The sequence below is a fragment of the Gorilla gorilla genome, chromosome 13, assembly GCF_029281585.2.
Source record: "Gorilla gorilla gorilla isolate KB3781 chromosome 13, NHGRI_mGorGor1-v2.1_pri, whole genome shotgun sequence".
NCBI classification, from domain to species: Eukaryota; Metazoa; Chordata; class Mammalia; order Primates; family Hominidae; genus Gorilla; species Gorilla gorilla.
In genome coordinates, this window is record NC_073237.2 from 81,558,567 (window position 1) to 81,630,655 (window position 72,089).

At 41.1% G+C, this 72,089-nt stretch overlaps 1 pseudogene; it reads right to left on the reverse strand.

Annotated features, from left to right (window-relative positions):
• Positions 1-20,593: 20,593 nt before the first annotated feature.
• On the reverse strand, positions 20,594-27,267 carry LOC129524486 (uncharacterized; annotated as a pseudogene).
• Positions 27,268-72,089: the final 44,822 nt, after the last annotated feature.

The following is a 72,089-nucleotide window of genomic DNA, read 5'->3' on the forward strand; positions in this document are numbered from 1 at the left end:
GAGGGCCACAGACATTGTAATATCTAAGATTTTTTTCTTACCCACCAAAAACCAATTTTTTTAATACCAGGGGCAATATCATTCCTTAATTGAGCCATCATAGTCTAAGGGAAGCAACTTTGTTCAACTCGTTACTTACTGTTAATTAAGAATCAAACTCTTCTTATAAAAAAATCAATAAGTTGCAAATTATTTTTGATCAGTAAACTTGCAATTTATTTATAACCAGTAGGACAGATAATCCCGTAATGCATGGTTGTATTGCCTATAAGAATACATCCATCTGTTATGTATCACATTCTTATATTTCCCTTCATATTAGCTTTACCATTCAGCTGGTTCCCTCATTAATGATTTAAATCCACCGTTGTTATATGCTCACTGTCTTGTTATATGCTCACTGCCTAGTTCTATGGAAGTCATTTTTTTTGTTTCTTTGTTTTGTTTTTTGTTTGATTGTTTGTTTGTTTGTTTTTTGAGACAGAGTCTCGCTCTGTCTCCCAGGCTGGAGGCAATCTTTGCTCACTGCAAACTCTGCCTCCCGGGTTCACGCCATTCTCCTGCCTCAGCCTCTCAAGTAGCTGGGACTATAGGCGCCAGCCACCATGCCCGGCTAATTTTTTTTGTATTTTTTAGGAGAGACGGGGTTTCACCATGTTAGCCAGGATGGTCTTGATCTCCTGACCTCGTGATCCGCCTGCCTCTGCCTCCCAAAGTGCTGGGATCACAGGCGTGAGCCACCGCGCCTGGCAGAAGTCATGTTTTTTAATTAAGAAAACTTATACTTTGACATTTGCCATTCTGAGGAACTAGAAACTATTGACAGGGAAGCTAGCGTTAAGTCCTTTCTGCTCTCAAATCCCCTGCCCCCTCATCAGGACTCAGCCAGGACGCCAGGACGTGGAAGGGCACATGGTCCCTTCTGGCAGAATCTCATGAGCATCTAGCTCTCATCTTTTCTGACATTCTTCTCCACCACACATCCTTGGGAATCTTTATCTTTTCTTGGGGAGTTGGAGATCTAAAAAATAATTGACTTTTATTGGAAAAAAAAATTCTTCCAAGAGTCCATCTGGGCTCAGACTTTATAGCTCAAAAGTCCATGTTCTTAAAAAATCAAAACAAGCTTTTGAACTTGAAAAGCCAAGAAATTGGCTACTTCATTTCCTCCTTCTGCTTATAATAAACTGTATCCAAGGTAAGATGCTCCAAGGTCTAGTTTGAAGAGGAAAAGGCCAGAAAGTAAAAAGGGAGTGCCAAGGAGAAAACAACTCAATAAATATATAAAGATAAAATCATGCTGCACATAGTTTAACTCTAAAGGTTATTGCCTCATGACTTGTAGGTCATTCAGAAATTTTTAAAGTCCGGGCAGGAGACTTGACAGAGGGGTGGATCTTGGGAGACCCAGAACTGTCACCCTCTGATGCAATAAATCAGAGAAATCAGTTCATGTTAGGCCATTCTTGCTTTGCTGTAAAGAAATGGCTGAGACTGGGTAATTAATAAAGAAAAGAGGTCTAGCTGGGCGCGGTGCCTCAGGCCTGTAATCCCAGCACTTTGGGAGGCCAAGGCAGGCAGATCACGAGGTCAAGAAATCAAGAACATCCTGGCCAATATGGTGAAACCCGGTCTCTACTGAAAATGCAAATATTAGCTGGGCGTGGTGGCACACACCTGTAGTCCCAGCTACTCGGGAGGCTGAGGCAGGAGAATCACTTGAACCCAGGAGGCGGAGGTTGCAGTGAGCCGAGATTGCACCACTGCACTCCAGCCTGGCGACAGAGTGACACCCCATCTAAAAAAAAGAAAAAAGAGAGAGGTCTAATTGGCTCACAGTTCTTCAGGCTGTACAAGTAAGTATGGCACTGGTATCTGCTCAGCTTCTGGCGAGACCTCAGAGAGCTTTTACTCATGGCAGAAGATGAAGCAGGAGTAGGCACATTGCATGGTAAAAGCAGGGAAGCGAGGAGGTGCCACACACTTTTAAACAACCACATCTCGTGAGTACCCACTCACGATCGCGAGGACAGCAGCAAGTTGCTAGGGATCTGCCCCCATGACTCAAACACCTCCCCTCAGGCCCCATCTCCAACACTGGGAATTACACTTCAACAGGAGATTTGGTGGTGGCATATATCCAAACTGTATCATCCCACCTCTGGCCACCCAAATCTCTTGTCCTTCTCACATTGCAAAATACAATCACGCCTTCCCAATTGTCCCCCAAAGTCTTAGGTTATTTCAGCTTTACTCAAAGTCCCAAGTCCCAAGTCCAAGTCCAAGTTCAAAGTCTCATCTGGAGGTGAGTTCCTTCCACCTATGAGCCTGTGAGATCAAAACAATTTATATATTTCCAAGATACAGGCATTGAGTACAAGGGTACAGGCACTGAGTAAACATTTGGGAACATTTCTGTTCCCAAAGGGGAGAAAATGGCCAAAAGAAAGGGGTTACAGACCCCACACAAGTCTGAAACCCAGCAGGACAGACTAAATCTTAAAGCTCCAAAATAATTTCATTTAACTCCATGTCCCACATCAAGGGCTCACTGGTGCAAGGGGTGAACCCTCAAGACCTTGGGCAGCTCCAAGCTGTGGCTTTGCATGGTACAGCTCCAGCGGCTGCTCTCACAGGTTGGAGTTGAGTGTATGCAGCTTTCCAGGCACAGGATGCAAGCTGCCTATGGCTCTACCATTCTAGAGTCTGGGGAACAGCAGCCCTTTCCTGCAGCTCCACTAGGCAGTACCCCAGTGTGGAATCTGTGTGGGGGCTGTAACCCCACATTCTCCCTCTGCACTGCCTTAGTAGAGGTTATCTGTGAAAGATCTGCCCCTGTGGAAGGCTTCTGCCTGGGTGCTCAGGCTTTCTCATACAACCTCTGAAATCTAGGCAGAGACTGCCAAGCCTCCTTCATTCTTGCAGTCTGCACACCTACTGGCTTAACACCACATGAAAGCTCCAAGAGTCGAGGGTCAAGCAATATCTCGGACCCTTTGAGCTGAGCCCAGAGCTAGAGTGGCCAGAATATAAGGAGCAGCTTCCTGGGGTGGCGCAGGACAGTGGCATTCTGGGGTTGGCCCCCAAAACATTCAGTCCTTCTGGGCCTCTGGGCCTTTGATAAGAGGGGCTGCCATGAAGGTCTTTGAAAAGCCTTCAAGGACTTTTTTTTAGATTTTTATTTTATTTTATTTTATTATTTCAATAGTTTTTGGGGTACAGGTGGTTTTGGTTACATAGATAAGTTCTTTAGTGGTGATTTCTGAGATTTTGGTGGACCCATCACCCGAGCAGTGTACACTGTACCCAATATGTAGTCTTATTCCTCCCCACAACACTCTTCCCTCTGAGCTCCCAAAGTCCTATTATATCATTCTTATGCCTTTGCATCCTCATAGCTTAGCTCTCACTTGTAAGTGAGAACACGCAATATTTGGTTTTCCATTCCTGAGTTACTTCACTTAGAATAATGGCCTCCAGCTCCATCCAAGTTGATGTAAAAAGGCCATTATTTCATTCCGTTTTATGGCTGAATAGTATTCCATGGTGTATATATGTAACATTTTTTATCCATTTGTATGTTGATGGGCATTTATGTTGGTTCAGTGTTTTTGCTGATTTGAATTGTGCTGCTATAAACATGTGTGTGCATGTGTCTCTTCCATATAATGACTTATTTTCCTTTGGGTAGATACCCAGTAGTGGGATTGCTGGATCAAATGGCAGTTCTGCTTTTAGTTCTTTAAGGAATCTTCATACTGTTTGTCATAGTGATTGTACTAGTTTGCATTCCCACCAGCAGTATAAAAGTGTTCCCTTTCACTATATCCATGCCAAAATCTATTATTTTTTATTTTTATTTATTTATTTATTTATTTATTTGAGACGGAGTCTTGCTCTGTTGCTCAGGCTGGAGTGCAGTGGCGTGATCTAGGCTCACCACAAGCTCCGCCTCCCGGGTTCACGCCATTCTCTCGCATCAGCCTTCTGAGTAGCTGAGACTACAGGCGCCTGCCACCATGCCCGATTAATTTCGTGTTTGTGTTTTTTTTTTTTTTTTTTTTGGTAGAGATGGGGTTTCACCATGTTAGCCAGGATGGTCTTAATCTCCTGACCTCGTGATCCGCCCGCCTCGGCCGGCCTCCCAAAGTGCTGGGTATTACAGGCGTGAGCCACTGCGCCCGGCTGTTTTTTGTTTTTTTTTTGGTTTTTGGGGGTTTTTTTTGATTTTTTAATTATAGCCATTATTGCAAGAGTAAGGTGGTATTGCATGGTGGTTTTAATTTGCATTTCCCTGATAATTAGTCATGTTGGGCATTTTTTTTCATATGTTTTTTGGTCATTTGTATATCTTCTTTTGAGAATTGTCTATTCACGTCCTTAGCCCACTCTTTGATGGGATTGTTTTTTTCTTGCTGATTTGTTTGAGTTCCTTATAGATTCTGGATATTAGTCCTCTGTTGGATGCATAGTTTGCTAAGATTTTCTCCCACTCTGTGGGTTGCCTGTTTCTTTTGCTGATTATTTCTTTTGATATTCAGACACTCTTTAGTTTAATTAGGTCCCACTTATTTCTTTTTGTTCTTGTTGCATTTGCTTTTGGGGTCTTAGTCATGAATTCCTTGCCTAAGCCGATATCCAGAAGAGTTTTTCCAATGTTATCTTCTAGAGTTTTTATGGTTTCAGGTCTTAGATTTAAGTCTTCGATCTATCTTGAGTTGATTTTTGTATAAGGTGAGAGATGAGGATCCATTTTCATTCTTCTACATGAGGATAGCCAGTTTTCCCTGTACCATTTATTGAATAGGGCATCTTTTCCCCCACTTTATGTTTTTGTATACTTTCTTGAAGATCAGTTGGACGTATTTGGATTTATTTCTGGGCTATTTTATTCCACATATCTGTGTGCCTATTTTTATACCAGTGCCATACTGTTTGGGTAACTATAGCCTTATGTTCTAATCTGAAGTCAGGTAATGTGATGCCTCCAGATTTGTTCTTTTTGTTTTGTATTGCTTTGGCCATCTGGGCTCCTTTTTGGTTCCATATGAATTTTAGGATTGTTTTTCTAGTTCTGTGAAGAATGATGTTATTTTGATGGGAATTGTATTGAATATATAGATTGTTTTAAGCAGTATGATCATTTTCATAATATTGATTCTACCCACCCATGAGCATGAGATGGGTTTCCATTTGTTTATGCGATGTGTGACTTAAGTTTTCCTTGTAGAGGTCTTTCATCTCCTTGGTTAAGTATATTCCTAAATATTTAAAATTTTTTGCAGCTGTTGTAAAAGAGATTCATGTCTTGATTTGATTCTCAGCTTGGTTGTTGTTGGTGTATAGCAGTGCTACTGATTTATGTACACTGATTTTGTATCCTGAGACTTTACTGAATTCACTTATCAGAACTAGGAGCTTTCTGGATGAGTCCTTAGGGTTTTCTAGGTATAGAATCATATCATCAGTGAACAGTGAGTTTGACTTCCTCTTTACGGATTTGGGTGTCCTTTATTTCTTTCTGTCATCTGATTGCTCTGGCTAGGACTTCCAGTACCAGGTAGAATAGAAGTGGTGAAAGTGGGCATCTTTGTCTTCCAATTTGCAGTTCCAGTTAGCACAGGGAATGCTTTCAGATTTTCCCCATTCAGTATGTTATTGGCTGTGGGTTTGTCATAAATGGCTTTTATTACTTTGAAGTATGTCTCTTTTATGCCAATTTTGTTGAGGGTTTTTAATCATAAAGAGATGCTGGATTTTATCAGATGCTTTTTCTGTGTCTATTGAGATGATTACATGATATGTGTTTTTAATTTTGTTTATGTGATATATCATATATATTGATATGCATATGTTAAACCATCCCTGCATCTCTGGTATGAAAACCACTTGATCATGGTATATTATCTTTTTGATATGCTGTTGAATTCAGTTAGCTAGTATTTCGTTGAGGATTTTTGCATCTGTGTTCATCAGGGATATTGATCTGTAGTTTTATTTCTTTGTTCCCTCTTGTTGGTATTAGGGTGATACTGGCTTCATAGAATGATTCAGGGAGGAGTCCCTCTTTCTCTATCTGTCAGAATACTTTCAGTAGGATTGCTACCAATTCTTCTTTGAATGTCTGATAGATTCAGCTCTGAATCCCTTCAGTCCTGGACTTTTTTGTTGTTGTTGCCAATTTCTTTATTACTGATTCAATCTTGCTGCTTGTTATTGGTCGGTTCAGAGTTTCTATTTCTTCCTGATTTAATCTAGGAGGGCTGTATATTCCCAGGAATTTATCCATCTACTCTGGATTTTCTAGTCTGTGTGCATAAAGGTGTTCATAGTAGCCTTGTATGATCTTCTGTATTTCCATGGTATTGGTTGTAATATCTCCAGTTTTGTTTCTAATTTAGCTTATTTGGATCGTCTCTCTTCTTTTCTTGGTTAACCTCACTAATGTTCTATCAATTTTGTTTATCTTTTCAAAGAAGTAGATTTTTGTTTAATTTATCTTTTGTAATTTTTTGTTTCAATTTTGTTTAATTCTGCTCTGATCTTTGTTATTTCTTTTCTTCTGCTGAGTTTAGGTTTAGTTTGTTCTTGTTTCTCTAGTTCCTTGAGGTTTCACATTAGGCTGTTTCTATTTGACAGACTCTTTGATGTAGGCATTTAATGCTATGAACTTTCCTCTTAGCACCACTTTTGCTGTATCCCAGAGGTTTTGATAAATTGTGTCAATATTATCATTCAGTTCAAAGAATTTTTAAATTTCCATCTTGATTTCATTGTTTATTCAAATATTACTCAAGAACAGGTTATTTAATTTCCATGTATTTGTAAAGTTTGAGGGTTCTTTTTGGAGTTGATTTTCAGTTTTATTCTACTGTGGTCTGAAAAGATACTTGATATGATTTTGATTTTCTTAAATTTATTGAGATTTGCTTTGTGTCCTATCATATGGTCTATGTTATAGGATGTTCTATGTGCTGATGAGAAGAATGTATATTCTGCAGTTGTTTGGAAGAATGTTCAGTAAATATCTGTTAAGTCCATTAGTTCTAGGGTATAGTTTAAGTCCATGGTTTCTTTGTGGACTTTCTGTCTTGATGACCTGTCTAGTGCTGTCAGTGGAGTATTGAAGTCTTCAATTATTATTGTGTTGCTGCCTATCTCATTTCTTAGATCTATTAGTAATTGTTTTATAAATTTGGGAGTTCCAGTGTTAGGTGCGTATATATTTAGGATCGTAATATCTTTCTGTTGGACTAATCCTTTTATCGTTATATTATGTCCTTCTTTGTCTATTTTTACTGTTGTTGCTTTAAAGTCTGTTTTGTCTGATGTAAGAATAGCTATTCCTGCTCACTTTTGGTTTCCATTTGTGTGGAATATCTTTTGTCAGTCCTTTACCTTAAGTTTATGTGAGTCCTTGTGTGTTAGGTGAGTCTCTTGAAGACAGCAGATACTTGGTTTGTGGGGATTTTTTAATCCATTCTGCCATTCTGTATCTTTTAAGTGGAGCATTTGGGCCATTTGCAGTTAATGTTAGTATTGAGATGTAAGATACCATTATATTCATCATGTTAGTTGTTGCCTAAATACCTTGTTTTTTTTCATTGTGTCATTGTTTTATAAGACCTGTAAGATTTATGCTTTAAGGAAGTTCTATTTTGGTGTATATATTGAGGTATTGTTTCAAAATCTAGAACTCCTTTTAGCATTTCTTGTAGTGCAGGTTTGCTAGTAGCAAATTCTTTCAGCATTTGTTTGCCTGAAACATATTTTATCTCTCTTTCATTTATGAAGCTTAGTTTTGCTAGATACAAAATTTTTGGCTGACAATTATTTTGTTTAAGGAGGCTAAAGATAGGCCCCAATCCCTTCTGACTTATAAGGTTTCTGCTGAGAAATCAGCTGTTAATCTGATAGGTTTTCCTTTACAAATTATATGAACCCCAGATATCTGAGACTGTCTGAGTTAATTTAGAAAGACTGAGCAGCTGTAGTAGTAGCAGTGGAATTTGAGTTTGCCCTAAGTTGGCCAGGGGAAATATTCCGGTGTTTCTCAAGTGATGGATGAGGCCATAAAGCTCCCAAGAGTTTATGACCTTTGTATTAAGCTACCATGGTGGGTAGAGAAATACCATCAGATGGAAGAGGGTTAGGCAGGTTTGAGCTCAGACTTTCCTTGGGAGGGGCCTGCCATGGCCACTGTGGGGGTTGGGTGGTGGTTCTCAGGCCAGTAGGGCTATGTTTCAGAGGGGAGTATAACTGCCTCTACTGTGCAGTAGAGTTCACAAGGGGAGTTGGGAATAACTGGCAGTGGTAGGCCTCACCCAGTTCCCATGCAGTTGATGAGGCCAGTTTCACTCCCACAGTGCCCTGCTAACAGCACTGGGTTTAGATCCAGGTAGCCTGTGCACACAGGTCAGTCCTGCCCAAGGTCATAATCTTTCCCACTGAGGAAGCATGCACAGCTTTCAAGCCACACACCTCTCCACCTGCCTGCAAAGCCAGGTGCCTAGCTCCTGCACTCATATCTGTGCACAGTTTACACTTGCCCCCTGAATTCTGTTCAAGGGAGGTCGTGCCCACTTGAAATTATAGCATAAAACTCAGTTGGGTGCTTCTTTCTCCTTGCAACCCCTCCCTGAGTTCACTGTCTGGCTTCCCCAAGGGACCCTGTGAGATATAGTCAGGGATGGCTTCCCTGGGCTCATTCTGGAGACTGGGAATGCCTACAAGGCTCTTCCACTGTCACCTCTACTTTTTTATTTCACGCCACTCCCTAAATCCATTCCAGCTCTAGGTAAGGTTAAAGCCTTCTCCTGTGATCTGGATTTTCAGATTCCCAGTGGAGATGTGTGTTTGGAGGCAGGCTCTTCCCCTCCTATACTCCAAAAACTCACAGCTTTTCACCTGTCTTGCAGAGTATGCTGTGGCCTCTTTCAAACGATCTGTGAATTCTTTCAGTTTTCCTGGTAACTTCCTGGGGTGGTTCTTTGAAAAAGTTCACGGTGTGAATCTCCCTACACGACTCTGTTCTTCCAACTGGGAGAGGCAGACTAACCCTGCCCCCGTCCACCATCTTGGAAAAAAAATCCTTCAAGGACTTTTTCCCATTGTCTTGGCTACTACCACTTGGCTCCATTATAGTTATGCAAATATCTCAAGTAAGTGGTTGCACCTCAGCCTGCTTGGATTCTTCTTGTGAAAATGGGCATTATTTTCTACCACATGGCTAGGCTTCAAATTTTCCAAACTTTTATGCTTTGTTTTTCTTTTAAATATAACTTCCAATGTTAAATCATTTCTTTTCTCCAACATCTGAGCACAGGCTGTTGGAATCATCCAGGCTACTCTTGAATGCTTTACTGCTTAGAAGTTTCTTCTGCCAGATACCCTAAGTCATCACTGTTAAGTTCAAACTTCCAAACATCCCTATGACATGAATAAAGATAATGGTATTTCATAATGATGCAATAAATAATTCATTAAGAAGACATAACAATCCTAAATGTGTATGCATCTAAGACACAGGTTCAAAATATATGATACAAAAACTATCAGAGCTAAGGGAGAGATTAATCTCTAGTTTAAGTTGGAGAATGTAACATTTCTTTTTCAGAAATTGGTAGAACAAATATATAGAAAATCAATGAATATATAGAAGATTTGAACAACATTATCAATAAACTTAGCCTTATTAGCATTATAGAATACTGCACTCAACAACCACAGAATACACATATTTTCAAGTGTACATGAAACATTCACCAAAATAAAACATATGCTGGACCATGAAAAGGTCTGAATACATTTCAAAGAACTGAATGTATACAAAGTAGATTATCCAATAATAACAAAGCAACTAAAAGTATGATCTCCAACACAACAAATGAATAAAAAAAAGATATCATGAAAATGTCTAAGTATTTGGAAACTAAGCAACAGTGTTCTAAATAACTCATGGGGCGAAAAGTAAATCACAAAGGAAATTAGAAAATATTTCTAATTGAATGATAAGGGAAACATATCAAAATTTTGTGAAATGCAGCTAAAGCAATATTGAGAGGGAAATCCCTAAATGGGACAAAAGAAATTTTTAAAAGGAAAGATCTAAACTTTCACCTTAAGAAGATAATAAAAGAAGAGGAAGTTAAACAAAAGGAATAAAACAATGAAAATCAAAGTGAAGTAGAAATCAATGAAATAGAAAGTGGACAAATAATAGAGAAAATCAATGAAATTGAGAATAGGTCTCTTGGAAGTATTCATAAAATAATAAACCTCTATCTACAGTTATTTAAAAAGAGATAAAATGGCAATTGCCAGTTTCACCCTTGAAGGAGATGACATTATTCTAATCTCACAGACATTTTAAAAAATAAGAAAAATTATGAACAATTTTATGCCAATAAGTTTGACAAATTAGCTCAAATGAACAAATTCCTTGGAAGATACAATTTGCTAAAATGAAATAAGAAAATGTAAAATTTGGATAGCCCTACATCTGTTAAAGAAATTAAACTTACAATTTAAAAGAACATTTTTCAATCAGAAAGCCTCAGATTCAGATAACTTCATTGGCAAATCCCATCAAGCATTTAAGGAAGAAATAACACCAACTAATATTGTACAAGGTTTTCAGAAGATAAAAAAAGACACTTTTCAACATTTAATGTGGCCAACATAACTTTCATATCAAAACCTTTTTAGCATAATTAGCCATTACCATCTAGCAATACATTTCAAAAAGTACTATATCATGACCGGACAGGGTTTATTACAGGAATGCAAGAGTGGTCCAACTTTTGAAAGTCAATTAATATCATCCTCTATATAAAGAAAATAAAAAAGGAAGAAGTATATGACCATTTAAAGAGATGCAAAAATTGTAAACACATTTATGATTATTAAAAAATGAAATGAAAAACACACAAAAACCTCTGCACATAAAAAGGGAAGAAGACTTTTCTTCATCTGATAAGACCATCTACCAAAACCTTTCCGCGAATATCATAATTTATGATAAAAGACTGGAAACTTTCTCCTGAATGCAAGAACAAGGAAAGGACATCCGTCTTCACCATTTCTATTCGATTTTGTACTAAAAGTCTTAGCCTATAAAATAAAGCAATTAAAAGACAATACAGGCCATAAAGATTGGAAATGAAGTAAAGATGTGTTTATTTTCAGAGTATATGACTGTTACACTTACAAAGTCATTTAAAAACTACAAACTGCTCTTAAATATAATTAATCAGTGAATTTATTGAGATTGTAAGATACAAGGCTAATGCAATTTCCACAAGCAATTGGAAAGACAATATTTTAAAATAACATTTGGAATAGTATCCAAAAGGCACTGGACATGGTGGCTCATGCCTGTAATCTCAGCACTTTGGGAGGCCGAGGCGGGCAGGTAACCTGAGGTCAGGAGTTCAACACCAGCCTGGCCAACGTGGTGAAACCCCATCTCTACTAAAAATACAAAAATTCTTTGGGCACAGTGGGGCAAGCCTGCATCCCAGCTACTCCAGAGACTGAGGCAGGAGAATTGTTTGAACCCAGAAGGCAGAGGTTGCAGTGACCTGAGATTGCACCACTGCACTCCGGCCTGGGCAACAGAGTGAGACTCCCTCGCAAAAACAAACAAACAAACAAACAAACAAAAAACAGCAATAGTATCCCAAAGAAAAATAATTAGAAATAAATTTAGCAAAATAGGTATAACACTTGTGAGATGAAAACCACAAGACATTCTGGACATAAATTAAAGAAGACCTAAATAAAGTGAGAGATATGCCATGTTCATAGATTAGAAGATTCAATATTGTTAAGAAATCAGTTCTATACAAGTTGATTCATAGATTAATCACTATCCCAATCAAACTTCCAGAAGACTGTTTTTATAGAAACTGATAACCTGACTTTAAATTTTATATCAAAAAAAGCACCTAGATGGCCAAAACAATTTTAGAAAAGAACAAGTTGGAAGACGTATACTAACTGATTTCAAAACTTACTATGAAACCTACAATAGTTAAGACATTCTGACACTGAAGTAAGTTTAGATTTATAGAGCAATGGAACAGGATAGAGAATCAAGAAATAAATACATGCTTATATAGCCAATTAGTTTTCCATAAAGATACCAACACAAGCAATTTAATGGGATAGGAAAAGGAGTGTCTTTTCAACAAACAGTACTGAATAACTAAATAACCACATGGGAAAAAAAGACCTTCAATTTCCCTATGTCTTTCTGTGCACAAAAGTTTATTTCAGAGGGATTATTGGCTTAAATGTGAAAGTTTACACCAAACGATTCTAGAAAGACTCTAGAAAGATGGATAATATTTTCTCAATCTTGGGATAGGCAAGGAATTCTTAGGCAGAACACATGATGTATTAATTATTCAAAAAAGTTATAAATTAAAATTCACCAAAATGAAAATATTTTGCTCTTCAAAACACACTATCAAGAAAATCATCAGAGGTGGCTGGGTGTGATGGCTCACATCTGTAGTCCCAGAACATTGGGAGGCCGAGGTGGGAGGATCACTTAAGGCCAGGAGTTCGAGACTAGCCTGGCCAAAACTCCATAGGTACTGAAAATACAAAAAATTAGCCAGCTGTGGTGGCCGCAACTATAATCCCAGCTATTCGGAAGGCTAAGGCAGGAGAATTGCTTGAACCCAGGAGGCAGAGGTTGCAGTGAGCAAAGATTGCACCACTGTACTCCAGCCTGGGTGACAGAACAAGACTCCGTCTAAAAAAAAAAGAAAGAAAGAAGGAAAGAAAGTCATCAGACAAAACATAGAGTGGAAGGAAACAAACTATCTTTACACACACACACACACACACACACACACGAACATGTATCCATACATGTATACATACTGTATAAAGAACTGCTGTAACTCAAAAACAGAGATAATGCAATTTTTTTATTGCAAAAGACTCAGACATTTCAAAAGGAATATTCACAAATGATCAATAGACACATGAAAACATGTTCAACATCATTAGTTATCAGGTAAATACAAATGAAATCCATAAGATACCTCTACATACTTATTAGGCCGATAAAATTAAAAGCATTACTCTGTCAATAAACAGAGCTTTCAGACATTTTTGTTGCGAATTTACACACATTTCTTTTAAGAGTCTAAAATTGTACAATCATTTTAAAAATATTTGTGATTTCTAAAAGTGACATATACATCTACTTTATAATTATGCAGTTTCACTCCCGGGTTATTATTGAAGAGGAACGTGTACATATGTCCACTAAAGATATGTACAAGAATTTTCATAGCAGCTTTGTTAAACTGAAAACAACCCAAGTCTCCAGCAACAGGAGTGTAAACAAAGAAATTATAGCCTCTTCTTACAAAGGAATTCTATTCAGCAATAAAGAATGAACTATTTATTTTATATTTCAAAATGGCTAGAAGAATTGTAATGCTTCTAACACAAAGGAAAAATAAATATTTGAAGTGATGGGTATTCCAATTACCCTAATTTAATCATTACAGCTTTTATACATGTATAAAAATATCACATGTACCCCAAAATATGTGCAACTATTACATATCAATAAAAAAATAAAAATTTTTAAAAGAATTAGCTGTTTATACAAGCTAAAACATGGTTGAATTTCAAAAGCATTAGGCTAAGCGAGAGATCCCAGACACAAAAGATTACATATTGTATGCTTCCAATTATTTTTAGGGTGCTGCAAAAGTAATGGCAAAACCACAATTACTTTTGCATCAACCTAATAGAAATTCTAAAAGAGGCAAAACTAATATAGGGTCACAAAAATCAGAACAATGGGCCAGACGCAGTGGCTGACACCTGTAATCTCAGCACTTTGGGAGGCCAAGGCGGGCAGATCATCTGAGGTCAGGAGTTCAAGACCAGCCTGGCCAACATGGTGAAACCCCCATCTCTAGTAAAAATACAAAAATTAGCCAGGCATGGTGGCAGGCACCTGTAATCCCAGCTACTTGGGAGGCTGAGGCACGAGAATCGCTTGAACCTGGGAGGCAGAGGTTGCAGTGGGCGATAGAGCTAAACTCAGTCTCAAAAACAAACAACAAAAAAATCAGAACAAAGGTTGCCTGATCAAGGATGTGGGGTTTGACTGGGAAGGGACAAAAAGAAAGGTCAAGATGATGAAAATATGCTATAACTTGACATGCTGTGGGTTATAAAGGTGTTTACACTTGTCAGACACATGACAAGTCATCAACCAGAGCACTCAAGATCTGTACATTTCACTGTATGTAAATTAAACCTCAATTTTACAAAAAGAAAGGAGAAAAACACAGAGACAATAAGCAAAGCAATTCAGAATATTGGTACGGGTGTTGAGAAAGTGAATTGACTTAAATAATTGGACTAATTCTTTATTTTACAAATCAGAAGCTTTTTTCCTTTTTTTGTGTTCAGCAACACTGATTGAAGATCAATCAGTTGTCAGCTGACCATAACAAATATTTTTGATAATAAATCATCGTGTATTTTTTGTTACATAACCCAGAAGGAGTTCAGATTTGAGTGACATAGCAAACTACTTCCAATCCATATTTACATACCTATGTTAAAATATTTTTTGACATTTCTACAAAAATTTAAAAATAGAAAAATATGAAGGGGAAAAGAGAAATCCAGAGTAAATGATTTGATAGTTCCCAGCTACAAGTTAACTTCTTTCTCTGTAAACCAAGAGAGTACAAGTTTTCTTTTTTTTCTAACTTTTCTTTTTTTGTTGTTTTTAATTTTACTTTAACTTCCAGGATACGTGTGCAGAACGTGCAGGTTTGTTACATTGGTATACGTGTGCCATGGTGGTTTGCTGCACCTATTGACCCATCCTTTAAGTTCCCTCCCCTTGCTCCCCCACCACCCAACAAACAGGCGCTGGTGTGTGTTGTTCCCCTCCCTGTGACCATGTGTTCTCACTGTGCAACTCCCACTTATGAGTGAACTACCACTTATGAGCAGTGTTTGGTTTTCTGTTCCTGTGTTAGTTTGCTGAGGATGATGGCTTACAGCTTCATCCATGTCCCTGAAAAGGATATGATCTCATTCCTTTTTATGGCTGCATAGTATTCCATGGTGTATATGGAGAGTACAAGTTTTCATCCCAAAAGTGCATCTGGTCTTGAGTTTTTTGATGCAAGAAGTGCAGAAACCAAGTCCCCAACAATGTTGTTGTCTCCAGCTACCATTTCTTTGGCATAGCCAAAGCAGAATCTCAGACTAGAGTGCTGAGATGAAGATGGGAGTTCAGAGACTTTCCCTTGACCTTGATAGCTACAAGCATTTCTTTGGAAGGAGCAGTTTTTGTGGTTTCAGATGAGCCAGAGGACTGCCCCTCCAAAGACACCTGGACTTTATACTTATTAATCTGTATGGCCCTATGATAAATGGTTCCTCCAATTGTTAGCCAGGAGAATAGAAATTGGAAAGTTAACTTTCATTAACCCAAAGCACAGAAGAGTCCAAAAGAATAATATTTCTCTGCTCTCACTCTTTTGCCAGAACACCTCCTTTACATCTCTGGGATGACAATAACAGCCATTTTCCTGCTTACAGAGGTTGGAGAACTAACATCCTTGGCTATTACAATGACAGGTGTGAAATGTGTGCGTACCAAGTATCTAAACCACTCTCAGAGACAAACACAAACATAGATGGGACCCAATATAAATATCTGTTCAACAAATGACCAGATAAATGTATTAATCTTATTGACCAATAGTTTAACAGGGAGGAGGCTGGCCAGACAGGAGGGAAAGATGCATTTTAGGGTAGAATGACAAATAACATTGCAAAGAAAACTTATATTGATTGATTTAGGAGCAGCTTAACATCCATTCAGTAGATGCAGTGAATTTTGACAGGAAAATTGTATACAGAGACTGTGAAACTAAACTAACAGAGCATTAAGCTGCAGTATTTCTTTCAAAAGAGTTGTAGGACTTTGGAGTATGAAGGTAGCCTGGAAATACAAAATGAATTAACAATGAGGGAAAGAATATGAACAAAACAAACTTTGGAACAGTGAAAGGGAATTTTCATAGAATATGACATATGAGGAAGCAAATAGTTCTGAAAAGAATAAGTCTCTTCAGCCGGGCGCAGTGGCTCACACCTGTAATCCCAGCACTTTGGGAGGCCGAGGCGGGCGGATCACGAGGTCAGGAGATCGAGACCACGGTGAAACTCCGTCTCTACTAAAAATACAAAAAAAAAAAAAAAAATTAGCCCAGCGTGGTGGCGAGTGCCTGTAGTCCTAGCTACTCAGGAGGCTGAGGCAGGAGAATGGCGTGAACCCGGGAGGCGAAGCTTGCAGTGAGCAAAGATCACGCCACTGCACTCCAGCCTGGGCGACAGAGTGAGACTCCATCTCAAAAAAAAAAAAAAAAAAAAAAAAAAAGTAAGTCTCTTCCTTTATGCATCTAACCCCTCTCTCACCCCTAGGAGTATTTGCCTAGGACTCCAAGTAAGTGAAGAAGTCAGGAACCAGATAGAATAAAAGATAATAAATCTATTTTCTTCCAAAGAGAGAGAAGAGAAAGATTTTCTTCTCAACTGTAATATATCAAGAAGGGCTTAGAGGTTAACAAGAAGGGAGAATAATGGGACATGGGAGAATGGCAACCCTTTTATTTCAAATAAAACCATGTCTTCTAAAAACCAGATTTGTGTTTTATTTATTCTCAATCTTAAAGATGTAACTTTAGGGCAATGGTGAAAATAAAGCAATGCTCTGAACTCTAGAATCTAGAAGTAACTAATAAGCCCTAATGATCCTTCTACCTTTAAGGGCCTTCAGGTCCCACATGTTTGAAGAAGGAAATTTATGTATGGAAGTCATTCTAGAGAAGGCAAGGAAAGTGTGAGAAATCCTATCAAGTTACTCTGGAGAAAGACGGCTGCCTCCAGATATTCACATACTTCCCTCTTGATGGAATTGATGGAATGTTTCTTGATATTCTTAGTGCCTCATCTAGTACCTGGTCCATATTGAATGAATTGAGCCCTTAATGAGATGCCACTCAGGTGCCAGACTTCAAGAATATCAAAATGAATCAGAAACTTTCGACTCTCAAGAGCTCACCATTTTATTTTTCAGGCAAAGGCCATATAATCCAATAAAAATAGAATGATTTAGCATTTAGGAAAAGCATATGAAAAAAGAAAGCTTTTGAACTCTGAAATGAATTTTTATTTTAGAATCAGACGTATTAAGAGCCAAAGGGTTCTAAGAGAATAAGTCCAATCTTTTACAGATCAAAAGTTGTCTCCTGGCCAGGCACGGTGGTTCACGCCTGTAATCCCAGTATTTTGGGAGGCCGAGGCAGGCAGATCACTTGAGGTCTGGAGTTAAAGACCAGCCTGGCCAACATAGTGAAACCCTGCCTCCACAAAAGAATACAAAAAGTAGATAGGCGTGGTGGTGCGCACCTGTAATCCCAGCTACTCGGGAGGCTGAGGCAGGAGAATTGCTTGAATCTGGGAGGCAGAGATTGCAGTGAGCAGAGCTTGTGCCACTGCATTCCAGCCTGGGCAGCAGAGTGAGACTCCATCTCAAAAAAAAATACGTTTTGTTAAAGTTACCTAAATCTTTTGTTTAAATGCCTTACACAAACCCCACCCACAATATTTATATTTAATTGTTCTAGATTGGAGCCCAGGCAACAGTATTTTGCATAAGTACCTTAAGGTAATTCTTACTTGCAATCAGGGTGGAGAAGCTCTAATATACGAACTTCAGGAATGAGGGGTGATCTGTCTTTCCCAGGAGCACAGCACCAGTGAGCAACAGACCAAGACAAATCTTCTCCTGGTCCTATTTTACTTTAAATTTGAGCATAGAACATGTTTTCCTTAATAGTTTGTAGCTTGGTGTTTATATTGTAAGCATTCAGACATTTGGTTGTTGTGACACCATATACTTTTGCCTTGAACCTCACAAATATTAGGGCGTGCCCCAAGCCAAAGGTATATTCTGTAGGAAACTGCACACATCCTTGCACCTCAGAAGATCCATTTGCAGTCAAAGTCACTTTCAGAAGCTTGGAGGGAGAGATCTGGGGTTGGATCTGGAGGTAAAATGCTAGCCAGTTTGAACCCTGGTCTGGGCTGACCCGATCCTTACACAAGGCTTTGTCTAAGATGATTTCCTTTGGGCCTCTTGGAATGACAAGCTCTTGGAAAGCCCCCAGGCCCATCAACCAGCAGAGAAGGAAACTGAGGTTCATGGAAGGAAAGGATCTAAACCAATACAGGGGCGACAAACAGCCTAGGCCACCCCATGTGCCCCTGCACCCTGGCCATCCACCTCTGGTTAGGAACTAGCCTCCCCAAATAGTCTTCTCCATGGCACCCCATAATCCAAGCCAAGTTGCATGCATTTTGCTGAATCTTAAATTCTATGAATGAGGACAATCCTGCTTCTTTCCAAATGTGCTTAAGGACAAAGACGTGTTCCTGGGCCCATTTTTGCAGCCCTAACAAAAAACCTCTCCATGAAGAGGCAGGCAGATGGACTCCAGAGCAGTCCTGGCCCTGTATTCAGAGTGGTCACAGATCTCATGACCACAGCTGACTCTCAGTTCTGACATCCATGAATCCTGAATGTGTGATGTGATCCTCCAGTGCTAATTGGAGCACTAAGGCTATGCTTCTCATATGTGAGGGCCTTGGTCCCTGGAAGGACTGAATTTGGGAGCAGAGACTTCCCTTGTTTACCTAACTCCAGTACTCCTTCATTTTGCAATTCTCTTCCTCCCACACAACACCTGTCTCACCCTCAAGAATCCTAACCACCCTTACCCACACTTTTAGGTGGTGTTCAGTGCAGAGGTGCCAACCATATGCTCTTCCTCATCCGCTGATGGTTCTACTCCTGAGACAATGGGAAGCATGTGAGGAAAAGATTGGCAAAGTTTGGGAAAGTGAGGTGCATCCGCACTCACTGGGACCCCCTCTCATGTCCAGTCTCCCAATGTCCCCACCCAAAAGGGCTTGAATATTTATCTAATTGTATATTAGATTGTCATCTAATGAAATTGTGTTTTCAAACCCTGTATAATTTAAACACATCTATTTCATTTGGGGCTTTTAAAAATATTATTTCCCATTTCTGAAAATATTCATGAATTTAATTTGAAAAAAATACAAAACCTTGGAAAGATTCCTTGAAAAGCTTTGATTATTTTAAAGTTCCAATTCCACAGAGTGAAAAAGCAAACAATCTGACAGCAACTAAATGCACTGAGAGGGGGGCGGGGAACAAGACAATTATTGCATTCAAAAAGGCAATTTGAAACATTTTCACAGACAATAGATACCGTAAATCTTTGTCTGATCCACTAACAAATATTTTTTCAGATAATGAACAGCTGATTTTTATATCTAAAACCCCCAAATTCCTATTTTATTCTTACAGTTCACATAGATTGATCAAAGTTGACTGCTTGATAAAGCCAATGGAATTTCCCATGATTTTTGTGCACTTTAGTTTCTAGTGCTGACATTGAGAGAAACCAGGGAAAGTTCTTCGGTCCTGGAGCAAATTTTTTTTGACTTTCATTTTAGGTTCAGGGGTACAGGTGCAGGTTTGCTGTGTTGGTAAACCATGTGTCATGGAGCTTTGGTATATAGATTATTTCATCACCCAGGTAATAAGCAAAGTGCCTGATAGGTATTCTGTCTGCTCCTCTCTGTCCTCCCACTCTCAACCCTCAAGTATGCCCCAGTGTCCATTGTTCCCCTTTATGTGTCCATGTGTTCTCATTGTTTATCTCTGTGTTAGTCGTGGTTCTCTAGAGGGACAGAATTAATAGGATAGAATTAAATTAAATAAATTTAAAATATATTTAAAAGGGAGTTTATTAAGTAGTATTAACTCATACAATCACAAGATCCTACAATAGGCCATCTGCAAGCTGAGGAGCAAGGAAGCCAGTCCAAGTGCCAACGCTGAAGAACTTGGAGTTCAATGTTTAAGGACAGGAAGCATCCAGCACGGGAGAAAGATGTGGGCTGGGAGGCTAGGCCAGTGTAGCCTTTTCACGTTTTTCTGCCTGCTTTATATTTGCTGGCAGCTGATTAGATGGTGCCCACCCAGAATAAGGGTAGGTCTGCCTTCCTCAGCCCACTGACTCAAATGTTAATCTCCTTTGGCAACACCCTCACAGACACACCCAAGATCAATGCTTCGCATCCCTCAATCCAATCAAGTTGACACTCAGTATTAACCATCACAAGTCTGCCTCTTGTCAACTTGAACCCATACACGTCTCCTGAGATTACACATAATCTTCAAATAAAGACAATAATAAGGTCATAATTACACCTAACATAATACAACTATCCTTCGTACAACCGGAAATGCACCAATCCTCAACCCAAATGCTATTACAGAAAGTTAACAGTATTTAAATGCTGATGTGAATTCAATAAATCTTATGTCACATGATAAAGGAAAAAGGAAATAAAATGAAGATGTTTTCTTCGTACAAGTGTATACATGCACAAACATGTTTTTAACAAAAGAAGGAGGAAATACGCATGACAATTACAGTCCTCATTTCTGCAGCTGATCCCTTGGTTATAGCTGGTATTAATGACTACCTTCTTCTACTACTCATTCTGTATTCCCTTTGCTGTCAGCAAGCACCTCAGCAGGTCATAGCTTTTTTCCTGGTGGAGTGAACTAAACCTTCATTCCTGAAGGGGCTGGGTCATTTGTAGTCCTGACCAGATTGGGCTGTTGTAGTTTCTCATTAACCTTAATCACAGGTCATGGTAATACTAAGAGACACCATAATGGATCTCCTGTATTCCATACATACTTTTCCTTCCCTCCATTGTGGAATAGTAGACTGATTTCATCTTCATAGTCCAGGTCAATCACCACAGCCAATGCTGTAACTCCCTTCTTAGCTTGTTGACTTAAATGTAGGAGGAGCCCACAGTGTCCAGGTGGCAATCTTAACTTCCAGTTTAATGGCATTGTTGTCATGTCTCCTGGTGGCAGCATTCCTCCCTCTAGAACTAAGACTTTTAGGCCGGCAGAACGTAATGTAGAGGGAAAAGGAAGCAAAAATTTTGCTAACGAATCACTACGGGTGTTGGTGAGTGGTGCCGCTTCCACTTCCACCTCTTGATTCCTGGACCTGTGAATCCTACCTATGGGAGATTCAGTACCATATATTGGATGCTGATTCAGAGTATACACAACCTTTGGGAGAACTTTGCCCCAGCCATGCAAAGTATTGTCATCTAGTTGGCATTGTAATTGATTGTAATTGTAACTTCAAATGGCCATTCCACCATTCTATCAATCCAGCTGCTTCAGGATTATGGGGAACATGGTAAGACAAGTGACTTCCATGAGCATGAACACACTGCTACACTTCTTTAGCTGTAAAGTGAGTTTCTTGTTCAGAGGCAGTGCTGCGTGGAATACCATGACAGTGGATAAGGCATTCTGTGAGTCCATGGATGGTAGTCTTGGCAGAAGCACTGCATGCAGGATAGGCAAACCCATATCTGGAGTAAGTGTTTATTGCAGTGAGGACAAACCTCTGCCCTTTCCATGATGGAAGAGGTCCAATATAATCAACCTGCTACCAGGTAGCTGGCTGATGACCCCGAGGAATGGTGCCATATCAAAGGCTCAGTGTTGGTCTCTGCTGCTGGCAAATTGGGCACTCAGCAGTGGCCGTAGACAGGTCAGCCTTGGTGAGTGGAAGTCCATGTTGCTAAGCCCATGCATAACCTCCATCCCTGCCACCATGGCCACTTTATTCATGGGCCCAGTGGGCGATGACAGGAGTAGCTGGGGAAAGAGGCTGAGTGGTGTCCACAAAATGGGTCATCCTATCCACTTGATTATTGAAATCCTCCTCTGCTGAGGTCATCTGTCAGTGAGCACTCACATAGGATACAAATATCTTCACAGCTTTTAACAACTCAGAGAGGTCCATCCACATACCTCTTCCCCAACATTCTTTATCACCAATTCTCCAATCATGCTACTTCCAAGTCCCTGACCATCCAGCCAAACCATTGGCTACAGCCCATGAGTCAGTATGTAATTGCACATCTGGCCATTTCTCCTTCCATGCAAAGTGCACAACAAGGTGTACTGCTCGAAGTTCTGCCCACTGGGAAGATTTCCTTTCATGCTGTCCTCCAGGGATATCCTAGAAAGGGACTGTAGTGCCACAGCTGTCCACTTTCAGGTGGTGCCTGCATATCATGCAGAACCATCTGTGAACCAGGCCCTAGTCTTCTCTTCCTCTGTCAACTGATCATAGGGAACTCCCCATGAGGCCATTGGTGCAGGCTGGAGGAGAGAAGGCAGAGTGGCAAGAGTGGAGATCATGGGCATTTGAGCCACTTCCTTATGTAGCTTACTTGGCCTTCAGGATCTGCTCAAGCCCAATCACATATATACCACTTCCATTTGATGATGGAATGCTGCTGTGCATGACCCACTTTATGGCTAGATGGGTCAGAAAGCACCCAGTTCATGATAGGCAGTTCAGGTCGCATGGTGACTTGATGACCCATAGTCAAACTTTCAGTTTCCACCAAAGCCCAGTAACAGGCCAAGAGCTGTCTCTGAAAAGAAGAGTAATTATCTGCTGAAGATGGCAGGGCCTTACTCCAAAATCCTAGAGGCTTCTGCTGTTATTCACCAATGGGGGCCTACCAGAGCCTCCAAACAGCATCCCTATCTGCCACTGACACCTCAAGCACCATTGGATCTGCTGGGTCATATGGCCCAAGTGGCAGAGCAGCTTGCACAACAGCCTGGACCTGTTGCAGAGCCTTCTCCTGTTGTGGACCCCATTCAAAACTGGCAGCCTTTCAGGTCACTCAATAAATGGGCCAGAGTAACACACCCAAATAAGGAATGTGCTGCCTTCAAAATCCAAATAGGCCCACTAGGCTTTGTGCCTCTTTCTTGGTTTGGGAGGGACCAAATGCAGCAAGTTATCCTTCACCTTAGAAAGAATATCTCAACAGGCCCCACACCACTAGACCCCTAGAAATTTTACTGAGGTAGAAGACCCCTGAATTTTAGTCAGATTTATTTCCCATCCTCTGGCACACAGATGTCTCACCAATAAGTCCAGTGTGTTTGCTACTTCTTGCTCACTGGATCCAATTAGCATAATGTCATCAATGTAATGAACTAGTGTGATATCCTGTGGAAGCGAAAAGTGATCAAGATCTCTACAAATGAGATTATAACACAAAGTCAGAGAGTTGATATACCCCCGAGGTAGAATGGTAAAGGTATATTGTTGACCTTGCCAGCTGAAGGGAAATTGTTTCTTGAGGGCCTTATGGACAGGAATGGAGAAAAAGACATTTACCAAGTCAATGGCTGCATACCAGGTACCAGAAGATGTGTTAATTTGCTCAAGCAATGAAATCACATTTGGTATAGCAGCTGCAATTGGAGTCACCCCTTGGGTAAGCTTACGATAATCCACTGCCATTCTCCAAGATCCACCATTCTTCTGCACAGGCCAAATAGGAGAGTTGAACAGGGATATGGTGGGAATCGCCATCTTTCAAGTCCTTGATGATGGCACTAATCTCCACAATCCCTCCAGGGACACAATATTGTCTTTGGTTTACTATTTTTCTAGGTAGAGACAGCTCTAATGGCTTCCATTTGGCCTTTCTCACCATAATAGCCCTCACCCTACCAGTCAGGGTGCCAATGTGGGGGTTCTGCCAGCTTCGAAGTATGTCTATGCTAATTATGCATTCTGGCACTGGGGAAATGACCACAGGATGAGTCCGGGGACCCACTGGACGCACTGTAAGTTAGACCTGAGCTAAAACTCCATTAATTACCTGACCTCCATAAGCCCCTACTTTAACTGAAGAACCACAATAATGTTTTGGGTCCCCTGGAATCAATGTTAGCTCAGAGTCAGTGTCCAGTAGTCCCTGAAATGTCGGATCATTTCCCTTTCCCTAATGCACAGTTACCCTGGTAAAAGGCCAGCAGTCTCCTTGGGGAAGAATGGGAGAAAGATTAACAGCATAAATTGTCAGTAGTGTAATGGAGTCCTTCCTCAAGGGGACCCAGCCGCTCCTTCATTCAAGGGGTTCTGTTGTAAACTGGCTCAAGTCTGGAAAATGAATGAGGGGTCATGATTCTCTGTTTTTATAATTCAAATTAGTCTTTTGTCCATTCGACCTGGAAGTTTTCTGCTTATATAAATTAAGTCGGAATTCATCAGGCTTCCTGTCAATTTCACTTCTAGGAATACCATGATTAATTAGCCAATGCCAGAGCTCTACACAAGTCAGACTATTCTGATTGCCGCTTTGCCTCTGCTGTCCATTACAGTAGCTATGCCCACCTTGCCTTTGATGGTTGAGTGCCACCACTTGGCCCCTGCCAACTCAGGATCCAATTATCCCCATTGTATTTATATGTTGTAGTTGAGCAACTATGATTTCCATTGTTAGATCTGACATACAGAGAAGAGCAATTACAGGGCTCTTCAAAAATGCAGGTGCTGTCCTCACAAATCTATTTCATGAGGCATTGGTCAAGGGTATATCTTCTGGACCCCCCCAAGCTGGGATGAGTAGGTCTAAAGTGACTAATCCACTCCACCATCCCAATCTCCCTAAGCCTTTGGATCCCTTCCTCTATATTAAACCAAGGGAGATCAGGCATTTCCCGCTTGCTCACAATGGGCTATCTTTTAATCCATATTTCAGCTAACCAAGTAAATAAACTATTAGAACCATTTTTGACCACCTGAGCTGCAACATTAGAAGCAAAATCCCTACTTAGTCGGCCCAAATCAATAAATTCAGCTGATCCAACTCCGTTCCTTCCACTGTTATCCCACACACTTAATATCCATTCCCATGCCTATTCTCCAGATTTCTGTTCATATAAATTAGAAAATTCAAGCTGTTCTTTTCGAGTGTAGTGCACCTCCTCATGAGTCACACTCTGAACCTCACCTCTAGGGGCTCACCAGGACTTTAGTCTAGTTACAGGTCTAGAAGCAAACAGGGGTGTTGGGGGTGGCTCCTGAGGAGAATCAATATTATCTTGCCTGGTAACTACCTCAGAGGAGGCCATCACAATTGCCTCAGGCAGCTCAGCGTTTATCTCCTCAGATAAAGCTGGAAAGGCTGATGGCAGCATGGATCAGGAAAGGGATTTTGCCACCACTGGCGATGGGGAAGCTGTTTCTTCTGGCAAGAAAGTTTCATCAGACTTTAGAGGTTCATTGTCCCCAGCTTCGTCAGGGTCCTCCCACACGTCCCTATTCCCAGTTGCAGGGTCCCATTCTTTTCCAGTCAATGCCCTCACTTTAACAGTAGACACCTAGGCTGGGTGTGGTGGCTCATGCCTGTAATCCCAGCACTTTGGGAGTCCAAGGCAGGTGAATCATGAGATCAGAAGTTCGAGACCAGCCTGGCCAAAATGGTGAAACCCCATCTCTATTAAAATACAAAAATTTGCTGGATGAGGTGGTGGGCGCCGGTAATCCCAGTTACTCAGGAGGCTGAGGTAGGAGAATTACTTGAACCTGGGAGGCGGAGCATGCAGTGAGCCGAGATCACACCACTGCACTCCAGCCTGGACAACAGAGCGAGACTCCATCTCAAAAAAAAAAAAAAAAATACCTGGTGAGGCTGTGCATGTACCTTTCATTGCAGGTCAGCTACTCGCATGATAAGAGCTTGTGTCTGATTTTCCACAGCTTCAGCTTTTTCTCTAAAGGAGATAAGACTCTGACTCAGGGCAATCTTAGATGAGTTGAGGCTAAGTATCTGCTTCACAAACCAGGAGTTAGAATCACTGAGTTCATCATTTTCTTTCATCACTTTTTCCAGTGAACTTAGGAGCAACCAACCAGCTTCATTATGTTTCTTGGTTCTCCACATATGGTCAAAGGTGTTATGTATAGATTAAACTCCTTGCCTCTCGCGAACTGTGAACCGGGAGTGTCAAATGCATTTATTTTGCATAACTCTCTAAACAGTTCATGCCAAGGACTATCAGTGTTCTGCATACTATTAGAAGTAGAGTTGTTAGCATTTTTGGGTCTAATCATATTCAACAGCCAACTCCAGAAAACCCAAAACCAACGAAAGAACTCCATCCTTAATATTCTGTTCCTCTAGAACCACTCCTGGTACCAAAATCTGTATTAGTCAAGGTTTTTTAGAGGGACAGCACTAATAGGATATATATATCCTATATATGAATGAGAGTTTATTAAGTAGTATTAACTCACACAGTCACAAGGTCTCACAATAGGCCTTCTGCAAGCTGAGGAGCAAGGAAATCAGTCCGGGTGCCAAAGCTGAAGAACTTGGTGTCTGATGTTCAAGGGCAGGAAGCATCCAGCACAGGAGAAAGATGTAGGCTGAGAGGCTAAACCAGTGTAGCCTTTTCATATTTTTCTGCCTGCTTTATATTCACTGGCAACTGATTAGATGGTGCCCACCCAGATTGAGGGTGGGTCTGCCTTCCTCAGCCCAGTGACTCAAATGTTAATCTCCTTTGGCAACACCCTCACAGACACACCTAAGATCAATACTTTGCATCTTTCAGTCCAATCAAGTTGACGCTCAGTATTAACCATCACAAGCTCCCACTTATAAGTGGTATTTGGTTGCCTGTTCCTGCGTTAGTTTGCTTAGGATAATGGCCTCCAGCTCCATCTGTGTCATTGCAAAGGACATATCTCATTCCTTTTTATGACTGCATAGTATTCTATGGAGTATATGTACCACATGTTCTTCATCCAGTCTACTGTTGATGGATATTAGAAAAGCTTTTCTTTCTACTGTTCTTCCACTACATTTTCCCTTTGCCCTATCTTTGTCGATGAATGGGAGGTTATCTTTAGACTATCTTACTTGAGGGGCCATAGCCCAGTTGTGGTTCACATTGCTAGCAGATTTGCTTTTCAAAGCAATTCATATCTGAGGACTGGTTTACATCCACGAGATGCTGGACTATGGCACAGCCATTTAAATAAGCAAAATGGATCTCACCAAAGCCTATTCAACCCTGTTGATTTACAGCACTCATGACAATGACAGAGATGCTCACATTTTCTAGGACAACTTGTGTATAAACAGAGCCTACATCACTCTCTTCATCTTCAGCTCTTACTCCATCTCTCTTTCACTTTGTCTTTACCTCTCCCTCTCTCTGTTATAATTTACCTGGTGCATTTTGCCACAAACTGGTTTAAGAGAAAAATTTACTGGATTGAAACAGTACTTCTTATGGAAGTTTCAAACATTCAGCAAAGTTAATTAGACTGTAGAAACCAAGACTGAAAGCCAAGGCAGTTAAGCCATAGCCATTGAGTTCTGGAATCAGGGAAATCTCTCTTAGGTATTTAAGCACTTTAGTTTCATGAGGAGGGCTTAAAGACAAAGTGGGCTGTGTATTTCCACTTAGTCACTTTGCGGTGAGCTTGATCACTTTAATGTGGCAGGATATGGGGTCACTCAAAGTGAGTAATGAGATGTATTCAAACAACATAAGCTTAAATATATATCTGGCCACAAAGTTTCCCCAGACCCCAAGGGTCAGTTTTCTCTCCTTTGTGGCCAAGTTGGCTTTGAGTTATTGTTATAAAATGCCTATTTTAAACAGTAAATAAGTGATCATACTAAACAGCTGCAGGGCACGGCCTAGAAAAAAAGATTGACAGAGCAGCTGTCAGCTCTGCCTTCTATCACTGTGCTGGTCTCAAATCCAATGTGCCTGTTTAAATGGGACACATTAGCAGCTTTCTAGTGACTGATAAGATTGCCACACAGTAATTTAGAACCTGTGGTGCCTCTCTACTGGAGACAGATCAGATTTCAGAAGATGAAATTTATTAGGAATGGGGTGATAGCCTGGGCATTCCCTTAGTAGCAAATAGTTTACACTATTGAAAACACAGAAAAGGAATTGAGGACATGCTAGAGTACTAGACAGTGCAGAATTTTATCATTCTACTTTTAGGGGGAGACGTTGCTGGACATTTGTTTCTAATGGTAAATTTACTAAGTCACCTTATATCAGATTATTTTTCATTTGGAAAGTCACCAAAATGAAACCTTTTAATTATATGGATGTGATGCAAGTTCCACCCAATATTCTGAGAGAAGAGTGTAACTAGACTTTTATAGTTTGTTGTGGAAGCTTGAGACTCTGACTTAGTAGGCAAATGGGGTGTCATAGCGTCTCTTTTTGTACCCTTGGAATATGATGAAAAAGAAATGAAAATATGTACATGACAGCCATGGAAACTTGGGGCCAAAATTATCTTGGGAGAAACTTGTTCTGGTCCTGGCATGTATCTGTTGCCAGAATGCTTCTTGTCCTAGCCTCACTGGTAAAAATGTGTGATTGTCCTATGCCGGTTAAAGCAAATTATTTTGTGTGCTTTCTGGTTATCGAGATAAAGCAGAGGTTGGTAAACTATACCCAGGGGCTGGCCACCTGTTTTGTGTCTGTGTGTGTTCCAATAAAACTTTATTTATGGGCATGAAAATTTGAATTTTAACTAATTTTTGCATGTCATGAAACATTATTATTCTTTTGATTTTTTCCAATCATTAAAAACATATAAAATCAATCTTAGCTCATGAGACAGTAGAAAAACAAGTTGTATGTAGGCTGGATTTGGCTAGAGAGTTTGCTCACCAAGAGAGACAGAAAAAGCAAACTTGCTCTGACCCACCTCTCCTTCCAGTTCCATGTATCCACCCTTCTTTTTTTATTACCAAAATTATCCTCATTTATTTTTATTGCTTTTGACGTGGTTTCCCATTACATAAACAACTCTATGTCCTCTTTTAAGGGAGGAAACTTTCCATTCAAACTCCACTATTATTATTATGTACTAAAATCCCAAATATATTTGGGTCCATTTATGGATTCACTTCCATTCCATGGATCTTATTGGTTCTTCGTATCCTAGGGCTAAACTTCAAAAAAGTGTAACAGTTAGTAGCACACTTAGGCTTATCTTTGTGCATACATCTCTGTGCCAGAATTTTCAGGAGGATTTCCATAGACTGGAAGGCTGATTTAAAAGGCATCTTTACCTGTTTATAAATTCTCCCAAAATTGCCCTCTAGAAGGTGGCCACCCCTCTTTGTAAATAAACTTTTATTGGAACACAGCTCTACTCATTCAATCACATGCTGACTACAATTACTTTGGCACTACAGTGTCAAAGTTGAGCAGTTGCAGTTGAGGTCATGTGGCTCCACAAGCCTGAAATATTTACAATCTAGTTCCTTAAAGAAAAGTTTGCTGACTCCTGGGAGAAAAGGGATTTCATTGTGTTAATAGTTGTATACCTTTTGCTAGAGAATGCATTGATTTTCTTCAGTAAGGAGAGCATATCTGAAACAGTAGCTGCAAGTAGATATTCTTCCCGATCAAGCAAACCATCTCCAGCATCAGCCAAACTGGTGAGTTAGGTGGGTACGCAGTGAGATCAGTATCCCTGCACGTTTCAGAGTTTTTGATGGTGACCTTTAACTCTGCATTTCTCCTAGTGGTGGGGTATTTACCATTTTGGCAGAAAGAAAGAGTCCTAAGGATTTCCATTTAGTCCTTCCTATCATAAACAGCCACTACTCCAGGACAGAAAGTCTTTGCAGGGATTCTACCAACTGATACGTGTATCTATCGAAAGTATGCCCTTACAAACTGCGGAAATAACCACAGAATGTATTTAAGGTCTTAATGAGCCTGCAATTAAAACCCTACTTACTTTTCAACCACCATAAGCTGCAGTCTGACAATGGCATTCTTAGTTCCAAGAATTTGTATTGCCTTTATCCAGAAAATACTCAATGTTTGGGTATTTTCTTTTCCACCATCTATTTACCCTGATACATATCTTTCAGTCTCTTTGGAGAATTCTAGGGGGAAGAATCATGGCACTATCTTATAGCAGTCCTTCCTCAAGGGCTAACCTCCCTTTACTCAGCAGGCTCTGTGTCTGCACATGGATGGAGGATATGTATTAATCATGTTTTTATTTCCTGTATCTTATAATACTTTGATGTCTTAAAAATTTTGGTGGCTAGGAAAGACTGCCCTTCCCAGAGCTCGCCAGCCCTTAGAAATTGCCAAGGGTTCATCCCTTTGATATGCCTTTCTTATACAAATCAATAATCTGGGGAGTCTCCACCCCCCAATCATCCAGTATATCCACCTTGAAATCCACACACAAAACCAATATCTCCACTGCCCTAAATCAGGACCAAGTGCCAGACAACTATGCCCACCCCTGCAGCCCAGAGCCTGCTGTTATTATTCAAACTGTTTCTCCTACCTCACGTTTCCCAAGGAAACTCCAGTAAAGGCTTTGGCCTGGGCTCTCCCCTTTCTCCTGCTTTTGCCTCTTGACTAATCCCATTGCTTCCCCTGTGTCCTGAGAGGAATAGTATGCTCCCGTCTCTCAGGAAGTATTAATATAAGTAATAAAAATCTACTTTCAATGCCATTGGCCTCTCTGATGTCACCTTTATAAATTAAGACCTGGGCACAAAACAGGGCTGTGCTTCTATTCTAGTAACTCAGATCAGGCCTCTGTTAGCCAAGTTTACTGTTTTGACGGTAACACAAATTAAATAATATCTTAAGGGATTGTCCATCCGTTTCCACCCTATAGCCCCATGACCAATTAACCATCAACAAAGATTCCTGTGGATCAGAAAATTCTGTTTCTGATGCCAGATTTGTTGTCTAGTGTAGTAACTGCATAACCACATTCTGCTTTCCACATTAAAAATAGAGAACCCATTTACACTTCAACATGTTGCACTAAATCCTCAGCCTATGGAGAGCAGACACATGAGACTTTACAAAAGTGTTGCTGCTTCTCGTACCAATCTATTTATTAATAGTATATAGTTAGTATATGCAGATTACACATGATAAATCCACTCCAACATTCTCCTCTTCAAAGACTTTGGATTTCTTCCTCTGTAGAATACTAAGGGAATCCTAGCGTCTTAACTTCACTTAATATGGGCACCGTTTAATTCAAATTTCAGACACTAAAGCAAGCAACCAATTGGAACCACTTCTTCATCACTTGAGCTAGTACATTCAATCCAGAATACTTGCTAAAAGCACCCATATTAATAAGTTAGCGCCAGCTACTCAGGAGGCTGAGGCAGGAGAATGGCGTGAACCCGAGAGGCGGAGTTTGCAGTGAGCCCAGAGCGAGATTCCGTCTCAAAAATAAATAAATAAATAAATAATTTAACTTTACTTAATGTTGTATTGTTTCTTCCTTAATCTAGCTACCTTAAAATCCACTCCTACACAAATTTTCAGACTTCGAAGACCTAAAATTTGGCAAAGTCTTTCAGTGCCTTTCATAGATATTTCGTGATTTGCAGCAGTTTTGCAACTATGCATCATTAACTGCAAGAACTTTAGCCCCAACCAGGGCATATAAAAATTCTAGATTTCCTTATGTCTTTGAAAGCCAGTTGCTTGCAACCATTCCTGTTATCAGTTTAGGCATCATTCAGCGTTCTGATAAGAAAGCGACAGTGCTAACTCTGACTGATACGGGTAGAAAAGAAAACTATTAAAAGATACTGCATGTCTCACAGAATTTTTTAAAAGGCTGGAGAACAAAGTTTAGGGATATATAATTAGAAACAATGCCTAAAATCATGTTGCAGAACTGCTGGTGAGGATGCCCCTGGCCACAGTTCCCAAGATTCGATGCTACATCATCTCCCACAGAGATCTCCAGCCTGGATCCTTGATGCCACCCTGAGCACCACAGCTGTTGCTGTTCCTGGAACTCTTCTCAAAACCATCACTCCCTTTGAGGAGCAGCCTCACAGCCTTAGCAAGTCTCCAATGGATGGCTCTCACTTGTAGATTCCAGATTATATTCCCATGAATTTGTTGCAGGTAAGCTTTAACTATTTAAAAACAGTTTCTATTAAAGAAAGTGGTACCTACCTCTCTTCAAGGCTTGTAATGTGAGGGAACTTCTAAAAACAGAGGAAGAGATCTCAGATGTTGGGTAGCCCAAAAAGCATAATACTTGTTAACTGCAGAGTGTTTTGTGCACATAGCCTAGCATCACTATGCATGTAATAGGTACCTAATAAATGCTCGTGAAGGAAGTCTACCCCATCCCATTGAAGACTGGGAGAATATAGTCCATTTCTTTCTTTCTATTCTACTTTTGGACAATCACATTCATTTTTTTCCTTATGGAACTTGTGCTACAATTCATTTGTTCCTGACATAGAATGCTGATTTTTTAAATATGATTTTTAAAGTCTATTCAGAATGTTACAGTTGCAAGGAACTTGAGAGATTAGCAAGACCCACCTTCCATCCAGTGTGATCTTCTAAAGAATCCCTGATAGATGATTAAATGGTGTCTGTCAGAAGAGCTAATTTGACAAAAACATTAACTATATCCTAAAACAACCCAATCTATTTCCTAGATGCTTCCAATCATTACTTGGTTCTTCCTTATACTGAGTTGAAATGTAAATTGCTGTAACTTTCACTTATACAATAATTATGCCCTCCCAGGTAACAAAACAAGTTCCTCTTTTACAAATCATCACTTCAAATATAGGGAGAGAGTTCTGACATCCCCCCTCCTCCAAATGTCTCCACTTCCTGCCACCCTTTCTCAGGTGATGAGATCCCAAACCTCAGTCTTGACTTGTCATCCTCTGCAGAATCCCACTAAACTGTCAATACTTCATAAATCGATTTGGACATATGCTTGACAGTAATACTAAACTTTACAGTTTAGTATTACAGTTTAGCATAAAGTATACAGTAATACTTTAGTACTGTAATACTAAACTGTAAAGTTTAGTATTACTAAACTATCTAAAATATATTCATTTCTTGTTTTCATAGGTCTTTCATCAATCCTGAGTTCCTGTTGCACTAAGAGCACTGGATTTTGTGTGCTATGTTATAAGAAGAAACTAAGAACTCTTTCCTGGACACTGTCTTGCCTCTCCAGGGGTTTTGTGTTTGCTTGTTTTGTGTCTTACCATATGCTCCAGAAATGGTGGCTTCTTGAGGAAATCAAATTCCATATTTCTTTGCCTAAGGTGATCTCATAGCTTGAGAGCTAAATTAGAAGCCTCACAAGGAACATTTGTAATGGCTTTTGGGTCAACATTGCAATAATAGGTGTTCAACACAACAAAGGAAGTGAACAGAGAAAGAAAAAAATGGTTTTGTGAATGGAAAGCACTAGGAAAAAAGACCTTTTCTTTGTTTTTGTTTTATGGTTTTATTTTTTAGTGATTATTGGTTTGCAAAGTTAGAGTGACAAGATGAAATTTTAACATCTGCTAATTTGCTGAAGTGGGGGAAAATATGAGCAGCAATTGGAAGAGAAGATGATAAATTTGCTTATTATAGCAAAGTTTGTACAATTTTATGGTGTATTTCAATGAATCCACAGTTAGAAAAGATCTAACTCCTCTAAAGATAAATGTGTCTTGAATAAACAAATCTCTTAAGGGATCAGAAGTGAATTGCTGACTTAAATAAGACATGGAAAGTCTATCTCCAATGATTGTTTAGCTTCTGGGTAAGGAGTCTTTTGTGTTTAATTTATAATCATTGATATTTCTCAAAAATTTATCTACAGTGATTGAAAACTAGTCTCTAAAATTCCTGAGTAAATATGCAAAATTTTACTTCTGCTTCTAAAATAAATAGCAAACGTCTAGTTTTACCATGCACTAAATTTTGTTTTAAGTGTGTCTCTATATTAACTCATTTAACCTGAGACACAGAGAAGTAAACTAACTCGCCCAAAGTCACAGAGCTAGAAACTGGTGGAGTTGGAATTTGAACCCCAGCTGGCTGATTCCAGAATCCATCCTTAACCATTAGCTATCGTGTCACTTGTGGAAGATCAAACCTTGGTATATTTTACTCGGTTATAAAGAAGAATTGCGCTAGTGATCAACTTTTTTAATCCCTGAGAAAACTAACTTGAAGTATGTCTTCTTAACAATAAGGTGGAGTTTTTGACAGTGCGGCATGAATTATGTGCGTCATTTTCCTTTGCCACACCGAATGTCGAGGAGAGCAAAGTAATGTTACAGCTTACGCTGGGTTCAGGCTCTCTTGGGGCCGAGAACTCGTGTTTACAATTTTCAGTGTGACAACTAATGACTTCCAGTTTTTCAGACTTGAGACATACGTCACTCCAGAGCTTCTCATTTAGCCATAAAAATTGATAGTAGTTGGTTCGTGTTGTAAGTTAAATAATGATTTATCAATTCATATAACTAATTAGAGGTGTCTTTCAGAGATAAAGCCACATACATGTGTCCTGATTTGTCCCAAAAGTCAGACCAAAAGGGCACCATATTGCCACCATAAAATGTATTTTATCTTCCTGCCTGTACTGCAATATATATCCCAGCTCTAGTGAGAAAGCCTAGAAGGCGATGTGCACTGTTCCCCATCATAAACACCAAAATGACCCATGGAAAAAGAGCAGTAGGAGTCAAATTCAGTCTGAAAAGAGAATGGATGACATAAATTCTGAGCTTTTGAAGAGTTACTTATAGACTTTTCTTTGTCCATAAGAACTATTTTTACCCACCTAGGACAAGAAGACACAAAGGAAGACTACAGCTTCAAATTTAAACCAACAAAATCACTTGCCTTAGCAGCTTTGTTGGGACTCGGAGACTGGACCAAAGAAACAGAGATTCCCAGTGTGTGCTACAAGCATGTCAGTGCATAACATTAGCTTGTTCCAGTGCTAGCTGACTAACTTAGGAAAATTCATGCCTTGTCTCTGCTCCTGGTCTCTTACCTCACTGATTTACTAAGGTCACATTGCTCATCTTTGCTGTGTCCCCAATTTCTTCTTTTTATCGTGCAAGAAACTAAAAGTATCTCCCTTTACTGGCTCAGAATGTTATAAGGAATTGGATGATACTTGAACTCAACCTTCTCTTTCTCTATTGTATTTTGATTTAGATTAGTGGCAAAAGACTGATTTTAAGTAATTTTGAGAGCTCCTTCCTGAGGCCTCTCCTCCAATCTCTGACATATGCATAATAGCTCCAAGTCTTAGTCCATTCAGGGCTGCCACACAAAATATCTTAGCCTAGGTAATTTATAAACAACAGAAATTTATTGCTCACAGTTCTGGAGGCTAGGCAGTCCAAGGTCAAGGTTCCAGCCGATTCCACGTCTGGTGAGAGCCCATTCCTGATAGACGGTGACCTCTATGTGTTCTCACATGGCAGAAGGGACAAACGAGTTCTCTCAAGCCTCTTCTTCTTTTTTTTTTTTTTTTTTAGAAAAGAGTCTCACTCTGTCACCCAGGCTGGAGTGCAGCGATGTGATCTTGGCTCACTGCAACCTCCACCTCATGGGTTCAAGCGATTCTCCTGCCTCAGCCTCCCAAGTAGCTGGGATTACAGGCATGTGCCACCATGCCCAGCTAATTTTTGTATTTTTTGTGAAGATGGGGTTTCACCATGTTGGCCAGGCTGGTGCCAAACTCCTGACCTCAGGTGTTCCAACTGCCTCGGCCTCCCAAAGGGCTGGGATTACAGGTATGCACCACCACACCCAGGCTCAAGCTTCTTTTATATGGCACTAATCCCATAGTGACTTAAGGGGTATAAGGGTGAACTAATCACTTCCCGAAGGCCCCACCTCTTAATACCACCACCTAGATGGTTAGGTTTCAACAAATAAATTTTGGAGGGACATAAACATTCAAACCATACAACTTCATTAGATTTTTACAAATTACTGTTTCTTACTTCTGATTAATGCTGTTGACTTACACATTTATTCTGCCAATGCACACTTCAGTAAATGCCAGGATATCTGACAATCTTATATTAATTTACCAAGTTTTCCTATTAAAGTATTAGAAGTGAAGGCTGACATCTGATAATCTAATTAAAAACAAGGTATGTTCATATAGACACTGTACGTAGATAGGTAAACCAAAAAGAAAGCTGTAAGTCACTGTCTAAAATCCTCCAATATATTTTTGGCATTAGAGGAGAAACTTAATTAACTTTGCCTTCAAGAAGTTTAATTTCTGTCAGCCCCTGGTGAGTTCAGAATTGCTTGGGGAAAGAGACTGATAACAGCGTTTTCAGAATAAATAAAGGAAGAAATCTTTATTGAAAATTCTCAACAGAATTGACTGACTACAAAACAAGGGATCAAAAAGCTTCAAGGAGGTGCTTGCTTTGGCAGCACATATACTAAAAAGCTTGAAGGAGAAGAAATGTCAGCTTGGAAACTGATGATTCACCTTACCAATCTGAAGACACTTTGACTATTTGCCTGTTAAGGCACAATACTATGCTAAACCATTTACCTGTGGGTGATGAACAAGAAGACAATCAGCCACTCTTTACTATGAAACTTAGTATAACCTCATTGAGGCCAAGAGTGGAGAAAGGTCAGTTTATAGAGTGTTTTTCCAGACCTTCCTCACTACCCATCATGCTTTAGAAGGCACAATCAAACCAGCTTCGCATCCGGGCATGACCACTGACCCTCATAGAGAGCATGCTGTGCTCCGAGGGGAAGTTTACTCATCAGTAACAAAAGCACACGAACATCTTCATTGCAGGGTTGCTCTGGCTACTAAATAGAATCTGTAAAATGCTTATCACAGTAGCTGTAGGTGTGAAAGGAATGATTGTTACTGGTATTGTCATCATTAATATTTTTAGTAAAGGATGTGAAAATAAAACACCTAAGCCAATCGTTCTGAGTGGAACTACATTCTGGAATATTGGAAGACAAGTAAATCGAGATTGAAACAAGTACAATCTATCTGCCACCATCTGTGCACCAATGGGTAGCTCACACATGACTGTTAAAGGAGGGAATGCTATCCATGTGAGGAGCCAGTTCTGTTGGCTCGTAGGTGAGTTTTTCCCAGGCAAGGGGAACAGAACAGAAAGAACCTCCAGCAGCAAAGAAAAGAGCCCTTAGCTTGGCTGCTGTGTAGGCAGGAGCCCTTTTAGTTCAATTTTAAGAAAATTTATTAATAAAATCAGTGGCTACAGCCAGCCAACCCCACCTCCCACTGCTACCACCACCACCACCACTACCAGCCTTGCAGCACTCTCTGCTGTGACAGTCTGCACCTGCTCTTCCATCTGCATGGCCTCAGTGTCCACAGACCAGCATCTCTACTCTATTGATTTTGTGCATTCTGGCATCCCCTGAGGCCATCTGCAGTCACCTCTCTGCCTCAGTTCTCTCCCCAGGTACCAATTATTTTTTCATAAGGGCTGTAGTTACAAGAGTTTCAGAGGTTTTGAGTGGCCTGTACCTAATCCTAATTTTTCCATAAGCCCTGTTATGTTTGATGCACAGTTTAGCAAAATGCTCTTTTTTCAGAAATGCATGTAGCGTTTTAATAGCAGAAATGCCTACAGCTGTTTTCCAGCTAAGGGATTTTCATTACATGAATAGCACATCATCTGCAAGAGAAGGCTGAGTGCTAAACATTTATTTCTAAACAAAGCATTTGTCTATAAATACCATATATCAGGTTCCTACTGAGACCAAAGCTCGTGCTACTGCTAGAGAGAATCGGAGTGTGAGTTTCATCTCCCCTTTCTAAGACTTTACAAACTGCCAACGCAGGCATGTGGAATATTTGTCCTAAAAAACTGGGCAATATCACGCATTTTATGTTCAGTGACAGCTGAGAGATGGGAGTGATCAGTGCTTCTGGCATTTAAAGGAGGAAAGCGGGTGTTCTTATGGTTCCATGGCTAGGAATATCTTTAGAATAAAAATGCAACTTTAACTGGATCATCATTCATTCAACCAAACTATTTATTGAGCATCTACTATGCACTAGGCTCTGTACTGGGTTCTGGGGACACAGGGATGAAAAACTCAAATATTGGTCCTTATAGAGATAGCAGGGAAGGCAAACCTTAAATAAATAATTGCAATAATTTTGAAATTACTATTTTGCTACAGGCTACACATTAAAAAAAACTCCAAGACCAGGAGAATTTTATTAGAGGGATGGAGAGGAGGTTTCCTAGCATAGGAATTTAGTTAAGCAGTTTTTCTTATACTTCAATTATTATAACCACATGGACTTTCTGAAGCTTTCTTCAGAATTTTCAGTAATGCAATAGCCAGGGGAGCCATCAGTTACTTCCAAGATGGCCACCATGGCACCACAATATTCTACATCAATTCATACTGTGTGTTATTTCCAAATTCTTTCATGAAGATTCCTCCTTGCCAATGAGAGCCTAAACTATAGCCTTCTTTCTTCTCATATTTTACACATTAATACCTAACTGTGCTGAAACCCAATCGATATTTCTGTTCTGAGTTGTTACACAGACCTGCATCCTCACTCCAGAAAGCAAAAACATTGCCTGGCACCTGGGCTTGCATACTCAGATCCTGAGAAGTCGGGGGGAAATATCATCCACTCAGCCAGCTTTGTGTGTGGGAATTACTTAGGATAATGCCCCAGATATATCAGCTACAGGAACCCAAAGATTCACTCAGGGGAGAATGGGAGAATGGGATGGAATGATGAGTTGAAGTGTTAGTTGGAGTTTGTCCTTTCAGTGACCATTCATTCCCTCTCCAACTCCCACCTCCATTTCCATGCAGGTAGCTGAGGTTTTGTGCTTCCTGTGTGGAGAGAAATTTGTATTGCCAGGTAGGAAAAAAAAGAAGCTTCCTGAAGATAGCCTCTCCTCCTCTCTTTTATGAAATCTTGAGTCCTTGAGGAGAGTGACATAGGCAGTTCAGAGGGGATAGTGGCAGGCATTCCAAAGGGAGTGGGGAAGAAGTTAATGCCTTTGCTGGAAAAGAGGGACAGCAGAGGGTAAATGCTATGGCCTGAGTTTGCTAAAGCAGTGGAGGGTTGCTGGGGCTCCACCCACAGCTGGCTCCTTCACATGCCTGGAGAGGCATGGGATACATCCAAGAAGTCCAATCCTTAAATACAATTTGTCCTGCCCCCAAACATACCTCGGAATTTCAGAGACCCTAGAACCTCAATCTGCACTAAAGTATCAGAGAAACACATCCCAAGCAAGAGTTTATGAAGGATCTACCCCTTCTCAATAAGGACTTTTGCATGATTCTGGAGAAGGGTGAAAAAAGAATGCTAAAAAGTATGAGATTAAATTTTCCACCAGCCCCGTAGAATAGGGCTTGAAGCTAGATGCGATTTGATATCAGGTAAACAAAGCTTTATGACAGGCTTTCCACGCATACCTGTCTTTGTGGCCTGAGATTCATACCCACTGCACTTAATCTTTTTTTTTTCACTCTTTACTTTGTACAGCTAAATAATTAATTGCCTAGATAGCCTATCAATATTCCTTTCTTTAATTGTTAAACATGTGTTAATAATTCAAAAATCTACTGGTGACCTCCCAACACTCATGTGATTTTTGCAGGCCTCAGAGCTCTTTGAAGAAAGTCTGTCACTTTTGAGTCTAGCATTGACTAAAAGCTTTTTGGTTTTGTCCTCTCTCTAGAAGGCATCCTGCTTGCCAGCAAGGTCTTGGGGTTAAATGGGAGACAGAGTTCAAGGATTTTGAAGCTCTGATTCAATTATAGTAAATGAGTATAAGAGAATCAGATATGTCACTGTTCAGTGCATCCGCCCAGACCTTAGGGACATCTTTTTTCTTTATTTTTTTTAAACTAGAGAACCCTGTCATTGGAGAAACCTCACCCTCGGGATTTTGAGTTGCGCTAAATTTTTTTACCCAATTTAGCCCCCATTTCAAGCAGAAACGAGAATAAATGAATAATGTGGTCAAATATAGGCTGCGGTGGATTAACTATCTGTTTTCTTCTTCCATCTTTTCCCTAAGCTATACTCTGTTCTTGAGGCAGTTATGGTGTCATGGTAGTTGAGGGTGGAAGTAGAGGAGCACTTCTTCCCGCTATGAGTTCTTATTACATTTACCAACACTGGGGATTCTGGGGTGCAACTCTACCAACTTCAGTAGAGATTCTTCTCATAGAAGTCATTCTGGCTACCAGGCCTTTGCCATCATATACATAGAATACACCGTTTTTAAAATGTAAAGTACCTTAAAAGATAACAAAGTAAAACCCCTCCTTATAAATAAAGAAATTAAGAACAAGAATTGTGTCCAATTAGGATGGTTAAGGAGAAAACTGGGGCATGAGCCCAAGTATCAATCTAGGGCTCTCTCCATATCATCATCTCTTCAAATCTTCACAAATAATTACACTTTATTTCTACCCCATGTCCTGAATCTCAGAGATTTGTTTTTTTTTTTGTTTTTTTTTTTTTGCTTGCATCTAATTTTCTCTGTGGCATTTTGGGAGCCCTCCAGTAACTGTGCATCAGCAGGAAGATTATTTTAAGCTGAAAAATTTCAGTATTCTACAAGCTCTGAATATCATTAATTTCCATATGTTCTTAGGGTTATTAAATGTTTCTCATGTGTTTTTATCCCTGATATCATTTCCTTCTTGTGTTGTCTGTTTACTGGGACAGTATCGCCTATCCAGGTAAAATTTTCCATTGCTTTAGTGCTCTTCTAGTCTTAAATGATATTTGACATTTGACATCTGGGTTCTATGCCTGCTGCATGGATGGCTCTGAGCCAGACTTGATTTGCTGCTTCATCAAACTATTTGTCAGCCTTTGAAGTTGGGATATGCAGTATTACTCATGTATGATGTCATTGCACTAGGCAGAATTTTAGAAATAAAATGCCCTAAATATTAATGATGAGGAGCACTTTTGTCAAACACTGAAGATTACCGAAATTAATTGTGGCACTGAGTGCTGAAATGAGATGATGCCTAGTTCTGAGGGGCTCTCCAAAAGCTTGAGTCTCATCGCCTGAGCAACTACAGCACCAGAGCTCAGCCTTAGCTTACATCACAAAAGACCTCTCAAACCAGAGGCCCGTGCATTTAACTGAATGCAAAAGATGTTCAGTAGGCCTGGAATCTTCCCTGAAAATAATCCAAGATTTCTGGGGACGGAACTAAGCACTAAAGGGTCTACCATTTTCTATTTGAAGCACCTCTGAGGGTGTGCCAAGAGAAAAATTTTAAGAATTACTAATGCAGACTGAACCCTGAAACCACAGAGCTATGGAAGCTTGGCAACAGATCCTTGAGGGAAAAGCACATGGTGAACCCTTTAAGAGCCTGGGGTATAAACCCCTTTGGCCAAAGACAGTGTGGCCAGTGATCACACTTCCTGCCAAAAAGCTCATGTCTGTGTTTCTGACACAGATAAGATGGTGTTCAGATAAAGAAAAACTCAAAAGCTAAAAAGTACTTTATTTCTTTTATACAAAGCAGCCAACTTCTTTTCACACTGTGAGAAACAGACACAGGAAGAATATTTTTACAAATATCATTAAATGTGTTCATTAGTTACCCTTTGCCTGTATACAGGGTTCATGTAATAAGTTTCAATTAACAGTTAGTGAGCTAAGAAGAAATCTCACCTATGGACAAACAAGTACATTTCCTTTTGTCAGGTAACCAAAATTAAGTCCCTCATTATGTTTTTAAATTTTGATTGCCTAGGAACCCACCACTAAAATTAGTGTGAAACTATATTAGCTATTATTAGCCTAGGCTTATCACTTCATACATTACATGAGCTTTAACTTTTTATTCCATAAGTAGTCTAATTACTTATGTTTCTTTTATTTTACGCCATTTCAAGGATGCCTTAGAAATAGGTAGGAACTAAGTCATAAATACATTTTTAAAAAACAAATAATGACAAACACATTGACCCTGCATTATTTCCCAACTCTGTTGTTTATGCAGATCATAATCAGCTGCCATATACCTGAGCCCATGTAATAAGTCAACCTAATGGTCTAGCTGGTTGGTTGCTGTGGGAATCCTGCCCAGACACAAGAGAAATGAGTGAGAAGGAAACGAGAGAAATACACAGACTCCCACCCGAGCCCACGTCGTTGTTTAAGCAGAAAGGCAACAGCCAGGGTTGGACAAGAGCCACCTCATCTGCATAGAAGGACTTCAGATTCACCAATTTTAGAAACATTTAAAGAGCTGAGGTTGACGGAGTCTGGGTGTATCACACTGCCCACAACGTGGAATGTGTCCAACAGAGTGATGTTCACAGATGCAAAAAGGAAAGATATTTTCCTCTTCAATTGCATTCTTTTCACAGACATATTTTCTTCTTGAAATGATCTAAAAAGTTTAGAGCCCTGCTTCCTTCCTTCTTTTCTTTTTTTTTTCTTTCCTTCCTTCCCTTCACCCTCTCTCCCTTTCTTAAGATAGAGCCAGATATCAGTGAGATGCAGCAGTAGGTGGTCTTCAGGAGAGCCCAGCAGTTGTTCAGGATTCCAAACAGGCTGGAGAGTTCCTTATCCCAGAGTCAGGCCAGCACTGGTGCTCAATAAGGGTGTGTGGAAATCAGTTGAGTGGGTCTTTTCCAGTAATAGAGATTATTGAACCCAAGTAGCAATAACTCCACAAAACAATCTACAATGTACCCATTCATTTGAAAACATCAGCCAAATGAGGATAAAAGTCAATAGCAAACCTTCCACAGCTAGACCATTCAGATGTGAGTGTTCTGTAAATGTTCACTTACAAACATAGCCTTTGATTAGAAGGATGAAGATCAAATAGAGCATTAAACTCAGTCAATAGAGATCTCTTTTTCTGGTGTGGATCAAGTGCATGGCCTCATTTGAATTCAGATTTGAGTATATTGCTATATTGTGTGAACAATATAAGGTAGCCTGGGGAGATGGAAAGAGCAATTGCATCCCTCATGCTGAAAGTGTGAAATGCAGTGACAGTCTTTATTAACCTGGGGAAGGTGTTTACGTCCCTTGAAAGACACCCCTGAAGTGGTTCTATCATGCTTTAAATAAGTAGGCTCTGATCTCCCCGGCTTGTGCTCTGTACAGTCTGGGACACAGATGACATTACTTTTTAGGAAGAGGACTGCCTCCAGTATTATTCTCCCAAGCTACAAATGTGATTTAAAACCTCTCAACCAGCACTTTATCTGTGGCAAGATGCATTGCCTATCCCCTGAGAAGTCATGAGTGCAGTCTCCCTTTAAGGGCACTTAAAGTGGACTGAAATTGAATAATCTCTGCAATTTACTATGGCTATTTCCCTCTGGTATAGAATAAAGTTGGAGATGCAGAGAGCTCAGAGAATCAGAGCAAGCCAAAGGATCTGGGGTTTGGAGAAGAGCCCACCATCATTTCCACTCCTTATAACCACCCACCTTAAAGCCACAAACGAAAGAAAAGTATCTGTGCCCACAGATAATTTGAATGATTTCTCTGAATGTGACTCATTTAGATGAAACATATGGAAACTCACTTTGACAAAAATGAATGGGGTGGCGGGGGGGAGGCGGAGGAGCAGGAAGAAAGAAAATAATCCATTTGACTACATTACATCAAAAGCAGGGTTTTCTCAGGATGCTTCCTCAACATTACTTATATACTCAATGAATTATTCCACATTTATAAAAACAGCTTATGCTCCATTATAAAGACTAAAAATTGTTATGCTTCTTTTCACTTAGATTCAAAGGAGACAGAAGAAAATATCTAGACCTAACATATGATTAGGTTCTAGAATTTGAAGTACTGAATGTTTTCACTGGGTTGGCTATTCAAATCAAATTAATAAGGATCTGCCAAATCTCCACTCCCCTTGGTGTAGTGTAGGTTGCCCCTGTGTTACAAGAGCTATGCTCCATACAGACTTTACCACTTAACCCACTGGCTTGACTAGGAAAGTTGTATCAAAGTTATAAATTCGTCATGATGATAACTACTGGCCCAAATGTGGTGGCATGGAAGAAGTTATTCTTATCCTCAATATGACACCATCAAATGCATGTGAGAAAGTGGTTATTTATACACAGTACTGTGCAGGATTCTGTGCCAATTAAATTACACAAGTCTAATCCACCCTTATTTTGAGAAGCATACGGTTGATGGCGAACACTGATAAAGTTACACATTTGAGTTAGAAGCATTCCATCAAAGAAGGGCTCATGCGTGTTACAGGCAGAATGTGTAGCAAATGTGGTCAGTGCCCCTCTCATCATCTCTTTCTACTTTGGATGACTTCCACTAGGATTACCTGCATCTCTGGGCTTGAGAGCTTTTCCAAAGCCATAGAAGGCCATTCTGTCTACACGTGCAGCCCAGGAGTGCTGGGAATCCACACACCTGGGGAGCAGCCCTCACCCAGTGGCCTGTAGGAGTTAGGATATAAACACTCCAGCTCCTTCATCTCTTGAGTAGAATAGTTCTGAGGAATGTGCTTTCCACTACTTCCCAGTTTCCCCCGGGCTTAAGCTCCAGCCACTCACTGCAGTACCTGGTTTACTAATTCACCTGTATTGACTGCCTTCCCATCCCTGCCAATGTTCCCCAAACCTCCCAAAGAAACTCCTTGCACATGAATCTTTGCGTCAGGGTCAGCTTCTGAAGACACCCAAATTAGGACAGGGCAAATCATCCTCTAGATGTGATTAGGAGATGCACCATTGGGGACCCATGTCCAGACAAAATAAAGAGAGGAAGACAGTCATCTCTTCTAGGACCAGTCTTGGGAGGACTCATAGATAGGCTCATGGGGCTGGCACTGTCGCTCATCGATCTCAGAGCAATTGTTCCTTCTTCTATAATCAATGGAAACCCATTTGGTTTGGCTGCAACATATTCAGGGTAGCTAAGCCCCTCCTGCAGGCCCTGGGATGAATCAAGTACATGCAAGTCAAGCATAACCACCCCATTCCCATTTGCTGATAATCATTAGGAGCGGGCATGTGACTGGGTACCAGCCCATGAGACATAAGTGGAGGAGCTGAGGAGCTCTTTTTTTCATGGATAAACAAAGACAGCTGGAAAAGTAAAGGGCATCTTTTCTGGCCTCCCCCTTCCTGCCTGCTTGGGGCACCACTGAGTGATGTTTGGGGCTGCTGTAGTCATTACCATGAAGGAAAGGTCATTGGGTTTCTCAAGCAACCCTGACCCCTCCTTCTCCAGACCTCATTTCATATGAGATAAACATTAGTCAAGGTTTCTTACCTGCACTCAATTTATTCTCATTGATACAGATGGGATTCTGGAAGCCAGCTGAATGAGGAGGGATGGTGTGCAGGGAACAGGGCTCAAATGTGGCAGTGGAAAGAGAAAGTTCCATAATATATTTTCTTCTATACTTTTCCTTCAGAATGTCCATCACTGTGATGACCATAAATTAACTTGTGTTCTTCTAGTTAAATTTATATCCCTGCCAATGTGTAAGCTCCATGAGGACAGCGATGAAAGCTTTTGGCTGGACATGACATTTTTTTCTCACTACCTCTCATGATGCCAGATACATGCTTGTTAAATAAATGAACAAATGCACTAGAGAATAGCTGAAAGGGTGTTCCTCAAGACATGGCCTCAGATGGAAGATGGGTGACTTGAACCCTGCTGAAGAAGTGCTGAGAAGAATTAAGGAATGCTCTTAGCTCTAGATTACAGAGTGATGGGGAAATGGGGAGAGGTTAATGAGACCTCCAGAAATGGCTGAGAAGGAGACTGCAGGTGGGCTCTATTCAGACTGCAGGATTCCTTGGAGATAAGACCCAAAGGAAGAAAATGGCAGTGGGTATGGGGGTAGAAAAGTGAGGGAAGGAGGAAGAAGTGGACACCTGGCCAACTGCGCCCTTTGAAGACAATGGTCATGCCGAGCCTTCTGACTTGGATAATGGAGAGGATACTGATATCTTTGAAACAGAAATGGTGGACAAAATAAGAGATGGAGAGAAAAAACAAATCAATAAGTACATGAAAATAGAAGAGTGGTAGCCTGAAAAAGTCAAGAACTCTTAGCTATACTTTATCAAACTTATCATGAGCATTTAGCCTGTTCTTTAAAAAAACAAAGCCCTGGCCCACCACCTGAAATGCCTTCATGGCCTATTTGACCTGCCTTTCCTTCAAAACCCCAACATCCTCCTGTTCCAGTTTCCACCAGTTTCTGACTTCTGACACCTGGAAACTTCCTTACAAGAACAATAATGGCTAACACAGATAGCATATTTTATGTGAACCATTCTGAATGCCTTACACATATTAACTCATCTACTGATCATTCAGGCTCTGCAACAATTCGAGAAAGCAGGTTACTATACTATCCCCATTTGAAGCCCAGAGAGATTGAGTAACTTACCCAAGCTCACACAGGTGCTAGTGGTGGAACTGGGAAACTAGGATTTCAAATGTTCCAGACTATGTGCCCTTAATCACTATGCTGTCTATCATTATCTGCATAACATAAGTTACCACTGTGTTGAGATTTTCTTGTAGTCTTTTTCTGGAGTCACTACTTGTTTCCCAGAGGATAAGGTTTTGAAGATTAGATGTGATTATATTTCAAGTGGGTATCATTTTACAATTCACCTAAAACTTTAAAAATGAAAAACTCTGGAGTTAATATTCCATTTTCTCCTAAACGTATAGGTTCTCTTCCCTATAAACCCACTCTGTGCAGTGCCTAACTGCTCAGCACAGTTTCGGGCTTTAGGGCTGCCCTCGCCCCTGCCTGAAATGCTCCACCACCGGGTTTTCTGGGCACAGGCTCTTTTGGCACCTCCCTCACCTCCTTTGAGTCTCAGCTCAGCTGTCACCGCATCAGTAACAATCTCCTTTGAAAAGGCAGCTCCCTTGTTCTTACCGCCTCCTTTCAAGGAGAAAATGGACGGGGAGGAATGGGATTCAGCCCATGAAGCAAAAAAGTTATTACCATCATTATAATTGGTGCAGTAAAGTTTATGATGTGCTCCAGAGTGGTCACATTATTAAGAGCTGATGCTACAGGTTCATGTACCATCAGAGAGGCTGGCTGGGTCATTGCAAGGTCAGGAAGCCCATTCCCTGCCACTTTCAAGCACAGCCTACACAGAGTTATTGTGTCCTTGTTTTAAAGTCCCTTTGGTCACCCACCTTCAATAACCCAGCAGTTAAGGAGTCATTATTTTGGCTAGTGTTTCTGCTTTCCTCTTGTTTGAGGAAATAGAGAAGACTTGAGATGTATGTCTTAGTTGTCATGCTTTAAAATTACTGCCAAATTACCCCTCTCCCCTCAAGAAGAAGAGTAGCCCCAAGCCAATATATCTGTCTCCTGACGTCTCTACTTGGATGACAGAGAGCATCTCAAATTCCACATGACTGTGGTAGACATATTCTAGTCCTAAAAGCTATTCACATGTCCCTTCTCCTTTGCTGTCCTCCACCTGTAGAGGGAAGAAAGCTAAAAAACTATCTTTCCAAGCCTCCATTTAGCCAGAGGCGGCCATAAAACTTAGCTCAGGCATACATAACATAGGCAAAGTTCCTGAGGAAAGGTCTCTTCTTAAATAAAAAGGAAAAATTTAACAAAGATAAAGTCTTCACCCCTTGGCCCTCCCTCCAATTTTGGAGTGCAGGTACTAGGCACACAGCAACCATCTTGAACCAAAAGGAGATGAGCAAAAAGGTGAAGGTCCGCACATGAAGGTAGGTAGACCAGTAGGCTGAAAAGAGCCTGCAGCACCCCTGAATTGTTAAGCTACCTTGCAAGGTCTAGATTGCATAGCCCTGGACTTCCTGTGTTGTGAATCACAGACACCCATAACTGTTTCAGCCACTCCAGTAGGTCTTTCTGTTCTTTGCAGCTGACCACCAATATACAAAGAATGAACTCATGAAACCTCCTCTCACCTGCCCTCTTTCAGTGCTCCTATCTTAGTAAATGACATCTCCATTCTGCCAAGCATACAGGCCAGAATCTGGGAATTATCCTTGACACTGTCCCCTCCTTCACTTCCACATCTGACTCATCACTGCCTAAATGTCTCTCTACTAGTTGTCATCTTAACTCCTCACTGCAGACACATCACTGTTCCTCATCAGGGGGATTAAGAGAGCCTCCTTGTTTGTCTTGCTAACCAGGAGAGGTCCTCACTGTAGCTGGCTTCCTTTTCAAATCTAACCATTATAACTCCCCCTCAAACACACACACACACCACACACACACACACACACACACACACACACACACACACATTCCTGCTTAAAAGCCTTCTGTGGCTGTCCATATGCTCTGTGATCATGATCTAAATATTTAACATGGCCTAAAAGGCCCATGGGGCCCATCCCCAACCCCTCTCCAGCCTTAGTTTGCCCTAGCTTTCCTTTGAGCTTCAGCTGCCCCCACCTTCACTTCTGAGAAAGCACCTTACTTCTTCCCTCCATGAGGTCTTTGCACAGACTCCTCCCTCTGGCTAGAAAGCTCTTACTCATCGCTATCATTTGCTGGCTGACTCCTGGTCAGTTCTTCATTCAGAAGACAGCCCTGGCGCCTCGGCCTCAGAGAACTTTTCCATGACTCAGCTCAGGAGTACAGGATCCTTTGTTTAACATGCCCCAGAAATGCCTTCCCTCTTTTGGAATTTCTGGTTGTAATTACGCATCCTTAATGGGATTATTTGTTTAATGGTAAATTGTTGAGAGCAGAATTTGTCTGTTTTTTTTTGTTTTGTTTTCGCATGGCATGCACCATGCTTAATGTGATGCCAGCACTTAGTAGGTGCTCAATAAATATTTGTTAAACAAAGATTGAATGGAAGAAGGGCAACTGGCCCATTCAACCAATGTTTAACTAATTGATGATTAACATTATATTCTCTAAACAAAAACGAAACTAAATAACACTATGATCAAGACAATACAGACAAGATACTAAGCTTTACTGAGCCATGAATTTGTCTTTTTTTTTTTTTTTTTTTTTTTTTAAGACAGAGTCTCACTCTGTTGCCAGACTGGAGGGCAGTGGTGCCATCTCAGCTCATTGCAACCTTCAACTCCCTGGTTCAAGCGATTCTCTGGCATCAGCCTCCTGAGTAGCTGGGATTACAGGCATGCGCAACCTTGCCCAGTTAATTTCTGTATTTTTAGTAAAGACAGGGTTTCACAACTTTGGCCAGGATGGTCTCGATCTCCTGACCTCGTGATCCACCCTCCTCAGCCTCCCAAAGTTCTGGGATTACAGGCGTGAGCCACCACGCCTGGCCACTGAGCCATGAACGTTTGATGAATCACTGAATTTTGCTCTCTCACCAACAATATCTGTTTCAGGCCCCACTTCTTCCTAAGGCATGAATGGACTGAGTCAGGCAATGGTGTGGAGCAAACACATGCTCTGGACAGCTAAAGCCAAGCTATGATGATGGGAGTCCTCACTAGGGCTTAATTCAGATTTTCAGCTTGTGTTGGAAACGTGATCAACTTAGAGAAAGAAGCTGCAGAAGAGGCCCCTTCTCCTTTATCCCAAACAAGCTTCTACCTGAAAATTTCCAACAATCACTCCCTAAACATGCGGTGGCCATTGACTGAGAAAAGCTGTGCAGGAACTTGTCTTTGCAGTTCAGATCCCTCATTGGATGACTCAGAAAAATGGCCAGTGGGAGAACTGAGAAGAAAGAAGGTTGGCAGGAAAGATGAAAAACTGTCTTGAGTCAAGAGGGTCTTGGTTTTGAAAAGACCAAATTTTTCCTCAAGAAGAATATGCTTTTCCTTTTTCAATGGTTCTTTCAGTCATTGGGTCACCAGGATTCCCCTGCTCCCACCTTCACAGCCAAGCCATGTCTCACAAACAAAGGCAGCAGGGAGTGAGAGAATAAACAGATGCTCATGAGGAAGTCTTGGCCTAGTGACTTGATGAGGGGGATCAGAATGAAGTACAGAGAAATCAAGTAAATAATATGTAACATGCTTCTCCACCCCCATCCAAACCCACTGAACTTCTTATCCTAGTCCTTATAAGAGGAGGGAATTTTAATTGGCCAGCTGTGGTGGTTCACACCTGTAATCCCAGCACACCGGGAGGCCAAGGTGGGTGGATCACCTGAGGTCAGGAATTCAAGACCAGCCTGACCAACATGGTGAAATGCTGTCTCTACTAAAAACACACAAATAATTAGTCTGGCGTGGTGGTGGGTGCCTGTAATCCCAGCTACTCAAGAGGCTGAGACAGGAAAATTGCTTGAACCCGGGAGGCAGAGGTTGCAGTGAGCTGAGATCTACCACTGCACTCCAGCCTGGGCAACAAGAGCAAAACTCCATCTCAAAAAATTATATAATAATAAAGAAGGAAATTGTACAAATTTTAGGGGTCAGAAGCCCTGGGTTCAAGTCTCCACTCTGCCACTTATGAGCTTAGTGACCAAGGCAGGTCATTTAACTCCTCTGATTCACTTTTTTAAGTTGCCAAATAGTAGATGGAAACTAGGTGGTAAATAATGGTGGAACCCAAGCCTAACTGTACTGAGAGCCAGTGAGATCACACATGCAAACACCTTGTATGCATTACAAAGCATATATCCACATTAGTTAATTCACTGCATTCCTCATTCCACAGACCCTCCTTTACTGTATTTATAGACCATACGGGTATGTGTGGATGTCACTGCTGATGAAGAAAGGCAGTTCTCCCAAGGGCCACACTGTGAGCACTGGCCAGCATTTCTGAAATTCCATCCTCTCCTCCATTGGCTCCCTTCCTTCATCTGACACTGTACCGTGTGTGGAGACAGTCCCACGTTCCCAGACCCAGCCTCACATCCTCACCACCACCAACCTTATAACTCATGGATAGTGTACAAGAGCGTCCACATTCGCCCACGAGGTGATTTTAAAAACCTATATGGGTCCCTGACCCTGTAGCAATGAGAGAGAGGGAGAGGGACTTGAATAAAGGCAGTTTGTGACAAAAAATTATTGACGTTTGCTACCTTTTGGAGAAAGGATGATAACAGTTGTCATCATTGGACAGCTCCACTGAATAAATTGCAAAGTGATAGTGGAAATGCAGATAAACGTGTTTTGATACCCAACTGTCACAGGTCACACAAGTTGATGCCTATAAATCTCAATATTTAATCATGTATACTAATTAACAAGACTCCTAATTCACAGGGGTGAAGGTGGAAGGATTTTCCCCAATCTTACCATTTTCCATCCCCAAAATAACTTTTGAGTTTGAGGTTGAACCATGAGATTCCTGTTGGCTAGCATCACTCATTCAGAAAAGAATCCCAGAATCCACCCAACGGAAAACTTCAAAGCATCTTATGTTCATTGTATTATTCCAAGAATTACAATACCACACCCCCTTGGACTTTACAAAGTGCTAGAATGGCCTCAAAAATAAATAAATAAAACCAGCTATCCCAATCACCTTGTTTCAGGTGAAGAAGCTGAAAGGCAGATTCTTGATGCAGCAAGCCAGTGGTGATGCGGAGAGGCAAACCCCATCTCTGGTTTTTAGGCAGGTCCTCTCTCCATGGTCCATGCTGGGTTCACCAAGCTATGGGTGCAAAGGGCCATTCACAAAGAGTGTTCACCACTGCGGCCTCTGGCTTCTGCTGATCCCCTTCAAAGCCATATTTGACCTTCCTTCTCCATCCTTTTCCATCCCACTCCTCAAGGGCCCAGTTTTATATCCCTTGAACTCCAACTAGGCATTGGAAGAATACCAAATTGTACTAACAACATCCATTCTTTTCAAATACAATCAGAGCAAGACAATTGCTACAACATCTATCCTTCCAGAACAGACAAAGTACTCACTCCCCTCAACACAGCTGACCCTCATTTACTGTGTGTAAGCAAAATGAGTCCTGAGCATCTGTTTCATGGGAAAAAGGAAAACAAACAAGTCAGTGCACCATATCTGAATTTTAATAATGTCTGGCTATTATACAGCAAGGTTGCTGTACTATAAAAACTTGTTAAAGTGTGACTCATCCCACACTGTTTTCACTGGCCACCAGGCTCCCAATTAAATACCAGCCAGTGAGCTGAGTGTCTGACGAGAGGCCAGGAAACCTCATTACCGATAAGGTTAATATAATTAGTTACTTTTGCTAAGTGCCTGTGAGTCGCTCCCCAAATTTAAAACACAAATAGAAAACACAAGTGGGAGCATTTCCTTCATGTGTGGAATTCCTTGTGGCTGTCTCTGCCCACCCATTTCCCCTCCTGAGTCACACCTATCTGTAAAACACCCCTGTCCACCAGCAACCAGCATTTTACAAGACATACTATTAAAAAAACTCAAAACCGGGAACAATAGGATGTGCACTCTTTTGCAGATTTGCAAATCCGATAGAGCTGCAGGCATTTATGGGCTGTAGGAAAAGTCCTCTGATCCTGCAGCTGGAATGTGTTCTCACATTTGAAGCTCTGCAAAAGAAAGAAAAAGAAAAGTTGAAGTTTAACTCTAATGTAGGAAGCAACCTGTTGTGCAGCTGATGGCATTCAGAGACAGTCAATGTGCAGGAAGTGCAGTTTGTGCTCTGAGGTGTACCGGACTCAGCAATCCACCCAGCTGCGAGCGTCTTGGGATAGAGGCTGAAAGGTACTGTCTGGAGAAAGAGTCACTCACTCCTTCTCACCATTCCCCCAGGATAGCTTTTCTCCCAAACTACAGACTTTGGCCAGTGACTGGAACACATACACTTACTCTCATAGGACTCCAGCAAAACAAAACATGAATGTACTTTCAAGTGTTTGAGAATCCAAACCAAAAAAGAAAAATCTGAACGTGCCAGCCAGTATTACAGTGATGGTCCTCATTCTTAATATATGTGAACCCCAAGGCCTACTCTGATTTTTAAGCAATTAAATAGTGATGATCGCAGAGGGTCCCAGGCCCAGGTGTGGATAACAGTGTTTAGCCAGTATAGACAGGATGACTGCAAATGTACTCACTATAGAAGCACAGCAGAATTGGTCATTAACCATCCTAATAGTTGTTTTACAAATATAAATGAGAACATAATATTTTGCAATTGTATCCTGAAATAAAACCTATCACCAAAGTAAATTGCAGATTTGAGATAAAATGATAAAAGAACTAGAATATGTGGACAAGTAGTTCTGTAATCTAAGAATGGGTTCGTCCTTGTAAGTATGAGACCAATGACAGAAATCACAACAGTGATGGATCTGACTGCCTAAAAACGAAAAGCAGTCAGGCAAATAAAAGGAAAAAAAAATCCAAAAAACAGTAACAGCAATAAAAATTACTAACATAGGAAAGTACATAAAATTGAAAGCCTACAATCAACAGGAAAAAAATTCTTGACAACATAGAAAACAAAGAGTGAGTAAATTTAATATATACAAAGGAATTAAAAAATCATTAAGAAGAAGATCAGCACCTCATCGAAAAAAAAACAGTCAAAGGACATGGTCTGGCCACTTACAAATACAGAAACTCAAATAACCAATAAACTTATTTTTTTAAGTATAATGTCCTCAATAATCAAAAAATAAAAATGTTAAATATAGATTTTTTTATTTATCCAATTGGCGATTTTTAAAAAGATATACTGAAGGCCACTGTTGGGAAGGACGTGGGAAACCCTACCAACTGCAGGAGTGGCAATCAAGACAAACTATCCCAGGTTGATCCTATAGCACTAGGAGGTATCAGAAGCCCTACAATTTATATTTCATTTGACATTGGAATTTCAAATGTAATCTAATGAAACAATAATGTATAAGCACAACAATGAAACCATAACATTTATCACAGCGCATTTATAAAAGGGAAGTCCTATGGGGTAAGTCAACTAAAGAACATCTATAAAATAGAACACTAAACAGGTTAAAATTATATCGGAAAGGCGTTCATGGACTGTTAAATTTTAAGGTTGGTTACAAAACAATATGATCCTATATTTATAGACATTATATACATATGAGCACACACCACATATATATATCTATATGAAAGACATGTATACTCATGCACCACGTAATGATGTTTCAGTAAACAATGGACCACACATTTGACTGTGGTCCATAAGATTATGATGGAGCTGAAAAATTCCCATCACCTAGCGATGACGTAGCCTTCCTAATGTCATTGCATTTCACAGTTCTCATGTGTTTGTGGTGATGCTGGCGTAAGCAAACCTACTGCACTGCCAGTTGTATAAAATTCTAGAACATCCAACTTATGGAGCTTACATAATACTTGATAATGATAATAAACAACTATGTTACTGGTTTATGTATTTACTATGCTAGATTTTTTATTATTGCTTTAGAGCCTGCTCTTACTCAGAAAAATAAAATGTTAACTATAAAACTGCCTGAGACAGGTTCTCCAGGAGGTACTCCAGAAGAAGGCATTGAAATCATGGGAGATGATGGTTCCATGTGTTACTGCCCTTGGAGACCTTCCAGTGGGATAAGATGTCGAAGTGGAAGACAGTGATATTGATGATCTTCACCTAGGCTACTCGTATGTTTGTATTTTAGTTTTTAACAAAAAAAGTTCTAAAAACAAAAAATTTTAAAAATAGGAAAAAGCTTTATAGAATAAGGATATAAAGAAAAAAATTGTGTACAGCTGTACAATGTGTTCATGTTTTAAGCTGTTATTACGAAACAGCCAGAAGTTTTCTAAAAAAAAAATTAAAACATTTATAAAGCTAAAAATTTGCAGTAAGCTAAGGTTTATTTATTATTGAAAAGAATATTTTAATAAATTTAATGTAGTCTAAGTGTCCAGTGTTTATGAAGTCTACAGTAGTGTACACTCATGCCCTAGGCCTTCACATTCACTCACCACTCACTCACTGACTCACCCAGAGCAACCTCCAGTCCACAAACTCCATTCAGTGTCAGTGACCTATGCAGGTGTACCATATCATATTTTTACTGTACCTTTTCTATGTGTAGATGTGTTTAAATACACAAATACCATTGTGTTACACTTGCCTACAGTATTCAGTATGTAACATGCTGTACAGTTTGCAGCCTGGGCACTAGGCTGTCCCACACAACCTAGGTGTGTAGTAGGCTCTTCCATCTAGGTTGGTGCACGTCCACCTTACAATGTTCACACAATGATGATGTGGTCTAACAATGCATTTCTCAGAACGGATTCCTATCGTTAAGCGATGCATGACTAGTCTCAGAAAAAAACAAAAAGGAAGTAAGCTAAAATGTCAGCGGTATCTATAATGAGATCATGGATGATATTTATTTTATTTTTATGGCTTATCAATAGTTTCTAAATTTTTTATATAACATGTAACTTCTGTAACAATTTTTTCAAATGCTGGATATTTTAAATAGAATTTTACAAGGTTACAGGAAAAACAAACAAACCGACAGGCTTATGTTTTTCCCACCAAACTAAATGGCTTTCATTTACTGCTTCCAAGGATTATGCAGCCTCTCTCTCCCCTGATCTGCGTCCAACTCTGAAATAATTTCCTTCACATCATGAAAAAATTATTCGAAACCCCAAGCTCACTCATTCAATTAACTCCCTACCTCTTCCTTACTCAATATTCAATTAACATTGAATCACTTTAAGTCTTGCTATTTTAAAACTCGCCCTGGTTAATCTGTTCTTTTAAATGGCTAGCTCTTCTTTTTACCTCTGAGTCTTTGTACGTGTCTGGACATAAGAGGACATTTGGAAACAAGGAACCTGGTGGGTCTTCGCAGAGATGCTTCACTCACCTTCCAGTGTCCACTGTAAAGATGCATAGGTGTGGACAGCAAAGCGGAACAACGTAGAAGCTTCCAGCTTGGAACCAGGTGACATGTCCAGGAAAGCAAGGCATGGTGTGACATGAGAATGCCTGGCACAGGTCAAGCTGAAAATCTTTTTTTTAATGTCCAGACTGTGCAATGCATGGGGCTGTGGCCCCTGTCTGCAGTTGGACCCCAGAGTGGCTTTGGACAAGCAATTTAATTGATCCGGGCATCAATTATCTCATTTCTAAAACTACAAATGACATCTAAACCGATGGCAGCTTACATCCTTTTCAACCCAAATTATGTTACTCTAACACATCCCTTGAATCAGGCCATAGCCCAGTGTCATTACAAATGCATTTCCTTTTGTTACTATGTATTCTGGGGGTATTTCATCTATTTCACAAATTGTTCCAATGTTCATCACATCTTATGAATAATGGACTTCTTTTATCATTCTTCTCAGGTTTTCTCCATACTTCATTTTCTCCCCTATTCCATCTTCCTGCATTGATTCAGACTACATGTGAGTCATTCATTTCTCTACAGACTGGGGACTGGCCCTTTGTTTTTTAACCTGAGGGAAGTTCATCATGGGAAATGTTTTCATCTATTAAAACTTACCACATATATTGTTATTTCAAGTTTAAAAAAGAAACAGTCAGAAGAGTAAAGATTATAAAAGATATCCTTTATGTGGCCCAGAATGGGGCTAACTTTCTGTAAAGTTTGCAAACAAAAGAACTATTCTCAATCCAAAGCAAAGACAATTTTCCTGACCCCTCATCCAAGACAAAAGAGGTCATTACTATCTCAAAATGCTGAGGAGGGTACAGAGAAACCTGATCGCTGTTACGTTAGTTTACTAGTGGGAAAACACAATGGTATAGCCACTCTGAAAAAGAGTGTAACAACTTCTCGTAAAACGAAATATGCACTTACCATATGACCTAACAATTATACTCTTGGACATTTATGCCAGAGAAACAGAAACTTACATCCACACAAAAACCTGTACACAGGTGTTCATCACAGCTTTATTCATAATAACCCCAAACAGAAACCAGCTGGACGCAGTGGCTCATGCCTGTAATCCAAGCACTTTGGAAGGCCGAGGTGGGAAGACTGCTTAAGCCCAGGAGTTCAAGACCAAACTAGGCAACATAGTGAAACCCCTCTCTACAAAAAATATGAAAATTAGCTGGGCATGGTGGCATGTACCTGTGATCCCAGGTACTTGGGGGGGCTGAGGCAGAAGGATCACTTGACCCGGAGGTCAAGGCTGCAGTGAGCCCTGATTGCACCACTGCACTCCAGCCCAGGTGACAGAGTGAGACCTTGTCTCAAAAATAAAATAAAGAAAAAAAAAGAACCAACTAAAATGTCCTTCAGTGAGTGAATGGTTAAACAAACTGTAATACATTCAAACCATGAAATATTACTCAACAGCAAAAAGGAACAAACTATTGATTATACACAGTAACTTGAATGGATCTCAAAAGGTTATGCTGAGTAGAAAAAAAAAATCTCAAAAGGTTGCAGCTGTATGATTGCATTTACACAACATTCTTGAAATGCAAAATTATAATAGACAATAGATTAATGGTTGCTGAGAGTGGGCATGAGGGGAAGGGAGTATCTGTGGCTATAAAGGGATAGCAGAAGGGATCGTTGTGAAAATGTCCCATATCTTCACTGTGGTGGTGGTCACAGAAGTCTACACAGGTGATAAAATTATTGGAACTAAATATACACATACACACAAATGAGCATGTGTAAAACCGGTAAAATCAAAATAAGGTCACTGGATTGTATCAATCTGAATTTCCTGGTTTTGATATTATGCTATAATTATATAAGATGTTGACAGAGAGAGGAAGATGGAAGAGAGAGAGATACTAATAGCAAATATATGGACAATGAAGAGCTAGAGAATGAACCTTAGTATTGAATTTTTCCTGTAAAATGTTCTTATCAAATGGAAATACAAATCTTCGTAGTCCACATTTCCTGAAATTTTACATTATTCCTAACTTTAGGTGTTCTATTTTGTGGTGGTTGTCATGGTGATATTTAAAGAGGGAGAACTGTACGGTGCTATACAAAGGATCCTATTTTCTCCAGAGAACTGGAATAGCATTTCCTTAGCGTAGCATCTGCCACTGGTTTCCCACCCACATGGCTTGGCCCACCTCGGCGGTCACCTGCAGACAAAAATGCCAGGGAGCTGACACTTCAGGAGCAACCCTCAAGCAGTGATGGACAAGGGTTGGTGAGCGATGCTGCATGTTCCTCTCCCACCAGGGTGCATCAAGGTATGCTCTCCACCATCTCTCAAAGGTCCCCGACAGGTTGAACCCCAGCTGCCCTCCCCAGGTTACTGCCCACAATCACACCACTTCCTTCTTTCCTGTCACCCTCTCCCTCATTCCATCTCTCAAACCAACTACTTAAACCCAATTCCTTGTCTCAGGGTCTGCTCTTGGAAGGACCCATAAAGATTCTTACGCTGAAGATTCCTAGGTACCGATTCCAAGGTCCTGATCTTTAACAATTGAGCTTCTCCTTTTCCTCATCATTACCAAACTCAGAGAAACTGCAACAAACCTCATGGAGATGTGACAAAATCTGATGTGTTTATTTAGCACTGACGACAATGCCCTTGGGTAAATACAGGCTTAGGCATGTCTGAATGGTCTCTATTTACCTGGTAACAAACATGGACGAGGGCCATTAGGCTGTTTGTTTAATAACTAACTATAGGCCGGGCAGGGTGGCTCACGCCTGTAGTCCCAGCACTTTGGGAGGCCAAGGCGGGCAGATCACCTGAGGTTGGGAGTTCAAGACCAGCCTGACCAACATGGAGAAACCCCGTCTCTACTAAAAATACAAAATTAGCCAGGCGTGGTGGTTCATGTCTGTAGTCCCAGCTACTCAGGAGGCTGAGGCAGGAGAATTGCTTGAACCCAGAAGGTGGAGGTTGTGGTGAGCTGAGATTGCGACACTGCACTCCAGCCTTGGTGACAAGAGTGAAACTCTGTCTCAAAAAAACAAAACAAAACAAAAAAACTAACTATAAAGACTTTTTCTAGCAGGTTCCATTCACTGAAGCAAATCTGCATTCAGCGTACACTTTTTCAGAAAACCGACACACTTGGGTTCCAGTTCTAGTTTCTAGAAGAAGTCCAACCTGGATCTACAAACCCAGTAGTCCTGTCCAGAGAGCTGAGGTGTTGGCTGGTTTCCAAGGTACCAGCTAAGTGACTTGGGAAAGACAACTTAAAGCAAACTCTGATCAGAAAAATGAAGAAAGTAAAAGAGTGTTTTAAGATCCGAAAAAATTCTAAACACAGTCAGTCATCTTTAGGTATACTTGGGAAATTGGTTCCAGGACCCCCTCGTACTCCAAAATCCACACATACTCAAGTCCTGTAGTCAGCCCTGTGGAGCCCTCATATAGGAAAAGCCAGCCCTCCTCATATGTACATCAGCCACAGCCCTATTAATTAATACCTTGAATCACTCTTCCCTCAATTTTGGCTGGTGGCAAGGCAGCCCTCTACTGTCATCATTTTCAGTGGTTCTGCTGTAAATATGTCTCTGTGTGTCTACTTAAACAGGGTAATATCTAAACGTACTTTATAAGCATATGAATGGAGCACCTGAAAGAAAGTGAACTGGAGGTCTGAATATTTAGACCTGTGCCTGGGGAGTGGCAAGAGGCAGGGAGGCAACTTTGGTCAAGTTCCTCAGACTTCCTGGGTCTCTGTTTACTTATCAGCAAAATAAAGGGTTTGAATTAGATAAGAAAGGAAGGCAATCTCTGTTCCAACTTGACAAGTCTGTGATTCTAGATAATGTTTTTCTTTAGCAGAAAGGAGATCTGTTGATAGTATTATCATCCATGCACTGATTCACTGAACATTCCCTAAGCATCCTCTATGTAGCAAGTACTGAGCAAGGGATACCAAAATGTCACCTTGTATGAACAGATAGGCCTGGTCCAGGCTCTGCCACTGCCCTGCTTCTCACCTCCACTATTCCCTTCATCTTGGCTTCCTTTACTTCAGGTCCAATGTGCCAGGAGCCAGTGTCCACCAGGCCAAGCTTAGGACATGTGCCTACATGTCCAACAAGATAGATGGACAAAGGATCTGACTTCCATCAGCTTTCATGGTGGCGGGCAGCAGGGAGTGGCTATCACCAGGAACTGCCCACCCACCATGATGATACACAATAGCAAATTGCTCCAACAGGAGACGAGGCCACACAAGGAAGAGGGGGATTTGGATGTGAGACAGCAAAAAGAGGACACGTGTCATCCACATCTGCCTCCTTGAGCTCCTTGACATTCAGTGCCAATGTGTGACTACATCTGTGCACTTAAGGGAAAGAGAGGAGCTTTAAACTTCATCCACCTCTCTAAGGATGCTGATAGAGGCAGAGAGAAGGTGGGCCTGAGGGGTCTCTCCTGCTTTGGGGACAGATTGCTTTCCACTTCACTTTTCATAATGTTCTCACATGAGACATGGCCAGGAGGAAGGCCCTCAAGAATCTGGAGGTGGATATTGGGATCCCCTTTCTGGCTCTATCTGACTCTCAGTGTTTTGTCACCACCCCACTCTCAAAGGGCCAGCAGAGAAAATATTTAGGGCAGTATTCGGGACAAGGTGCCATGCAGTGCCTGCGTTACCGGGCACATGGGGAACTTCCCAGCATTTCACAGGTGAACACAACTGGCTGTGCTGGCCTAGGTTGGCAGTGGGTTTGGCCCTCCCCCAATGTATCAAAAGTTGACAGCATCAGGCTGTCCCAGATGCTGGTGCAAATGTACCTCATACCTACTTGGTGCTAGAAATCTTTCTGTCTCTACCACTCCCTTCGCTCCGTCTCCTCACTCACTCACTAACCAGTATCCTTAGAAGACCATTGTAAAAGAAACTTTGACATTTTGTACTCAACCCTAAAGAAATTACACCTAAAATTCATATGGGAACACAAAGGATCTAGAATAGCTAAAACAAGCTTGAAAAAGAACAACAAAGTTGAAGGAATAACACTGCCTGACTTCAAGATTTATTACAGCCATAGATAACAACATAATGTAGTATTGACATGACAGACAAAGAAATCAATGGAATAGAATAGAGTCCAGAAGTAAACGCACACACATATAGACAACTGATTTGCAGCAGAGTTGCAAAAGTGGAAAAAGAACAGTCTTTTCAACAAATGGTCCTAGAATAATTGGATGTATATGAGCAAAAACAAACAAACAAAACCAAACAAAATATAAATAAAATTTTAAAACCCTCATATTTAGATTTCACATAGGCCTGTGATGCATTTTCAGTTAATTTTTCTTAGGTAAGTGTCCAAAAACATGCTCTATAAAAGAACAAATTGATAAATTGGTCATCATAATTTAAAACTCCCATTCTTCATAAAACACTGTGAAGATAAAATATTTGCAAATCGCAGTATGTAAAAATTTAGAGTATTTAAGAACTCTCAAAACTCAATAAAATAACAAATATTAAAAATTGAGTGAAGATTTGAATATATGCTTCATCAAGGAAGACAGACAATTTGGGAGGCCGAGGCATGTGGATCACCTGAGGTCAGGGATTTGAGACCAGCCTGGCCAACATGGTGAAACCTCATCTCTACTAAAAATACAAAAATTAGCTGGGTATAGTGGCACACCCCTGTAATCTCAGCTACTTGGGAGGCTGAGCCACAAGAATCACTTGAACCTGGGAGGCAGGGGTGGCTGTGAGCCGAGATCACGCCATTGCACTCTAGCCTGGGTGACAGAGTGACAGAGTGAGACTTTGTCAAAAAAAAAAAAAAAAGACAGAAAAGATGCTCAAGATTAATACTCATTCAAGAAATGCAAATCAAAACTATAATGAAATACCACTACACACCTATTATAATAGCTAAAAATTGACACGTCTGACCATACCAACTATTAGGGAGGATGTAGAAAGAACCAGAATTCTCATACACCATTTGTAGGAATATAAAAATGGTACAATCATTTTGGAAAAATTAGGCAGCAGCTTAAAAATTTCAACATAGGATCAGCCATTCCATTGCTATGTATTTACCCAGGAGAAATGAAAGCATATGTCAGTGCAAAGCCTTGTATATGAAATTCACAGCAGCTTTATTGTAATAGCCAAAAACTAGAAACAACCCATATGTCCATCAGCAAGTGAACAGGTAAACAAATTGTGTTATAACATATAATAGAACAGTACTCAAACATAAAACAAATGAACTATTGATACATGCCGCAACATGAGTAATTCTCACAATAACTATGCTGAATGAAAAGAAACAGATAAAAGGAAATATTGTATGTTGCCTTTTATATACAATTCCTGAAAACGCAAACTTACAGATAGAGACAGAAGTTAGATCAATGTACTGGGCACCTTCCGGAAGGGTGCAGTTGACAAGGAGGGGATGAGAGAAGAGATTACAAAAGGCAGGAAGAAATTTTTGTGAGTGACCTGTACAGTATCTTGATTATGTGCATATGTCAAAACTTACCAAATTGTGCTCTAAGTATATGAGCTTATTTTATTTTGATTATATATCAATTTTTTTAACGAAGGGGAAAACATCTGAAAAGCATGAGCCTTCCATAAGTAGGAATCAGCAGGTTCAAGGCTAAGCCATAGATACTTTCTGACTGTGCTCCTCCTGAAGCCCCGCTACCCCTAGAAGCAATAAGCACTATCCTGTGTTTTGTGGCCGACATTCTATTGCTGTTTTTAAAAATATGTTTACTGGCTGGGCGCAGTTGTTCATGCCTGTAATCCCAGCACTTTAGGAGGCTGAGATGGGAGGATCACTTGAGGCCAGGAGTTTAAAACCTGCCTGGCCAACATGGTGAAATCCCACCTCTACTAAAAATACAAAAATTAGCCAGGCATGGTGGTGTGTGCCTGTAATCCCAGCTACTTAGGAGGCTGAGGCAGGAGAATCGTTTGAACCTGGTAGGTAGAAGTTACAATGAGCCAAGATCATCCCACCGCACTTCAGCCTGGGTGACAGAGCACGACTCCATCTTACACACACACAGACACACACACACCCACACACACACACACAGGCAGAAAGTTTACTATTTTGCTTATTTAGCTTAATTTTTACTATTTAGCTTAATTTTGTTAGTTCTGACCTTTATATAACAAAATCATGTTCAACATATTCTTCTGTGGCTTGCTTCTCTTGTTCTATAATTTGTTAGTGATATTCATGCATGCCAACGTGTGTAGTAGTAATAGCAGTGCATTCATTTTCACTGCTGTATAGTATTCTAAAATGTTCATTCCATTCTTAGTGAACATTTGTATTGTTTCCAGTGTTTTACTGTTTAAACATTGCTGCTGTGAGTGTATGTGAAAGAAGGACTCCTAGGTGTAAACCTAATGATAGAATTGCCCTGCCATAGCATATATGCATATTCCTCTTTATTAAATAATGCAAAATGATTTTCCAAGTACTTGTATCAATTTTCCCTCTCACCAGCAGTATATAAGAGATCTGGTTACTTTGTATCCTCAACAACACTTAATATGTTCAGTCTTTTTAAGACCAATCTTGGGTGTGCAAAATGGCATCACAAGATGGTCTTTAATTTCCCTTTCCAAAGATCACCTCTTTGCCTATTAGTCTTTCTTATCACGTTCTAGTCCTGAAGGGCTTATGATTTAGGATTGCTCAGCGACATAAAACCAGGGGATAAATGCTTTGCTGAATCCCTGCTGCTTCCCCATCTTCCAGCTACCCCAAGCCCACACACGGGAACATACACAGACACACACACACACACACATTTAGCACATATCTAGCATGCAGCACGAACTAATGTCAGTGGAATGAAAAAACGATGCTTGTTCACAGGCCTCCCAATCCACAGGGCTCAGAAGGGAACAAAATAGGAACCTTGCCTGTGCAATCAGAGAAGGGCAGGTAGGGTGTTGGATGAACCCATCTCTTGCAAGTTAGATCTCACGTGCCACTGTGGGGAGAGGTACAGGGGCACTGAAACATGGAGCCTGGGGGAAGGATCCGTGCCTTGTTTTTGTATTTTATTTCTCTTGGCAATAATTCTCTGTTGTTTGCACTGGAACCTCACATGAGAACATCAAATGGGGTTAAGGGTGGAGGGGAAAATGATGCAAAAGAATGTCCATCTTATTCTGATCCATAGAGCGATTTCCACCCAGGACTAAGAACAGTGATGGTAGGATCCTTTACCAACTTGATCAACTTCCTCATCTCACTACAATTTATTTGATCTCTGCCTCCCTTTTTCAGACAGAGACCAAAGAGTGGCCTCCTCCAGAGGGAGGGGAATGAGCTGGGCGGATGCTGAGTTAAGTCCATTGACAGCCTGAGCTCAGTGACAATAATGCTGGGTGAAGCACTCATCATGACAGCCACGTTGGGCTGTTGTCATGATTGGCTGCATCATTAGGTCCCTTCCTCTTGCCTGTTTCCCCTTCACCCTCCCACAGCCACCAGTGGCGTACTCCTGGCAGCTGCCTCTTTGCAGAGTCTCCTTGCACTGAAATTAAACCCATCAAACTGTCAGCCCCATTGCTGGGGCTGCTCTCATGTCAGCCCATGTCATGACGACAGATGATAGAAATGCTGCTATTCAGGCTTCATGGGGAGCGTCTGTTTCCTTTTTAAAATCGCTTTAAAAAGAAGACTGAGAGAAGATACCTGCTTGGCGGACAGAGCAGGATGACTAAGACAGCAAGTTCTTTTGCTGGCTCTTCTTGCCCGCTCAGTAGTTCTGGGTGACACTGCCTCTAGAATGTTAGGACCAGAGACAGCAAGAAGCCATCAGGGTAAGGGTGGGGAGCGAACTTCCAAAGAGAACAGCCTTGAGAGAGAGGAAGGAGAAGGGAAGGGACAAAGGCAGGTAAAGTCTTCCCCTTCCTGGAGTCGGCCTCTTCATAAACATCACCCAGCACATTCTTTATAAGCCCAGAGTCCTGGCCCTTGGTTAAAACTCAGTCTTGCATTCTCAGAAGAGTAGACTGGTAGAGATCAACTTTAAGATCTTTGTCCCAAAGCAACTCCAAAGCTTCCAGAATATCAGAGGTTTTCTCCTTCAGCCCTTCCAAGTGCATTGGCATTTACAGCATGGTGAGAGGAGGCAGCACGGAAGCTGAAGGTTTTTTACCCCAAACACAAACAGCCTCCTCTTTGACACGCTTATGATTCAGGATTGCTCAGCAACATAAAAGCTGGGGGAAAAATGCATTAACTGAATTCCTGCTGCTTTCCCATCTTCCAGCTACCCCAAGCCCACACACAGGAACACACACACACACACACACACACACGATGGATGTATAATTGCAGCTACTAAATGGCCTGAGACACAAATTAAACATCCACATTCAGCATCCAAGCATAGAGATGGGAAGAATCTCAGCAACTGTCTCTCCTTTTCCTCTCAATTTAGAGATGAGGACATTGAAGCCCAGAGAAATTAAGTGACTTTTCTAAAACTGTACAGCTTGATAGTTACAAATAAGGGAAAAGGTTCCTGGAATCCTTCAGTCCTGGCTTTTAGGGCTGAATTCGACCAAACAAGCAACAAAAACTAATTGGGAACTCTTTCTCTGGAGGAGCACAGAGAACTTTGAAGCATTGCAGAGAACCACTCCAGAGGAAAGGCTTATCTGAGATTATTCTGGAAATGAGAAAAGATCAGAGAGCACCTACTTTAAAAACAGATGAAAAGAAATTTATACAGGGCAGCTTTACCTTACAGAAAACCAGCTTAGAGTAAATGGTTGAGGGAACTTTGCATATGGGCAATGCCAAGTATAGATCAGACTTCAGTGTTCAGTGATGTAGATGGTCCTAGAATTTCCTCAGCAGCTCGCTGCTGGGAGCTGACCTTCCCCAGGAGCCATAAGAAGAGGCTTTAAGGAACAGCAACATCATGCGAAGCATAACGCTAATGATAGTTTTCACTTATTGAGCACATATAATATACCTGGCACTGTTCTAACAGTCTTATGTTTATAACTTATTTAGCCCTCACAGCAATGCTGTGAGTAGATAACACTATCTTCGTCATAGTTACAGATGACTGACCTGAGACGTTGAGAGGTTATGAAGCCTTTTTAAGTGGGACAGCCAGTCCTAGGTGTTAGAGACCATTTGAATGCAGGAGTGTGTCTGAAATCATGCTCTTAATCCCGTTGCTGTACTGGATGAGGGTCAGGAGATGAGCTTACTTTGCCATGGTGAGGTGACTCATTCCAGTTGTCCTCGATGGCTTCTAGGGAGATGGACATTCTGGACCTGCTCTGCCACAGAGGTGTGGCTTTGGGCAAGTGTGCAGTAAAGGGTTGCCCCAACAGACCTGAGTTGCCCAAACCCCACACATTCTAAAGATCTTCAGGAATGGCCCTTGACCAGCTCCAGGGAGATCACCTCTGAGCCCTTGGAATATCCTGCTTGATAAGAGTGTCTCTGTATACCTGGGGCCCTAGGCTGCATTAGACAGTTTATGCTAACAATGTGGTTTATGGATGGACTCTTGGGCCACACTATATCAGTCTGACCTCTGAGGGGCAAGTGAGAGACACTAGACACTTCATGCTTATGTGACTGCCCCCTGACCTCCAAGAAAGCCCTGGACACCAAGGTTCAGCTGAAGCTCCCTAGTTAGTGTGTGTTGTCACACATTGTAGCTGAGTGAATTCAACACTGTCAGCCAACTACATAAGGAGAGGACAACTAAAAGCTCAGACTTGGTTTTTTTCTGCACTTTGCCCTATGAGCACTTTTCTTGTGCTGACTTTAATCTGCATCCTTTCACTCCAGTAAACTGTAACCAAGATTATAACATTTTTTCTGAGTTCTGTGAATCATTCTATTGAACCATCAAACCTAAGTGTGGATTTGACTACCTTGACACAGCAAGGTAGTCAGTATCCCCCAGCAGCTTCTTACATAAAATGAGAGAGTTGACCTACAGCCCTAAATGATTTCCAAGGTTTCTTCAACTCTGTCTTTAAGCGTGCTTCATAATCCTGTGGGTTTTTTTCCGAGTCTCTTGTGTCTTATTGTGCAGTCCCATCTACAGTAGGGAATTCCCAGCTGCTGATCCCTGACATGACCTCCAAACAAATCAACTTTCCCTGGCAGAGAAGGGGATGTAGTTGGATCTCCAAAAAATGTGTTGCAAAGCCTGCAACACAAAATAATGTTCCAGTATCCATTCTCACCTCCTTCCCTGCTAATAGAACCCTATTTAAACTGGGTACCTAGGAACCTGGAATAAAGAATAAATTTCCCAGCCTGCCTTGCAGCGAAATGTGGCCATGTGACTAAGTGCTGGCCAATAGTACGAAAGCACACGTGTGATGTGGGACTCCTGGGAAATTCCTTGAAAGAAGAATGCTCTCATCACCCCCTCCTTCTTGCAGTTGTGGTGCAGGTATATGGTGCATTTGGGTGGCTTATTGGCCCATAAGGAGGAAACCATGTTCTAAGGATGGCAGAACAAGGACGGGGAAGGAGACTGGCTCCTGGGGATTCTGCAAAGCCACCTGTCAGCTACGAACTCTCTCCTCCACACTTCTTTCCCCTGAAAAACAAACAGAATCCATCTTGCTTAAGCCACTGTTATTTTGGATTTTCTGCCACACAGCTGAGCCTTTCCTAACCAGCACAGACTGCATCTCCCATCTAATGAAAGATTAACAGGGCTCCCAATCTCGGCCCATCCATTGCCTGCACGAGAAAGCAATGATGATTCATTTAAAAGCACTCTATTCGGAATACTATCTTCTCCTATTTCCTACAAATCAAATTACCAAGAGACCAATTGGATTTTTCAAGTCCCTCAAAATGTTCTTTTTAGATGTTCTTGGTATTAAATAGTAACAGAATTTAAATGGCATCAACAAAACACACAGACGTGACTGTGGTGATAAGTTACATAAATCTGTGAGGGAAAGAACCTCACAAGAACACAATAGATGTGACAGAGATGGAAAACAGCCAGTCGGATCTGAGGGATTTGCCTCTGGCTTCTACCAGCTGGCCATAGGCAGCCACCTACTCAGGTTCAGGGGCACCTTCCCTGCTCTTAGGGAGAGTAAAATCCAAGTGGATGGGGGAAAAGGGTGGCTGGTTAAAGAACTACAAATCTACCTCAATATTCTTATTTCCCGAACACCCATTGCAGACCCTGAGCTCCTTGCAATCATTAGCAGAAGCTGCGTCTCACTCTTGCTTCGTATTCCTAGTGCCAAGGATGGTGCCGAGCATAGAAACAGTTCCATGCCTGGAGGCCTGGCTTCAAGCCCCAGCTCTGCCAACCACGGGTACTACTCACCAGGGAACAAAACCTGAGTCCTAATTATGTGCCAGGTACTATGCAAACCACTCTACCTTCACCTTCTGTAACCTTCACAACAACCCTCTGAAGCATCCCTGTTACCATGCCCATCTACAAATGAAGCCGCTGACCCGTGAAGAAGGTCAAGCAATTGCCCAAAGTCACTCAGCTCCCGAAGTGCAGAACAAGGATTCGAACCCGGTGGTCTGACTTCAGAGTCCACGCACTTAACCCCCACTGCACTGTAAGCAGAAAGGCATGACACAGATGTTGTTATTTCTGTTGTTACAGGCTCAAAAGAAGGAAGGAAACTAACAATGTGGGGAGGCTGTAGCTAGGCCTGGGTCAGGATAAGGTTTGACATCATATCTATATTATCTCATGTATTCTGCACAGAGACTTATTCCCAATATACAAATAAGGGAACTGAGGCTCAGGAAGGTAAACAAATGCCCCAAGACCTCAAAGCCTAGTGGTAGCATCTGGATTTCACTTCAGGTTTCCCTGGTTTCAAAGCCCACGCTCTTTTCATTCCTCAGAGCTACCTCTCAGCCCATTGCAGAGAGGGTGACCATCAGCTCCTCCTGGAGACTAGCATTTGAGGTTCTAAGAGGCAGCCATTGCCACTGATGAGAAAAGCTTTTTAGTTGTATTTATAGAAATTATTTACATCTGAACCCATAATGTATATGTATATAAAATATATACGTATTTGAGGCAACACAAAGAGACCATATACACGGGTAAGAAAATAATTATTGCAGATGGGAGAATAAAATGTTGCTAAGTAGTGTGGATAAAATCTTTTGGGTCTGGCACAGAAGTTGTTAAGGGTCTGAGTTGGCAAGCAGGCTCACAAGATGCAAATAAGCTTTCATCTTCTCCCATGTTGACTTAGCCTTATGGAAGGCCACAGAACTGGAGATACAGCAGATGTAGCATTCCCAGCTCATGAGAAGCCCAGCAGCTACCCAAGGATGCAGCTTCTTTTACCTCCTCACCCACATGGGACATGAACAGCTGGTGTGGATGAGAGCCAAAGGGTGGGGGTCATCCGACACAGAGCAGCACAGCCACCCCAATTTCCCACCAATCTTTCATACCATGCTGATCAGCAGGCCCCAGGCCCACATGCCAACTCAGAGCTCATCCAGCCCGGATGAAGTCTCCCAGGTCAGAAACTTCACAGACACAACATCCCTCATTTGTTTTAACTGCCATTTCCACAGAACAACACTGGGGAAAAAAGTCTGCCTCTCAAGTCACCCAGGCCTGATGTTAACACTTTAGTCTCAGGTATCAAGCTAAGAGGCAAGAGCATTCAAGAAGCAACATTGGGTCAGATTAAGTGGCTCACGTCTGTAATCCCAGCACTTTGGGAGGCAAGTTGGGAGAATCACTTGAGCCCAGGAATTTGAGACCAGCCTAGGCAACATACAAAGATGCTGTCTCTACAAGAGCAACAACAAAAAATAGCTGGATGTGGTGGCACTTGTCTCTAGTCCCAGCTACATAGGAGGCTGAGTGGGGAGGATCAGCCTTGGAGTTTGAGGCTGCAGTGATCTATGATTGCACCACTGCACTCCAGCCTGGGCAACAAAGTAAGACCCTATCTCAGAAAGAAAAAAATAATAGAAGCCATGTTGCATAGTGTGTGCTCTACATCAGTGTTATGGGTTGAATATTTGACCCCTCCAAAACTCATGCTGAAATTTAATTGCAATGTAAGAGTAAGGGGAGGTGGGCTCTTTAAGAAGTGATTAGGGCCGGGTGCGGTGGCTCACGCCTGTAATCCTAGCACTTTGGGAGGCCAAGGTGGGCAGATTGTCTGAGCTCAGGAGTTCACGACTAGCCTGGACAACACGGTGAAACCCCATCTCTACTAAAATACAACAAATTAGCCAGGCGTGGCAGTGTGCACCTGTAGTCCCAGCTACTTGGGAGGCTGAGGCAGGAGAACTGCTTGAACCTGGGAGGCGGAGGTTGCAGTGAGCAGAGATCACAGAGCAAGATTCCATCTCAAAAAAAAAAAAAAAAAAAAGAAGTGATTAGGCCATGAGGGTTCCACCCTCAGTGTGCGTTTAATGATTTAACGCCTTAATTAAAAGGTGTTTTAGAGCAGCTCTCTCTCTTTGCTCTCCCGCCTTCTGCCATGAGACAAGAAGGCCCTTGCCAGATACCAGCACCTTGATATCGAATTTCTCAGCCTCCAGAATGGTTAGCAAATAAATTTCTACTTATTAAAAATTACCCAGTCTCAGATAGTCTGTTATAGCAGCACAAAACAGACCACAACAATCAGTAAGAACTATGCTGGGCCAAAAGTAACAGAAAAACTGAACCCATGTTTCTTAAACACTGGGGGTTTATTTTTCACACAGCAGAAGCCCAGGAATGCAGTCCCGAGCTGGTGCAGCTTCCCAGGGGGTAAATCCCAAGGGTATGGACTTCCATCCATGCTTGTTGCTTTGCAGTTGCCATAGAGACGGAGACGCTGCATCCCCTGGCCTCACATTCACATGACAGGCAGAAAGAAGTAAGAGGAAAGGAAAAGGGGGCAGAACCTGTAAGAAGAAAGCTTTTGCTTTCATTTTGCAGATGTCCTCTCACATTTCATCAGCCTGAGCTGTATTACATGGCCACCATCAGCTGTGAGGGAGTCTGAGACAGCGATCATGCTTAGCTAGGCCCAGAGCTTCCCCCAACAAAATGGGGTTCTGTTCTTAAAGAAGAAGGGGAGATTGGACATTGGCAGGTTGGATTGGTAATATGCAATTTGTTACATATAACAACCCTGAAAAAAATTTTTCACACCCACCAGGCCCCACACAATTTTGGGTAGCCCGCTCCATGTGCACAGGCCTCTCAATGAACAAACCTTTCTCCTTCCCCCAGCCCCAGCCTCTCCCTCCTGCCCCCTACAACAGAATACAGGAGGCTAAACAAACCCAGGTGTCTGTCCTCTGCATACTCACTTCCTTCCACTAGCCACCAGCCCTTTAAGAAAACCACCAAGGAATTTATATTCCAGGCCTCGTTCTTAGAGCTTTGAAAAGGGCTTGATTTTTACAACTGGAATTTGGAAAGAAGGCCCAAGGGCAGAGCATTTTTCCAACAGAGTGAGAGCCAGCCACCAATCCCTCAGCAGGCCCTCAATTTGCTTGGTTTTCTTCTTTTGACAACTAGATGCTGGCCCCTAAGTCATGCTGTAAAAATCTGTGGCTACCATGGCATGGATATTTCTTAGGGTATCTTGGAGCTATACACAGAGTCTACATTGGTCAAAACTGTCTTCTTTCATACGTAGTGAGCTCTTTGACATCGGAGACAGCCAGGAAGAAGTTGGCCGGTCACTTCTTAAAGACAATAGAGTGCAACGTATCAGAGAAACGCTGGACATTCCTTCAGGCTCCAAGAGTCAATGATTTGGATCTTTGTGGTTTGTCTTCATTTCCCTCTCTTAAAACAGCATCAAGCAAAAGTCATGGGGCTCCCAACAAAGGCAAAGATGAATCACAGGGTTTGGAGACTGGGTGAAGGGAAGTTTGGTGGCAAACTCATCTTGAAGTTGGCTGGGATAAAATTCGAGATGGTTCTCCTGGGCACCAATGTGGACGTTAAAAAAACAAATTTCCTGAGAAGAGATGCCAACAGCAACTTCATGGGGGAGGTGGTAGGTGGGTATTGGGGGTCACCTCTCAAGGACTCCCTAAACCACCTCAGATTTCAGAAGTTATGAACTGAAGGGACAGGAAAATACAGTAGCTATTGTTAATTTAAAAACTGACAAAATAAAACTAACATGTCTTCAGGTGGGGAAATCTGGAAATGGGAAGAGAAAATGTTACAGAAAGAAAAAGAAAACAGCCCTAGTGTAAAATTTTTAAAATCTTAATCCTAGGGTTTTAGAACCTAAGAGTTCTATTAATAAGGCACAAAAGTTCCTAATGTGCTCTAAATCACATCAAAATTGCTTCTACACATGTGGATTTTAAGATCATAAGGA